The sequence below is a fragment of the Urtica dioica genome, chromosome 10, assembly GCF_054948205.1.
Source record: "Urtica dioica subsp. dioica isolate 48M chromosome 10, U.dioica_male_clone48M_v1_H2, whole genome shotgun sequence".
Lineage (NCBI taxonomy): Eukaryota > Viridiplantae > Streptophyta > Magnoliopsida > Rosales > Urticaceae > Urtica > Urtica dioica.
Genome location: NC_142765.1, coordinates 1,095,120 through 1,158,247, shown reverse-complemented (window position 1 = coordinate 1,158,247; position 63,128 = coordinate 1,095,120). Strand labels below are relative to the sequence as shown.

At 33.9% G+C, this 63,128-nt stretch overlaps 3 protein-coding genes across 3 annotated transcripts; 2 read left to right on the top strand and 1 right to left on the bottom strand.

The window, feature by feature from the left end:
* Positions 1–4,722: 4,722 nt before the first annotated feature.
* LOC149382872 (cytochrome-c oxidase/ electron carrier) lies at positions 4,723–6,077 on the top strand. The gene is made up of 3 exons (XM_089629010.1): positions 4,723–4,854; positions 5,560–5,729; positions 5,853–6,077. Exons 2-3 carry the CDS (start codon positions 5,565–5,567, stop codon positions 5,898–5,900), a joined length of 213 nt encoding a protein of 70 aa, XP_089485136.1. The 5' UTR covers positions 4,723–4,854; positions 5,560–5,564; the 3' UTR covers positions 5,901–6,077.
* A 35,652-nt stretch (positions 6,078–41,729) lies between these two features.
* Positions 41,730–46,866, bottom strand: CYL1 (alpha-N-acetylglucosaminidase family / NAGLU family). The gene is made up of 19 exons (XM_089629036.1): positions 46,386–46,866; positions 45,927–46,003; positions 45,621–45,832; positions 45,421–45,542; positions 45,234–45,319; positions 45,054–45,148; positions 44,850–44,931; positions 44,632–44,738; positions 44,522–44,552; positions 44,236–44,353; positions 44,106–44,156; positions 43,915–44,024; positions 43,491–43,593; positions 43,311–43,409; positions 43,111–43,221; positions 42,794–43,023; positions 42,477–42,714; positions 42,141–42,219; positions 41,730–42,047 (listed from the first exon to the last, which is right to left on the bottom strand). Exons 1-19 carry the CDS (start codon positions 46,608–46,610, stop codon positions 41,812–41,814), a joined length of 2,412 nt encoding a protein of 803 aa, XP_089485162.1. The 5' UTR covers positions 46,611–46,866; the 3' UTR covers positions 41,730–41,811.
* A 10,509-nt stretch (positions 46,867–57,375) lies between these two features.
* Positions 57,376–59,942, top strand: LOC149382870 (polygalacturonase-like). The gene is made up of 9 exons (XM_089628370.1): positions 57,376–57,432; positions 57,554–57,685; positions 57,812–57,979; positions 58,131–58,151; positions 58,260–58,467; positions 58,560–58,641; positions 58,813–58,921; positions 59,462–59,578; positions 59,715–59,942. The coding sequence occupies exons 1-9, from the start codon at positions 57,376–57,378 to the stop codon at positions 59,940–59,942; spliced, it is 1,122 nt and encodes a 373-aa protein (XP_089484496.1).
* Positions 59,943–63,128: the final 3,186 nt, after the last annotated feature.

Genomic DNA, 63,128 nt, shown 5'->3' with positions numbered 1-63,128 from the left:
CGACCTCTGCGAAGGAGCGGGCGGCCTGTGGGATATTTATGTGTTGTGTGTCGATGCCTAAGTACTGCGGTATACGTCGGGCTGGCTCCCGGGCGGTTCTCCGTTCCGTCTGGCGGTGGCAGCCGATGTCTCGGATACTTGGGTCAGGGTCGTCGTCTTGTCTGCCTTCGAGGTTTGCATTTTTCCTTTTTTCGCGTCTTTGACCCCGAAGTTAGTATTTTCCAGGCGTCCATCTCTTGCTTGGGCGTGTAAAGTCATGACCATTTCATCGCGATCTCTTGCGAAGTCGCTTGCCAGTAAATAAAGACTATCTTCGAGGTGCCCCATGCAGTCATCCCGTTCGATGAAGACGGCACCGGGGGCGGGATTTCTCACATCGGTGGTACTCGGGTGTGGTGGAGGCGTGATTCTTGTTGCCGGGATGACGCTTAGTGGCGGTATGTCTTGGGTTTGGCCATTTCTAGCTTGAGTTCGGGCCCGTGTATGAAGCGCTACGTTTTCTTCCCGGTGTGGGGCATTATTTCCGGAAGCGGCGGCGAGGTTGGACATCTCGTGGGAGATTTCTTTGTGTCACCTCTTGAGTTTAGGATTCCTAGACGGACATTAACTTTCCTGCTGAGAAGAAAAGAATTGCTGGCGGGAATGTCGTGGTTGTTCTCGAGATCCCCTCCTTCTAGCGTCAAAATGTTAATGCGATTTCTCGGATAACATTCACGGGACACGCGTCGAGGTGTTGAGCTTGTGACGTGTCTCGTTTTTAGGTTACGAGCGTCGAATCTCCTACGGCTCCGAGAGCATCGTAACGAGTTAGAATATCTTGAGCGTCACGACTGCGAAGATACCTTCGAGAATTCGAGGAGGGCGGTGTGGTTTGCCTTGGAATTCGTCTCCGTTCTTAGTGTTATCACAATTCGATTCTTTTTGTTTTGCCTGTAAAAAATAGAGGAAATGAGCTAGAGGGGGCGCGGAGAATTTATGTCCATCGCTCCAAACTCATTTTTACCTCTATTAATCGAGCTAGAGGGGGAGCGGAAAATTTATATCCGTCTCTCCGGCCTCATTTTTACCTCTAATTTCTTATAAAGGTGAATCTTGAATTTGCATTAAGCTTATAACTCTCTTTTTTTTTTTTTTTGCTTTCAAATTTGTACCTTTTTTTTTTCTTCCTTTTTTTCTTTTCTCTTCCGTCATGCCTCCTTTCCTTTGTTCTGATGGTGTAGTATTTATAGGCTACAAGATTTCATTCTCATTTGCTTTGAGACATCTTTATTATTTTTTTATATATTTTTTCTAAACAATCATCATGGAGAAGCTTGTGATATTGGGTTTACTTTGGTGTAACGTCGTTCAAAGTTTTGTAGGGCAGGTATGGTGTGATATGTGAGGTATGAGTATATAAGAATTTTGTGCATAAATGAATTGATTTTATGGGCCCAAGCCAATTAAGCACATGAGATATAAGGGATTTGGTGGGGTTTACGTATCCTATTTGAAACATTTTTTTCATCAACTTGGACCATATAACAACAACTTTCATGAAGATCTCAAACCAACAGCCACATGTTGAAAATGGTAACTCGGAAGATGAAGATGATGCGGTAAAAAAAAAAAGAGTGCATAAACAAAGAAGGTTGGAACCAGACAGAATACCGGGCAGTGACAGCAAGACTATGAAGAAGACCAAGAAAAATATTTTGATGACTACAGTAGTGCATGTGCCAAAAAAGATCATCACAACAAAATCACTTGTAATCGTGGTTCTCAGTAGCTATTTCTTGTGTTGCAGAGACTTGTTTTTTTGGTACAACACATTTCAATTTTTTTTTTTTTTTTTTTTTTTTTTGTGAACTAAAACAAGGTCGGTGACGGATACAAGTTTGGGTAGCTGTATCACTTAGATGTTTAATTTTTGGTATGTGAAAAATCCCTTTATCTTTAATTGCTTTGAAGTTTGAACAATCATTGTTGTTATATGGTCCAAGTTGATGAAAAAATGTTTCAAATAGGATACGTAGGCCCCACCAAATCCCTTACATCTCATGTGCTTAATTGGCTTGAGCCCCATAAAATCAATTCATTTATGCACAAAATTCTTATATACTCATGCCTCACATATCACACCATATCTGTCCTACAGAACTTTGAACGACGTTACACCAAAGTAAACCCAATATCACAAGCTTCTTCATGATGATTGTTTAGAAAAAATATATAAAAATAATAATAAAGATGTCTCAAAGCAAATGAGAATGAAATCTTGTCCATCAGAACAAAGGAAATGGAGCATGACAGATAGGAAAAAAAAAAGGAAGAAAAAAAAAGGTACAAATTTGAAAGCAAAAAAAAATAAAAATTATAAGCTTAATGCAAATTCAAGATTCACCTTTATAAGAAATTAGAGGTAAAAGTGAGACCGGAGCGATGGATATAAATTTTCCGCGCCCCCTCTAGCTCGATTATTAGAGGTAAAAATAAGGTTGGAGCGACGGACATAAATTCTCCGCGCCCCCTCTAGCTCGTTTCCTCTATTTTTTACAGGCAAAACAAAAATAATTGAATTGTGATAACACTAAGAACAGAGACGTAGAGACGAATTCCAAGGCAAACCACACCGCCCTCCTCGAATTTCCGAAGGTATCTTCGCAGTCGTGACGCTCAAGATATTCTAACTCGTTACGATGCTCCCGGAGCCGTAGGAGATTCGACGCTCGTAACCTAAAAACGAGACACGTCACAAGCTCGACACATCGACGCGTGTCCCATTAATGTTATACGAGAAATCGCATCAACAAAAATAACTCAAACCTACCTCTAATGGTGTACGAGATTCACAACTCTACTTTGACCCATTGATTTGAACATGTCGCTCAGTTTCGCCTCATCTCTAGTACGAACAAACGACTGAATGGTATGCCTGCTAACAATGTTATAAAACAAATCAAAAGGCTCAACACATCCTAATGTCTCAGCGTTCATATATAACTCTTGTAGAGAAATATTAATCCAAATATGTGATATCAACTCTATCGTAGCTAGATATATCATCTATCATATTTATTGAACCACCGTAATGCAATTCTATTGTGCACGGATCTGGATATTCAAGACTTAGGATGAAGGGAAAAAAATACTCAAGAGAACTTACCCAGTATGCAAAACACCACCATTCTATAAAATAAAATAAAAATAAACAAAACGTACGATAATCAGGTTGGATGTTCCCTTGATCTCGCCAAATCGTCATCTTCAAGCTTTGTCACTCAGAGAATTTTCTTCACAGGCAGCAGAGACTTTTTTTTTTTTCCGGGATGAATGAGCGTTATTGGCGGCACAAATACCTTAGCTGTTTGATTTTATACACTTTTATACCATAACTTGATTTTCGATGGCTATACTACCTAACGTTACCTTTTCGTAGTTCGTACCACCGTTTTTCTCAGTCCGTTAAAATAACACGCGGAGGGTTCTTGGCGGCATTTTCTACACTTTATACCACAATTTTTTTTTTCTTCAAAGAACAGGGCTTAAAGACGTGACGAATTTTTTTGAGCCTTTTATTTTCTTCGCAACTTAATTTAAACTGCTACAAACTAGTAATTATACACACCAGATTTCAAAATTTAAAAAAAAAAAAAAAAATACCTTGAGCAAGGCAAACGTATAACTCACATCTGGTTCATTGAGAAAAGAAGATGAGAGACGTCATGGAAATTGTTCTTTAGTTCAGAGAGCTTATCTTTTTTTGTCGATAGAGGCTAAGCTTTGGTGCGCAATATCAACGTTGCTTTCTTCACGGCTGCAACCACATCTTCACAAACAGACCCATTGATTCCGAGTTTTTGTGTGACTGAAGAGGAAGAGGAGAAAGACAGAGCTGTTGCTGCCGTTGTCGTGTGGTTTCCGACATCTTCGTCTCGGTCTCGTCGACACTACTCCTCGACTTCACGTTTGCGTTCACCCATGCTAAAGAACAACCTTGCTCCATTTTTTTTTACTTTTGATTTTTTTTTAATTATTTTTCTTTTTCCTTCTATTACTTACTTATTATTTTTTCTTGATTTTATTTTTTTACTCAATTTATTCGATTACGAGAGTCCACGTGTCATTTAACGGATTAAAAGTAAGGGTAATTTAGCAAAATAGCTAACTTAAACGTTGAGAATTGCTAAATAGCCAAGGTTAGGTAAATATTATGTAAATAGCCAATTTTATATATTTACAAACGTAAATATTAAGTAAATAACAACTGTCATATTAAGCCACGTCATCATTTATGGATATTTACCTAATATTTACCAAACCTTGACTATTTAGCAATATCGAACGTTTTAAGTTGGCTATTTTTCAAATTTTTGTAAAAGTAATGATGGTGCTAAACAATAATGTAAAGTATTTTGTCGTCGAAAAAAAAATTGTGTTATAAAAATGTATAAAATCGAAAAGTTAAAGTATTTATGCCGCTAATAACCCTCCACGTGTCATTTTAACGGACTGAGAGTAACTATGGTACTAAAAGTAACGTTAGATATTTTGTCTGTCGAAATAAAAGTTATAATATAAAAGTGTATAAAATCGAAAAATTAAGGTACTTATATGCCATCAATAACCCCAATTAATAAAGAGTTCAGGGATATTTTTAATAATAAATAGAGGTGAGGGACGAAATCCAGATCTGGGCAATAGGTCAGGGACCATTTGAGCTAATTGCTCTATAATTAAATATATATATATAAAAAAATATAATTCTTAAATATAAAAGGCGAGTAAGCGATAGCTGCACGATTAGAAAACCCAATTGCTCGCCGTCTCGCCATCTCTCACCGTATCGCATCGTCTCATCGTCACGACCACCAGGTGATGATCAGACTCTTAGTTTCAGTTTTTTTTTTTTTTTTTTTTTTGTTCATTTTTATTGCTTGTTACCCCTATTTCATCGCGAAGATATATACTTGATGTGTTTTTAGTTTATGTAATTTGAAATCGTTTAAAATTCAAATTCTTTTTTTTTTTTTGGCAAAGTCTAATCAAGATCTACCAGGTAGAGCATTCCAGGGTCCCTGATTTTAGGGTTTCGATGATGGTTTTTGTTCGTCTATTTGGATTTTGGGGGATTTTGTCCTGGGTTTTGACTTATAAGTTTAGGGTTGCGTTTTTCTTAGTTGAAACTGAATAAAAGTAAATGAAAAAAACAAGTCCAAATCTGCAAAGTGGTGTTCAAGCATGGTCATTTACCAGACCTAAAACGTACGTTACCGAGGCGTTTTTTTTAACGTTTTTGTAAAACCTTGGTGACAGACCAGTTCGTTGATGTCAGTTTCATACAGATAAAAGTTCATGGCCGCAATGGAAAATGTCTTGTTTTCCCTTTGTTAGTTTAGGATTTGATTATTTTTGCTCATTCAAAATTTAATTGAGATACCAGTCTCTTGAGAGCGGCAATGCAATGTCAATTTCATATATTTATATCTTCGTTTCCAATGCCTCTCATTAGCTTGCCTTATCTACAAGTGTGTATGGTAGTTTGAACTTTTTATGCTTATTTTGTTTCCAATTGTACAGCAAAAATGGTTGATGCAGTTGAACCACCGTTTAGGCCGCGTGAGAAGCTCATGGAACAGCAAAAGCTGTTCCAGAACATTCACAAGCATACGTATCTGAAAGGACGATTTGATAAGGTCACATCTGTTGCCATTCCCGTTGCTTTCGCAGCTTCGTCCTTGTTCCTTATCGTAAGTTGTCCAATTCACTATCGAGTTTAATTTTTAATTTTATATGTCTTTTTGTTGACGAGGGACGTTCTGATATAATTGCCCTGTTTCTCTATTTTAATTATAATGATTGATGTTTTTCAGGGGCGAGGGATCTACAATATGTCGCACGGGATCGGAAAGAAAGAGTGAAGACGACGGTTTTATGTTGATAAGGATGATTTTGCAATTTGATAAATGAAACTGACCCAGGATGATGTCTGGTGTTTGATCTTTGCTTTTCTTAAATTTTTTTTTTTTTGGTTGCTTTTAATAAAATGCATAATTTATGAATTGTTTATGTTAATGGAAATTGAATTTCAAGGGAAACCACATTTTGGTAAGGCCATTCAGACAGAATGAGGATTGACTATGTTCGGTGGCCATTGAACGAAGATGATCAGTGTACGGATCATCAGTCAAGCCTGTCCATGGTAAAATTCTATTAACTTAAGTGTCTACGTAATGACAAGCTTGTGTTATTTTCTCGCACTCGTTAGTCTTATTTAGACGAGAAAATGAAATTAGGAAAACCGTAGTTCAGATTTTTTGTTTGTGCTTGGTTGATGCTCCTGATTTAGAGTCAAGTAGAAATAATGTACCTTCAAAATCAATTGAGAGAGAATAGTAATTATAGTTTGTCGGCTTTCGAATATAATTCCGGTTTTCGATGGAACGCTGATTACATGGAATACGAGCTACCATGGCTGAAACATCGAGTACAGGTAATATAGGCTGAGAGGGACCGAACATGATTTTACGCCTATGTCCTTCTCGCCGGATCTCAGAAAAATAACATCCATCAAATGCAATGGCTTTAGACCGAGAATACGCCCACGCACGTTTTCAAGAGAGGAGTCTTAATCCTTCCAAGAAGTCATAAATCCGGTCTTTGGAAAAGCATGTTTCTGTAGTTTTATTCCATTTGGTTTATGGTTCTGCGTTTCCCTTAAAGCAAGGCTTCCGTTTTAGATTAAGAGAGAGAGAGAGAGAGAGAGAGAGAAGTCAATTCCGTACTTGATATAAAGATTGAAACTTGACGTCTATTCTTAGGTGGCGAGGCTTGTTGAGATGGGTTTAATACAGATCATTTACGCCTCAGTAACGTAGGTTTAAGGTCTTGATTTGGCTTAATTTAACCCTATATAATTTAATTTGGCTTAATTTGGCCTATATAAATTACTTGAAGCGCGACGACGACTCTCGTAAACACATGTTCAGACTCTCCATCGCTATTTTCGGGTCACTTGGAGGTCTCCTAGTCGACTTGTTAGTGCCTTGTGGGCTAGTTTAGCGGAGAAAAATACTCATTAGGTTTATTTTATAAGGAAAATTTTACAAATACTGAATTTTTTTTGCTCATTTCAATCATATCGACTACAAATAAACTCTTTAAAATACTGATTTTAAGTAGAAACTTTAAGAACCATTGATCTAAATTAAGAGTGTATACAATTTAAAAAAGCTAAATAAACGGTAAAGAAAAGTATAAATAAATACTTAATAACGAAAAGAGAAATAAGCCAAATTAAATTATATACGGTAAGGAAAATTGTAAATGATCGGTATTTCAGGGGGGTAAACAGTGTAGGTCCATATATAAGGAATTTAGTTTGAAATATGGGTATGCTAATTCGATCTATTTTAAATTATACAGAGTAGTAATTTTAAACTGTTTCTCCAAAATTAAATATAACACAACATTTTAAAGAAAGAGTTAGTCGGTCTGAAGCTCTTGCCGGATAAATGGATATTTACACAAGAAGTGGACATTCATTTGAATAAGACATTAATATTTAATTTTACCAAACAACAAATAAATGGACTTAAAAATTAAAATGTGGATTCGATGTATACCGCTTGAAACAAGAGGATAGTTGTGTCCATTTCTCAAAATTGCATTACATGGATTCAATTCTGATTATACGACAAGTGCTCTTTCTTTAATTTTTGGATCAAGCGGCTAAATGGCCAAATAGAACTTAAGGATTTGCAAAATAGCCAAAGTTTATCAAGTATAAGCAAAATAGCCAAGCTGCGATTATTAATCCAGGCAGGATTAAATTTAATCCAGACAAGATATCGGGATTAAATTTAATCCAGACAGGATTAATTTAGTCCATGGATTTTATTCAGCCTTAAAATTTAATCCTCGACCTTCTCCGATCTTCTTCTTCTCAGACCTCCTTCCAGTCACCGGAATCGCACAGATCTTACCTCCCGTCGGACTCTCCGTCACGGCGGCGAAGGCGAGGAGATCGACGGAGATTCGCGACTCTCCGTCACACTACGGCGACGAGGCGGGCTTCCTCGCTGGAAAGGTTCGTCGCCGGAGATCTTGTATTTTTATTTTCTTTAATTTAATTTTTTTTTCTTTTTCTGGTTTTACTTGACAACACATAAGGTTCTTATATTCAACAATGTTGTATTTTTTTTTCACTAATGTGTTGTACCATCAATGATAATTCACCGCATGAATAAAATTAAAAGTGACTTAATATTGGACTCCATAATATAATATATCACTTGAAGCAAGCATAGTTACCATCATTTTTTATTTATTTACTGTTGTATTTTTTTTTTTAACTCGTAAACGCCATTATTATTGGCGATCACAGTTTCGTCATTACCAAATATTACAGCTTTTAAAAGTTCAAGAAAGAAAGGAAGCTTATCAACGAAAACCAGTTTCGACCAAAACGACAAAACAAAGAAGAAGAAAAAAAAAAGTGATATATTTTTGAAGCCCATCTCTTCTCTGGAGGTATTGACTCACGTCCATTGCCATCTTTATAGACGACTTGAGAGCAAAAGATGATTAATCCTCCGTTGACTTGGCACTCAAGTCGGCTACAAAGAAAGCCATAGAGTGAGAGAGAGAGAGAGAGAGAGAGAGAGAGAGAGAGAGAGAGAGATAGAGAGATAATCCATGCAATTTGTTTTATGAAAGAAATTGTTTCTGGTACTCAAGAAATGGGATACATGGCTTTATATAGTGTTTTGATTGGGCTGTGATCTGTGTGCTTTGCCCACTTTGATTAGGCCTTTTTTTATTATTATTATTTAACAATGACAAGACATAAGAATCTTACCGTCAATAATTCACTGCAAAATTCACATTATCTGGTTTTACACTAGAGTCTAGACAAGACATAGGTAATATGGTGTTTTTTTTAACCAATTCGCAGGTATGACTAGACAAGACATAAAAAATTTATATTTAAATATTGTTGTATTTTTACTTTCTTTAATTTAATTTTTTTTCTTTTTCTGGTTTTACTTGACAACACATAAAGTTCTTATATTCAACAATGTTGTATTTTTTTTTTCACTAATGTGTTGTACGATCAATGATAATTCACCGCATGAATAAAATTAAAAGTGACTTAATATTGGACTCCATAATATAATATATCACTTGAAGCAAGCATAGTTACCATCATTTTTTATTTATTTACTGAAGGAATCTACTTTTCAAGTGCCCTCATCACATTCGAAAGCAGAGCGACGTTTGCAAACTCTTGGGTTCTGCAGAGAACAAGAAACAAAGCAAAAACAACCCTGCTATTAATCATTCCGTTTTCTGCTTTGCAATTCACTGTTGAACGAATATCATGACTCGTAATTTTGCGCTATGAAGGGCAACAATAATCTTTTCATGTTTTCTTTCTTTCAATTTTCTTTATATTAATGTGCTCCTTTTGCAACAGTTGAGCTAGAACAAGTAACTAAGCCTCAACTAAGTTGTACATTCAGATGGGTTAGCTTCAAAGTACTTCATTTACAGATCGAAAGTACTTCAAAGAAAAAACACCGAGAAGGGTCGAAAAAAACTCAGTCAGGAAGCTCAGATCGTTCTCTTCTCGCCGTGTCCACCATTGTGCTCAAGAACGGATTCGGCCATGTTTGTTTCTTCACTCAAAAACTGTTTTCTAGTTTTTGGGTTTAAAAAATTGAAAACCAAAATTGAAAACATGTTTGGTTAGGTGTTTTTGGAAAAAAATTTCAAAAAATTTTGAAGTTGTTTTGGAAAAAAGTAAAGAAAACTGAAAACAAATAAAAGGTGTTTTTGAAAAAAAATTTCTTCTCTTCTCTCATCTTTCTCCTCATCTTCTCTTTTCATTCTTTCAAAAACAAAAATGAAAACTATACCAAATATTTTTTTTCAGTTTTTTCACTTTCTCAAAAACAAAAATGAAAACTGTACCAAACATCTTTTTGAAAACAACTACAAAACAGTTTTTCAATACAACTACAAAAATTAGAAAACAGAAAACAAAAAACTTTTTGAGTTAACTATCAAACACAAGCTTTCTTAAAGACCGTCCGCTCAATCCCTATGGAATACAATACCAAAACCATATTAGATGATATGTTAAACCAAAAAAGAAAAACGGATTTAGTATGCAGTGAAGCATATATTACTATACAAAATTCACATAATTTAAAATTTTAATTTCTATTTTAAGGATTGTATTAAATCACGTGGGGGCCCATATCATTATGTTAATTTATAGTAACTTTGTATTTTTATTATATTTATTTTTACCTTTTCTTTACTAGACATAAGACTTTTATATTCAATATTGTTTTTTTTTTTTTTTCTTTCCCTTTTCTGGTTTTACTTATACTAGACAAGACAAGACAAGACATCCAATTCTTAAATTCAACAATGTTGTAATTTCAGAGAAAAAAAAATGTTGTATTTTTTTCTTCTTCCTTTTACAAGTCTTATTTTTATTCAATAATATGTTTCAATCATAATTCACCGCAAATTTTTTTTTTTTTTTTTTTTTTTTTAAGTTGACCTTATATATTTGGGTCCATAATCTAATGTTTGAATCAAGCATTGTCACTATCTTTTTTTTAATTTATTTACTAAAGGAAGGAGTGTAATCATCATCATCCTTATTATTATCAATTAATCATCACAAGGTCACAGTCACAGCTCATAGAAGCCATAGAAAATCCACCACTAGGTGAAATATTTGGCATACACTTTTTGAGAAATGGCTAAAGCGTTTCCTTGGGGCTTGACCAAGTAAATCTCGGTGCTGCTCTGCCAATTGCTCGAGAATTCAACCCATTCGCGTCGCCATTCTTCGAGCTCAAACCGTTCGCTCTCTCTCAAGCTCTTCAAGAGCAGCTTGAAATACGACTCCGCTCGCGGAAGATAATACTTCTCTAAAAGTCCACTCCACATCTTGTCTGCTAATTATAAAAAATAAAAAAAAATTCAGATTTGAAGGTCAAAGAGAAAGATGATTAAAAGATCGAGAAAAGATAACATTTTTTTTAGGAATTTGGATATATGTTTAGCTTCGATTTTGAGGGTTTCGCATCGTTTTTGGAAAAAATTCAATAGTTAGAACTTAAAAAAAAAGTCCGACGAAATCCGATGAATCTCATCGGAGATCTTCGGATTCCGATGAAATCCGATGATTTCCGATGAATTCCGATGATCTCCCATGAGATTCATCGGATGATGAAATCCGATGATCTCCCATGAGTTCCGATGAGATTCATCGGATTTTTCCATAGTGAGAGTTTTTTAAAAAAACTTGGAAAAATCCGATGAATCTCATCGGAGATCATCGGAATTCATCGAAAATCCATGATTTCCGATGATCTCCGATGAGATTCATCGGATTTTTCCGATGACCTTCAACCCAAAATTTGTGTTCAAATTCTGATGAAATCCTCCAAAATCCGATACTTTTTTACATATATGGACTTGCAAGGGTATTTTTGTCCGAAAAATGTCCAAAAGTCCAATTTCAGATATTATTACACTAATTGGTCTAATCTTGATATTTTGATAGTTTTTAGGTCTACAAAATGAAATTTCTCAAAATAAATTTATATTTAAATATTGTTGTATTTTTATTTTATTCAAATTTTTTTTTCTTTTTCTGGTTTTTACTAGAAAACACATAAGGTTCTTATATTCAACACTGTTGTATTTTTTTTTAACTCGTAAACGCCATTATTATTGGCGATCACAGTTTCGTCATTACCAAAGATTACAGCTTTTAAAAGTTCAAGAAAGAAAGGAAGCTTATCAACGAAAACCAGTTTCGACCAAAACGACAAAACAAAGAAGAAGAAAAAAAAGTGATATATTTTTTAAGCACATCTCTTCTCTGGAGGTATTGAATCACGTCCATTGCCATCTTTATAGACGACTTGAGAGCAAAGGATGATTAATCCTTCGTTGACTTGGCACTCAAGTCGGCAACAAAGAAAGCCATGGAGTGAGAAACAGAGAGAGAGAGAGAGAGAGAGAGAGAGAGAGAGAGAGAGAGAGAGAGAGAGAGAGAGAGAGAGAGAGAGAGATAATCCATGCAATTTGTTTTATGAAAGAAATTGTTTCTGAGACTCAAGAAATGGGATACATGGCTTTATATAGTGTCTTGATTGGGCTGTGATCTGTGTGCTTAGCCCACTTTGATTAGGCTTTTTTATTATTATTATTATTTAACAATGACAAGACATAAAAATCTTACCGTCAATAATTCACTGCAAAATTCACATTATCTGGGTTTACACTAGAGTCTAGACAAGACATAGGTAATATGGTGTTTTTTTTTACCAATTCGCAGGTATAACTAGACAAGACATAAAAAATTTATATTTAAATATTGTTGTACTTTTATTTTCTTTAATTTTATTTTTCTTTCTTTTTCTGGTTTTACTTGACAACACATAATGTTCTTATATTCAACAATGTTGTATTTTTTTTTTCACTAATGTGTTGTACGATCAATGATAATTCACCGCATGAATAAAATTAAAAGTGACTTAATATTGGACTCCATAATATAATATATCACTTGAAGCAAGCATAGTTACCATCATTTTTTATTTATTTACTGAAGGAATATGATCTATGGCCTAGCCAACCTTGATTCGGCCTACTTCACTATTTTTTTTTTTTAACAAGACATAAGATTCTTATCGTCAATAACTCACTACAAAATTCACATAATTTAAAATTTTAATTTCTATTTTAAGGATTGTATTAAATCAAATGGGGGCCCATATCATTATGTTAATTTCTAGTAACTTTGTATTTTTATTATATTTATTTTTACCTTTTCTTTACTAGACATAAGACTCATATTCAATATTGTTCTTTTCTTTTTCCTTTTTCTGGTTTTACTTATACTAGACAAGACAAGACATACAGTTCTTAAATTCAACAATGTTTTATTATCAGAGAAAAAAAATGTTGTATTTTTTTCTTCTTCCTTTTACAAGTCTTATATTTATTCAATAATATGTTTCAATCATAATTCACCGCAATTTTTTTTTTTTTAAGTTGACCTTATATATTTGTGTCCATAATCTAATGTTTGAAGCAAGCATTGTCACTATCTTTTTTTTTTTAATTTATTTACTAAAGGAAGGAGTGTAATCATCATCATCCTTATTATTATCAATTAATCATCACAAGGTCACAGTAACAGCTCAAAGAAGCCATAGAAAATCCACCACTAGGTGAAATATTTGGCATACATTTTTTGAGAAATGGCTAAAGCGTTTCCTTGGGGCTTGACCGAGTAAATCTCGGTGCCGCTCTGCCAATTTCTCGAGAATTCAACCCATTCGCGTCGCCATTCTTCGAGCTCGAACCGTTCACTCTCTCTCAAGCTCTTCAAGAGCAGCTTGAAATCCATGAATTCCGATGATCACCGATGAGATTCATCGGATTTTTCCGATGACCTTCAACCCAAAATTTGTGTTCAAATTCTGATGAAATCCTCCAAAATCCGATGCTTTTTTACATATATGGACTTGCAAAGGTATTTTTGTCCGAAAAGTGTCCGAAAGTCCAATTTCGGATATTATTAAACTAATGGGTCTAATCTTGATATTTTGATAGCTTTTAGGTCTACAAAATGAAATTTCTCAAAATAAATTTATATTTAAATATTGTTGTATTTTTTTTTCTTTTTCTGGATTTTACTAGAAAACACATAAGGTTCTTATATTCAACACTGTTGTATTTTTTTTTAACTCGTAAACGCCATTATTATTGGCGATCACAGTATCGTCATTACCAAATATTACAGCTTTTAAAAGTTCAAGAAAGAAAGGAAGCTTATCAACGAAAACCAGTTTCGACCAAAACGACAAAACAGAGAAGAAGAAAAAAAAAGTGATATATTTTTTAAGCCCATCTCTTCTCTGGAGGTATTGACTCATGTCCATTGCCATCTTTATAGACGACTTGAGAGCAAAAGATGATTAATCATCCGTTGACTTGGCACTCAAGTCGGCTACAAAGAAAGCCATAGAGTGAGAAACAGAGAGAGAGAGAGAGAGATAATCCATGCAATTTGTTTTATGAAAGAAATTGTTTCTGAGACTCAAGAAATGGGATACATGGCTTTATATAGTGTCTTGATTGGGCTGTGATCTGTGTGCTTAGCCCACTTTGATTAGTCCTTTTTTTATTATTATTATTTAACAATGACAAGACATAAGAATCTTACCGTCAATAATTCACTGCAAAATTCACATTATCTGGTTTTACGCTAGAGTCTAGACAAGACATAGGTAATATGGTGTTTTTTTAACCAATTCGCAGGTATGACTAGACAAGACATAAAAAATTTATATTTAAATATTGTTGTATTTTTACTTTCTTTAATTTTTTTTTTCTATTTCTGGTTTTACTTGACAACACATAAAGTTCTTATATTCAACAATGTTGTATTTTTTTTTTCACTAATGTGTTGTACGATCAATGATAATTCACCGCATGAATAAAATTAAAAGTGACTTAATATTGGACTCCATAATATAATATATCACTTGAAGCAAGCATAGTTACCATCATTTTTTATTTATTTACTGAAGGAATATGATCTATGGGCCTAGCCAACCTTGATTCGGCCTGCTTCACTATTTTTTTTAACAAGACATAAGATTCTTATCGTCAATAACTCACTACAAAATTCACATAATTTAAAATTTTAATTTCTATTTTAAGGATTGTATTAAATCAAGTGGGGGCATATATCATTATGTTAATTTCTAGTAACTTTGTACTTTTATTATATTTATTTTTACCTCTTCTTTACTAGACATAAGACTTTTATATTCAATATTGTTCTTTTTTTTTTTCTTTTTTTTTTCGTTTGACTTATACTAGACAAGACATACAGTTCTTAAATTCAACAATGTTGTAATTTCAGAGAAAAAAAAAATGTTGTATTTTTTTCTTCTTCCTTTTACAAGTCTTATTTTTATTCAATAATATGTTTCAATCATAATTCACCGCAAATTTATTTATATATTTATTTATTCATTTTTTAAGTTGACCTTATATATTTGTGTCCATAATAAAATGTTTGAAGCAAGCATTGTAACTTTTTTTTTTTTTTTTAATTTATTTACTAAAGGAAGGAGTGTAATCATCATCATCCTTGTTATTATCAATTAATCATCACAAGGTCACAGTCACAGCTCAAAGAAGCCATAGAAAATCCACCACTAGGTGAAATATTTCGTCATTACCAAAGATTACAGCTTTTAAAAGTTCAGGAAAGAAAGGAAGCTTATCAACGAAAACCAGTTTCGACCAAAACGACAAAACAAAGAAGAAGAAAAAAAAAGTGATATATTTTTGAAGCCCATCTCTTCTCTGGAGGTATTGACTCACGTTCATTGCCATCTTTATAGACGACTTGAGAGCAAAGGATGATTAATCCTCCGTTGACTTGGCACTCATGTCGGCAACGAAGAAAGCCATAGAGTTAGAAACAGAGAGAGAGAGAGAGAGAGATAATCCATGCAATTTGTTTTATGAAAGAAATTGTTTCTGAGACTCGAGAAATGGGATACATGGCTTTATATAGTGTTTTGATTGCGCTGTGATCTGTGTGCTTATCCCACTTTGATTAGTTTTTTTATTATTATTATTATTTAACAATGACAAGACATAAGAATCTTACCGTCAATAATTCACTGCAAAATTCACATTATCTGGTTTTACACTAGAATCTAGACAAGACATAGGTAATATGGTGTTTTTTTTTTTTTTTTTTTTTTTTTTTACCAATTCGCAAGTATGACTAGGCAAGACATAAAAAATTTATATTTAAATATTGTTGTATTTTTATTTTCTTTAATTTTTTTTTCTTTTTCTGGTTTTACTTGACAACACATAAGGTTCTTATATTCAACAATGTTGTATTTTTATTTTATTTAATTTTTTTTTTCTTTTTCTGGTTTTTACTAGAAAACACATAAGGTTCTTATAGTCAACACTGTTGTATTTTTTTTTAACTCGTAAACGCCATTATTATTGGCGATCACAGTTTCGTCATTACCAAATATTACAGCTTTTAAAAGTTCAAGAAAGAAAGGAAGCTTATCAACAAAAACCAGTTTCGACCAAAACGACAAAACAAAGAAGAAGAAAAAAAAAGTGATATATTTTTGAAGCCCATCTCTTTTCTGGAGGTATTGACTCACGTCCATTGCCGTCTTTATAGACGACTTGAGAGCAAAGGATGATTAATCCTCCGTTGACTTTGCACTCAAATCGGCTACAAAGAAAGCCATGGAGTGAGAAACAGAGAGAGAGAGAGAGAGAGAGAGAGAGAGAGAGAGAGAGAGAGAGAGAAATAATCCATGCAATTTGTTTTATGAAAGAAATTATTTCTGAGACTCAAGAAATGGGATACATGACTTTATATAGTGTCATAAGGTTCTTATATTCAACAATGTTGTATTTTTTTTTCACTAATGTGTTGTACGATCAATGATAATTCACCGCATGAATAAAATTAAAAGTGACTTAATATTGGACTCCATAATATAATATATCACTTGAAGCAAGCATAGTTACCATCATTTTTTATTTATTTACTGAAGGAATATGATCTATGGGCCTAGCCAACCTTGATTCGGCCTGCTTCACTATTTTTTTTTAACAAGACATAAGATTCTTATCGTCAATAACTCACTACAAAATTCACATAATTTAAAATTTTAATTTCTATTTTAAGGATTGTATTAAATCAAGTGGGGGCCCATATCATTATGTTAATTTCTAGTAACTTTGTATTTTTATTATATTTATTTTTACCTTTTCTTTACTAGACAAATGACTTTTATATTCAATATTGTTCTTTTCTTTTTCCTTTTTCTGGTTTTACTTATACTATACAACAAGACAAGACATACAGTTCTTAAATTCAACAATGTTGTATTTTCATAGATAAAAAATGTTGTATTTTTTTCTTCTTCCTTTTACAAGTCTTATTTTTATTCAATAATATGTTTCAATCAAAATTCACCGCAAATTTAGTTGTTTTTTTTTTTTTTTTTTTTTTTTTTTTTTTTTTTAAGTTGACCTTATATATTTGTGTCCATAATCTAATGTTTGAAGCAAGCATTGTCACTATCTTTTTTTTTTTTTTTTTAAATTTATTTAGTAAAGGAAGGAGTGTAATCATCATCATCCTTATTATTATCAATTAATCATCACAGGGTCACAGTCACAGCTCAAAGAAGCCATAGAAAATCCACCACTTGGTGAAATATTTGGCATACATTTTTTGAGAAATGGCTAAAGCGTTTCCTTGGGGCTTGACCGAGTAAATCTCGGTGCCGCTCTGCCAATTGCTCGAGAATTCAACCCATTCGCGTCGCCATTCTTCGAGCTCGAACCGTTCGCTCTCTCTCAAGCTCTTCAAGATAAGCTTGTAATACGACTCCGCTCGCGGAAGATAATACTTCTCTAAAAGTCCACTACACATCTTGTTTGCTAATTATAAAAAATAAAAATAAAATTCAGATTTGAAGGTCAAAGAAAAAGATGATTAAAAGATCGAGAAAAGATAACATTTTTTTTTAGGAATTTGGGTATATGTTTAATTTCGATTTTGAGGGTTTCGCATCGTTTTTGGAAAAAAAATTCCATAGTTAGATTTTGAAAAAAAAAATTAATAAATCCGATGAATCTCATCGGAGATCATCGGATTCCGATGAAATCCGATGATTTCCGATGAATTCCGATGATCTCCGATGAGATTCATCGGATTTTTCCATAGTGAGAGTTTTTAAAAAAAACTTGGAAAAATCAGATGAATCTCATCGGAGATCATCGGAATACATCGGAAATCCATGAATTCCAATGATCTCCGATGAGATTCATCGGATATTTCCGATGACCTTCAACCCAAAATTTGTGTTCAAATTATGATGAAATCCGATGCTTTTTTACATATATGGACTTGCAAGGGTATTTTTGTCCGAAAAGTGTCCGAAAGTCCAACTTCGGATATTATTAAACTAATGGGTCTAATCTTGATATTTTGATAGTTTTTAGGTCTACAAAATGAAATTTCTCAAAATAAATTTATATTTAAATATTGTTGTATTTTTTTTTTTTTTTCTTTTTCTGGATTTTACTAGAAAACACATAAGGTTCTTATATTCAACACTGTTGTATTTTTTTTTAACTCGTAAACGCCATTATTATTGGCGATCACAGTTTCGTCATTACCAAATATTACAGCTTTTAAAAGTTCAAGAAAGAAAGGAAGCTTATCAACGAAAACCAGTTTCGACCAAAACGACAAAACAAAGAAGAAGAAAAAAAAAAGTGATATATTTTTGAAGCCCATCTCTTTTCTGGAGTTATTGACTCACGTCCATTGCCATCTTTATAGACGACTTGAGAGCAAAGGATGATTAATCCTCCGTTGACTTGGCACTCAAGTCGGCTACAAAGAAAGCCATGGAGTGAGAAACAGAGAGAGAGAGAGAGAGAGAGAGAGAGAGAGAGAGAGAGAGAGATAATCCATGCAATTTGTTTTATAAAAGAAATTATTTCTGAGACTCAAGAAATGGGATACATGGCTTTATATAGTGTCTTGATTGGGTTGTGATCTGTGTGCTTAGCCCACTTTGATTAGGCCTTTTTTTATTATTATTATTTAACAATGACAAGACATAAGATTCTTACCGTCAATAATTCACTGCAAAATTCACATTATCTGGTTTTACACTAGAGTCTAGACAAGACATAGGTAATATGGTGTTTTTTTTTACCAATTTCGCAGGTATGACTAGACAAGACATAAAAAAATTTATATTTAAATATTGTTGTATTTTTATTTTCTTTAATTTAATTTGTTTTTTTCTTTTTGTGGTTTTACTTGACAACACATAAGGTTCTTATATTCAACAATGTTGTATTTTTATTTTATTTATTTATTTTTCTTTTTCTGGTTTTTACTAGAAAACACATAAGTTCTTATATTCAACACTGTTGTATTTTTTTTTTAACTCGTAAACGCCATTATTATTGGCGATCACAGTTTCGTCATTACCAAAGATTACAGCTTTTAAAAGTTCAAGAAAGAAAGGAAGCTTATCAACGAAAACCAGTTTCGACCAAAACGACAAAACAAAGAACAAGAAAAAGAAAAGTGATATATTTTTTAAGCCCATCTCTTCTCTGGAGCTATTGACTCACGTCCATTGCCATCTTTATAGACGACTTGAGAGCAAAGGATGATTAATCCTCCGTTGACTTGGCACTCAAGTCGGCTACAAAGAAAGCCATGGAGTGAGAAACAGAGAGAGAGTTAGAGAGATAATCCATGCAATTTGATTTATGAAAGAAATTGTTTTTGAGACTCAAGAAATGGGATACATGGCTTTAGATAGTGTCTTGATTGGGTTGTGATCTGCGTGCTAAGCCCACTTTGATTAGGCCTTCTTTATTATTATTATTTAACAATGACAAGACATAAGAATCTTACATTTAATAATCACTGCAAAATTCACATTATCTGGTTTTACACTAGAGTCTAGACAAGACATAGGTAATATGGTGTTTTTTTTTACCAATTCGCGGGTATGACTAGGCATGACATAAAAAATTTATATTTAAATATTCTTGTATTTTTATTTTCTTTAATTTAATTTTTTTTCTTTTTCTGCTTTTACTTGACAACACATAAGGTTCTTATATTCAACAATGTTGTATATTTTTTTTCTCACTAATGTGTTTGTACGATCAATGATAATTCACCGCATGAATAAAATTAAAAGTGACTTAATATTGGACTCCATAATATAATATATCACTTGAAGCAAGCATAGTTACCATCATTTTTTATTTATTTACTGAAGGAATATAATCTATGGGCCTAGCCAACCTTGATTCGGCCTGCTTCACTATTTTTTTTAACAAGACATAAGATTCTTATCGTCAATAACTCACTACAAAATTCACATAATTTAAAATTTTAATTTCTATTTTAAGGATTGTATTAAATCAAGTGGGGGCATATATCATTATGTTAATTTCTAGTAACTTTGTACTTTTATTATATTTATTTTTACCTCTTCTTTACTAGACATAAGACTTTTATATTCAATATTGTTCTTTTTTTTTTCTTTTTTTTTTCGTTTGACTTATACTAGACAAGACATACAGTTCTTAAATTCAACAATGTTGTAATTTCAGAGAAAAAAAAATGTTGTATTTTTTTCTTCTTCCTTTTACAAGTCTTATTTTTATTCAATAATATGTTTCAATCATAATTCACCGCAAATTTATTTATATATTTATTTATTCATTTTTTAAGTTGACCTTATATATTTGTGTCCATAATAAAATGTTTGAAGCAAGCATTGTAACTTTTTTTTTTTTTTTTAATTTATTTACTAAAGGAAGGAGTGTAATCATCATCATCCTTGTTATTATCAATTAATCATCACAAGGTCACAGTCACAGCTCAAAGAAGCCATAGAAAATCCACCACTAGGTGAAATATTTGGCATACATTTTTTGAGAAATGGCTCAAGCGTTTCCTTGGGGCTTGACCGAGTAAATCTCGGTGCCGCTCTGCCATGAATTCCGATGATCTCCGATGAGATTCATCGGATTTTTCCGATGACCTTCAACCCAAAATTTGTGTTCAAATTCTGATGAAATCCTCCAAAATCCGATGAAATCCGATGTTTTTTACATATATGGACCTGCAAGGGTATTTTTGTCTGAAAAGTGTCCAAAAGTCATTTCGGATATTATTAAACTGTTGGTCTAATCTTGATATTTTGATAGTTTTTAGGTCTACAAAATGAAATTTCTCAAAATAAATTTATATTTAAATGTTGTTGTATTTTTATTTTATTTAATTTTTTTTCTTTTTCTGGTTTTTACTAGAAAACACATAAGGTTCTTATATTCAAGACCGTTGTATTTTTTTTTAACTCGTAAACGCCATTATTATTGGCGATCACAGTTTCGTCATTACCAAAGATTACAGCTTTTAAAAGTTCAAGAAAGAAAGGAAGCTTATCAACGAAAACAAGTTTCAACCAAAACGACAAAACAAAGAAGAAGAAAAAAAAAGTGATATATTTTTGAAGCCCATCTCTTCTCTGGAGGTATTGACTCACGTTCATTGCCATCTTTATAGACGACGTGAGAGCAAAGGATGATTTTACCTCCGTTGACTTGGCACTCAATTCGGCTACAAAGAAAGCCATGGAGTGAGAAACAGAGAGAGAGAGAGAGAGAGAGAGAGAGAGAGAGAGAGAGAGAGAGAGAGAGGGAGATAATCCATGCAATTTGTTTTAGAAAATTTGCCAAGAATAGGACTAAATTAAGGGTGATTTCCAATTTCCTATTTTTTTAAAAAAATTTACCAAACTAGGAGTGCTCTATAATTCTCTAAATGTGCTAATACTATTATACCCTTTTTTTTTTTTTTATAAAATCCATATATAAAGTTTTATTTTTTTTCATCTCCCTCTCCCCCTCTCCCTCTCTCGTCCATTCCCTATTTCTCTTTTCGGCCGTTCCATGTTTCTTTTTTTTTTCATTTGCTTTGCTTTGCTCTGTTCGGCCATTCCCTCTCTCTCTCTCCATTCCCTCTTTCTCTCCCACGTCCACCCTAACCGCCCCACTTCTTTCCCTCCAACAACCTATACCGCCCCCACGCCCCTCCAACAATAGTAACCGTCCTAGGCCCCGACGACCCTCCAACATTAGTAACCGTCCCACGCCCCTCCTAAATCGCTACCCAGAACGTGCTAAGGGCGATACCCAAAAACCCGTTTGCCTAAAACGCTACCCAGAACCCATACCCAAAAACCCATTTTTCATCGCAACATCGCAACCCATAATTCTAAATGTCTTCGTCGGGGAAGACCGATACCAAGAACCCAAATTCATCACTCCGTCGTTCAAGTCGATCGCCCGCCAACAAGACACAACCTTTACCAAAGAAGGGCGGGAATGTGTCAGGGAAATTGTCGCTGTCAAAGAAGAGGAAATCTGCCCCATCGCCGAAGAAATCACCTGCCAAACGGCTGAAGCGAAGTGAGAAAATCGGTTAAGATGCCGTTGAAATGGTAAGCAGATGTTTGCATTACATGACAGAGATTTAGTTACAAAGGTGTAACTAAATGTCGAAAGATTTCAGATTGTAGTTGCATTTTTTTATATATAATGTCAAGTATTAGTTAGTTACCAAAGTAGTAGTGACGAAGATGTAACTAAATCTGGATAGAATGGTTTGCTGTAGTTACAGTTTACAGGCTTTAGTGAGACGTGTAGTTACAGTGACGAATTTAGTGACAAGTCTTAGTCTAATCACACCCTTGTTTAGTGAGACTTATGTCTGTAGTTACATTGTTGAAGAAGTTGAAAATAAATTACTGCTTCAGTTCAGTTTATTTCAGATTGTAGTTGCATGTTTAATATTTATTGTCAAGTATTAGTTAGTTACCAAAATACTAGTGACGAAGATGTAACTAAATCTGGATAGAGTGGTTTGTTGTAGTTACATTTTACAGGCTTTAGTGAGACGTGTAGTTACAGTGACGAATTTAGTGACAAGTCTTAGTGTGACGACCCGACTTTTCGGACCGTCTTACTTATCTTACTTTTTAAAACTTAAGAAAATTTGGGGTAAATTTTTTTTTTTAAAACATACTTAAAATATCAAGTTTGAAAACTCGTAACCAAAAAAAATAAATTTTCATTTAAAACTTGATGAACGAAAACAACCAAAAAGTCGAAGTTGCATAAAGGAAATATAAAACCAACACAATACCATCGTAAAATAAATACCATAAATAAAGTCGTAACATTTAACGAAATTGAAAAACATAACTTAAACCATGAACAAATAAACCTTGGGTTTGGATTATTGAAAAACTGAAACCAAAGCGGAAGTCTTTTATTTTCGAAAACGGCAACCATAACCCAACCCTCTCGCTATCGCCGCCGCTGATCCACCCTCCTCATTTGTTCATATGTTGTTTACCTACAACACGGACGTAAATACATAGAGTGAGCTAACGCTCAGCGAGAATAACTATAACTCACAAAACATAAGCAAAAAAAACAAAAATGCATGAACCGGTTATTAGTACTTTAAATTTTAACCGTGACATGAGATACCCTATTAAAAGTCTATCGTATTTTAGTTCGGGGGTCCCCTAGAGTAGCCGTACCGATTTCAGTGTACACTTTGGTAACGAACCATGGGGATGCGACCTCCCATAGTACGCCCCGTCACATACATAAACATATGAGGAACTCTCTATGTGAGCCCGTAGTTCGGCTCGAGAAATTCCTCTAGGTACCTCCGTAATTCGAGGCGGTACGACTCTCTTGCTTACTTAACTTATTAATCGTGTTTATTACGTTAAAAGCATGAGCGACATAAGATAAAAACATACATGATAACATAGCTAGAAACATAAGACGTGTTATAGATATTCTAACACACAACATAAGATAATAACATAAACTCACATATCGTCATATCATATCATAACAAGCACATTCCGAACAAACACGCACACACCAAAATTCACACAATACATAAATACTTCATATCACATAATACGTATTATATATTTTTTTTTAACTAATCCGTGTTGCAGTGAGATTATTCTCACCTGGATATCGGAATTACGATCGAAGACCGTCGAAGGAAAAGGATGCTCTTAATGACTCGGAACCTAAACGGAAAAGGTTGACTATTACTTATCAGGTAAGAAAAGGATTTAATACATGACTTAGTTTCTGGAAATTTCAAAATTTCGGCTGAAGGTGCAAATTACGAAAATACCCTTGGGGTCGATAAAATATATATTTTTTTAAAAATAAATCTATAAAAATTACTGTGAGAGCGAAATAATATTTGGAACACTTCATACTTCAGAGGCATATACAGAATATGCTCAGATTATTTTAAAAAAAATAAAAAGTGTAAGAAAGCAATATTTAGTCTTTTTAAAAACAAAAACTGTTTTGGAACGATTCTGCGCACCGTTTGGATTTTATCCCAAATATATTCTGTGAGCATCCAAAAATTCTAAAATTTGGAGTAGATATCATAAACATATAGAACTAGGCCGTGTATAAAAATTAGTTCAAAAAGAATTTTGTAGATATATAAACAAGACGTTTTGTTGTAAAACGATCAGGCTAAAAACTAGTCTGCGCACTGATCGTAATTAATTCATAAAATAATAATGATAACTCGAAAAATTCTAAAATTTAAACCACGATTAAATAACATGTGAAAGTATAATCTGTAAAAATATTAGATTCAAAAACCGTTTTTAGCTATTTTAAAACGTGCGATTTTGACACTGCATAAAACAGATTTCTAAACAGGAATTATTAAACCTAATTTTTCTTATGAAAAACGAAATAAAAGCATAAAAAAAATATAAAGGGATAGTATGAACTGAGCACGAAGAAAAAAAAAATACCTTAAAAGAGATTGGAAAAACTCACTAACACTTCTTGAACCCAAAACCTAGAGATTAAGGTGATTATTTGGTATTTAGGGTTTTTATTTTTATTTTGGAAAAGAAGGAGGGATAGATATAGAGAGAGCAGTAGAGAGAAGAAGAGGGAGAGAGGGCAGACTATTAAAAAAAAAAAAGAACGGAGGCTGAAAGCTATTTATATCCCAAAAAAATAAAACCCTAACTGAAACAAAGCCCTATTTTTTTTTTTTTTTAAAGAACTTGCGTACAAAAAAAATAGGATTTGTGCACACCGAAAATATTGTTTTCCTTTTAAACACGCAACTTTTCACGCGTGATAACTTCTCCCTCTTTTTTTTTCTTTAACAGCTTGTAACTATGTTATAAACTTACCGATACATAGAAATATATATAATTTACTATAATAACAAACTAACATAGTATCTATGTAAATATTCATATATCTTTTAAGTAAATAAACCACACACAAAAGTACACGTACATGCAAATCCAATATATTTTATATGGATTTCATATATATATATATATATATATATATATGCCACTAGAAACAAATAACGTTTTTTAAACATATAATTATATACCCATTTTTTCTTAGTCGGTGGAACATATAAGTTCCAACACATTTCAGTCTAATAATATATATACATATATTATTATATATATATATACATATTATATATATATATATATATATATATCTCTTCAGATACATAAGAATATGAAAAAAACAAATCTAATATATATGTGCATTTTAATTCATTCACGCACACATGGAATAAGCATACACGTACACATATAATATCTAAAATTCATAACATAATTGTTGGCACACTAATAAGGCACGCAATAATTTACCAAAACTAATAATTAACCCAAACAAAAATCACAGATACTATACTAACATAGCTTTAAATTTCATATATTATTATGAAATATCTAAAGTTTTTTTTTTTATAAGCTAATTTTCGGAGTTTCACACTTAGTCTAATCACACCCTTGTTTAGTGACACTTATGTCTGTAGTTACAGAAGTTGAAAATAAAATACTGCTTCAGTTCAGTTTATTTCAGATTGTAGTTGCATGTTTAATATTTATTGTCAAGTATTAGTTAGTTACCAAAATAGTAGTGACGAATATGTAACTAAATCTGGATAGAGTGGTTTGCTGTAGTTACATTTTACAGGTTTTAGTGAGACGTGTAGTTACAGTGACGAATTTAGTGACAAGTCTTAGTCTAATCACACCCTTGTTTAGTGACACTTATGTCTGTAGTTACAGAAGTTGAAAATAAAATACTGCTTCAGTTCAGTTTATTTCAGATTGTAGTTCCATGTTTAATATTTATTGTCATTCAGTAGTTAGTTACCAAAGTAGTAGTGAGAAAGATGTAACTAAATCTGGATAGAGTGGTTTTCTGTAGTTACATTTTACAGGTTTTAGTGAGACGTGTAGTTACAGTGACGAATTTAGTGACAAGTCTTAATCTAATCACACCCTTGTTTAGTGACACTTATGTCTGTAGTTACAGAAGTTGAAAATAAAATATGCTTCAGTTCAGTTTATTTCAGATTGTAGTTGCATGTTTAATATTTATTGTCATTCAGTAGTTAGTTACCAAAGTAGTAGTGAGAAAGATGTAACTAAATCTGGATAGAGTGGTTTGTTGTAGTTACATTTTACAGGTTTTAGTGAGACGTGTAGTTACAGTGACGAATTTAGTGAAAAGTCTTAGTCTAATCACACCCTTGTTTAGTGACACTTATGTCTATAGTTACATTCTTTAAGAAGTTGAAAATAAATTACTGCTTCAGTTCAGTTTATTTCATATTGTAGTTGAGTTTAATATTTATTGTCATTCAGTAGTTAGTTACCAAAGTAGTAGTGAGAAAGATGTAAGTAGTGATAATTTCTGGATTGTGGATAAGTTGTTTTAAGAAGTTGGAAAGGAAAAAAAAAATTTGCTTCAGTTTCAGAAATTGTAGTGACAAGTTGTAGTTATATCACATCCCTGTTTTAGTTACATTTATGTCAGTAGTTACATGGTTTAAGTAGTCGAAAATAAATTATTGCTTCAGTTTTGTGTTTCATGATGAATTGTAACTAAATCGTCTGATCTTTTGATTTGTGTTTAGTCATGGCGACGTTATGTCAGTGAGGACCAGATGGACGAATACAACTTCAACTTCCACGGGAATGTGGATAACTTTGCCGAGAACTGTGCAATGACACAGAATCAAATAGATTTGTTCAAGGAATCTTGTTTTGGACGCTTTCTGTCCTTGCCAAAAATCACCCGGTCTTCAAAACTAATTAGCAATCTGATGTTGAGAACCGGGTACTACGAAGGACAACCCCAATCGGCGGACAAGCTACTTATCGAGCTTGGCGGAACTCCTAGGGAGTTCACGAAGCAGCATTACGCAGATATAATGGGGTTGAAGTTGGCCGAGGATTACAACTTCAAGGAGATGGAGTACACTGACGTAATTGAAAAAGGCCTCTTCGACGAGACTTTCCAAAAAGGGGCACTTGCCTTTAGAGGAAATATCTCCGCTTTCATTGAGCCAAGCAAGGAATGGGGCGACGTAAAGCGGACTCGCTTCCTACTTCTCCATTTCTTATACAACGTGCTTCTCTCTGGCCAACCGGTCAGTCCATTGCCGACTTCGTCATACATAAAGATGGTAGATGATCCCGACGCATTCAACAACTTTCCGTGGGGCAACGTAGCATGGGACTACTTCATGTCTGGGGTGAGGTCATTCGTGACGAAGGCGAAGACGAAGCGAGGGACGAAGTTGAAGCCGCATCTCCCTGGGTTCTTACATCCTCTGTAGGTCTGGGCGTACGAATGCATCTCGAGACTTCAAGAGCGAGGTTTCTGCACGGTCTTCAATGCTTTTGCGGATCCCTTGTTGTTGAAGTGGTCCTCAAACTCCAAAGTGACCGAGGGAGGTATCCAAAGAATTGGGCTCGACGATGTCGAATTCAGAGATCTTGGCAGCAAGAAGGCTGGTGACGAGGAGCCCGAGTCCTCCAAACCTTCGCGAGACTTTGTTTTGCCGCCTGCCTCGAAGAAGACCAAGTCGGGTGACACAAAAACCGAGGTACGTAATTCGAAATTAACTTTTAGTGACATGTTTAGACGGTAGTGACATGTTGAGTGAAAGATTTTGCGACTGATTTTTCAGGAGCGATTGACCAACCTAGAGAATGAGGTCGGTCATCTACGAGTAGACCTGGAGGAGATCCGAAAACACATAGGTTCGCTTGCGCATGACCTAAAGCACGTGTTGGAGGATCTTGACATGCGGTCGGCAAAGAAGGCAGCGAAGGACAAGATTTTGGAGGAGGTAGCAGAGAAAGAGTCTGAGGAGAGGAGGAGCAGAGAACAGACTGAGAGAGAAAATATCGACCATGGTGACGGAGGGCGACGAGCAGGTGAAAGTGAAGCCTGTGAGAAGGAAAAAGAGAAAGAAAAAGAAGAAGAAGAAGAAGAAGAAGAAGAAGAAGAAGAAGAAGAAGAAGAAGAAGAAGAAGAAGAAGAAGAAGAAAAAGTTGACGAAGAAGAAGAAGAAGAAGAAGAAGAAGAAGAAAAAGAAGAAGAAAAAGAAGAAGAAGAAGACGAAGAAGAAGAAGAAAAGAATTAGGAGAACGAGACCCTCGTCGGTTACAAAGACTCTCTCACCGGTGAAAAACAGGTTGTCACTGGTGACGAAGAGGCTGTCATCGGTGAGAAAAATGCTGTCAGTAGTGACCCAACTGATGTCACTACCGATAAAGAAGAAGATACAGGAAAGGAGAAAGATGGAGATGGGAAGAAAAAGAAAAAAGAAGACCGGATTGCAAAGAAGAAGACAAAAAAAAGGACGACGATGCTGATTATGATGACGATGACGGAGATGAGGCTAAGCAGGCAAAGTAAAGAAGTGTAGACTCTGCTACTGGTGATGCGCTTGAAGGTGATGCAGAAGAAGAAGAAGCGCAACCCGTCCCAGCAGCTGTCGGTGGATGTACTGATGCCGCATCTCCGGCCGAACCAGCCTCATCGTCATATTCAACCCAAGTGGATTCGGATTCGTCTGCGTCTTCAGGCATTGACGCGGATGCTGAGAATTCAGATTCTGGCACACAAGTCACCCCTAGCCAGACTTCTTACTCCCAAGAGCAGCGGCGCTTTGAGACTTACATGTCCAGTGCGTATGATTCGTCGAAGACATCTCGGAGTGAAGGAGCGTCAGAGATAATAAACATTCCAGACTCTCCGGTAAATTACTTAATTCCGGCAATAATATATGGAATAATATATAGAGATTTACATCGCATCCCTATAGTGACGTCTAAGAGGTTTACTGACATGTTTAGTATGTAGTGACATAATTCGGTTTTAGTGACATGTTCTGAAGTTAGTGACCCGAATCTACGTTAGGGACATGTTAGAGCATTAGTGACATCTTTCTTGTTTATTGAAATGTACTTCAGTTATTGACATGTTTATGCGTTTTTGACATTCGCTGAATGGAAATTTAAATTTTAATCTTACAGGAGAAGAAGAGGGTTAGGAGAAGTCCATTGACATGTTTAGTATGTAGTGACATAATTCGGCTTTAGTGACATTTTCTGAATCTAGTGATCTAAGTCTGCCTTAGTGACTTGTTCTGAAGTTAGTGACCCGAATCTACGTTAGGGACATGTTAGAGCATTAGTGACATCGTTCTTGTTTATTGAAATGTACTTCAGTTATTGACATGTTTATGCGTTTGTGACATTCGCTGAATGAAAATTTAAATTTTAATCTTACAGGAGAAGAAGAGGGTTAGGAGAAGTCCATTGACATGTTTAGTACGTAGTGACATAATTCGGCTTTAGTGACATTTTCTGAATCTAGTGATCTAAGTCTGCCTTAGTGACTTGTTCCGAAGTTAGTGACCTGAATCTACGTTAGGGACATGTTAGAGCATTAGTGACATCGTTCTTGTTTATTGAAATGTACTTCAGTTATTGACATGTTTATGTGTTTGTGACATTCGCTGAATGGAAATATAAATTTTAATCTTACAGGAGAAGAAGAGGGTTAGGAGAAGTCCACAAGCATACACTCCCACAGTGCCGAAGGTCTACGCTAAATTCACCATCGGAGTAAGGAAGCCAGCAAAGCATCCGCTCTCGGAGCCTAAGGCATCGCCGTCGGATGTTGATGTGGAGGACATGGCAACGTGGTTGAATAAAGGGTTGAAGAGGTAACATATACATCATAAGTTTTGCATAATTTAAGTACTGGATTGCTGCTACAATAACTGAGTATGTAAAAAAAAGGTCCAAACATGATGTTGGGTACGCCGCCATCCACGAGAAGCTGCACAGGAGGTTCAATTACCGGGTGTTTGATACACGTTCGAAGACTTGGTTCTACCAGCTCTGGCCCCCGGTTAAGTGGTTGTCTGGAGATGTAAGTGCATGTTTTTTTTAACGTAAATATTAGGGAAGTCACATGTATATGTAAAAATTAGTGACATGTAAATATGTTGTTTCAACACTTGGATGTGGCCTTCTATTACCTCCGAAAGAAAGGTTTTGTCAGGGGTATCACACATCCATACACGACCACGAAATTGTTTTTTAGCGTCCAGCTTGGTATGGTTCATGCAGAATGGAGTAAACACGAGGACAAAGAAACTTATGACTGGACCAGGAAATGCGGTGTCGTAACTACAATTGTTTCACCGAAACGCAACAAAGATGCATTGCTGCCCTGGATCAAGGCTCAGACGGTTTACATTCCGGTGAACGTCAACAACAACCACTGGCTCCTAGTCATAGTTTCCGTCCCCGGAAGAACCCTCACCGTTTATGACTCTCTACGGTGTGACACAGAGTACGTGCATCCGGTGATTTCTAAAATGGCTGAACTGATCCCCGTCATCATGTGCAAACGAGTGTATGATGGTCGTTCTAAAGTGTATCCCAGCTCCACACCATTCCAGGTCGTTCACGCGGGTTACATGCCACAACAATTGAACGTGTAATTTTTCGAAACATAAACAATTCAAAATTTGACTTAAATAGTAACCTGTGTGTTTGTTTGCAGTGGTGATTGTGGCATGTTTGCCTTTAAAACAGCAGAATTTCTTGCACACGACTTGCCTGTGACTGAATTGCATCAAGAAGATATGACAATGTACAGGAAAAAGCTGTGTATGGAACTTTTCAGGCATGGTGCAATCAAAGCCGCGAACAATTGCGAGTCCGAGGTCGATGAATGACTACCGGTGACTAGTACGATGGAGTCGGAATTGTTTTTCTTTTTTCATTTTGGTTTTCTTCTTTCATATGGAATTGTATTGGTTTTCTTATATCGGTTTTTAGAACATGTTGTTATCAGTACTTACCAGAAAACGTCAGTAGTTACATCTGGATTAATTCAATCATGTCACTAGTTACAACGGTTGATTGTAACATGTCTCTAGTTACATCGGAGTTTATTATAATTACTAACTAGTTACATCTGGATTGAGTCTAACATGTCACTAATTACAGGGAAGTGTAGACATTAACATGTCAGTAATGACATCTCAAACTTGAACATGACAGTAATTACACAAACACGTAGTGACATTATGATGTCACTAATAACACATAAATACAGATGATAAAAAAGCATTCATTACAGATAAGTAGTGAAAAATAGTTACGTACATATTCATGAGATATTGAGAATATCGGGCTTATCGCCAAACAATTCTCGCGAAATGGCAGAGTTTTGAACAAAAATTATCTCTCCCGTAGTTGGTACTTTCAGAAGAGCTCCGGTGGCTTTCAAATTAGTCTCCCAGTTATGGCCTAGCAATTCTCGAAGCACGATTTCCCCAATTAAAATTGGCTTCCCACTCGAACGGTTAACCACTAAATCTGTTAAGCCTTCGTTGTTGTGGTCGAGATTTTTGGGGGAAGTTAATGGTGGAATGAGAGCTTTTTCTTCAGGTTCCAGTTTGGGAGTAAGATATTTTTTTTTGTTTGTTTTCTTTTATTGGGTTTTCTTCTTCTTCTTCTTTCATTTTTGAAGTTAGTACCGAACCACCAAATCCGAGATATTAAATTCCACCAACTCCGACTACTTGGATTAAATGCCAACAATAAACTTAAATTTCACTTAATTTATTCTACCTACCACCTTCAATGTAAAAAGCGGGACAACTTGTAACTAAATGTTTTTCATGTCACTACTCGTGTTACAAACACGTCACAATGACTAGAAACATGTCACATTACAGATAACTACTAGTGACATTTTATAGACATCATGTGTTATCATTAGTGACAAATTTTAGCATCTATATTGACTTGATTATAGAAATAGTGACATTTAAACGAGAATAATTAATTGATTACATAGTACACGCTACAAACGAACAGTACAGATAACTACGTCCAGTTATTTCATGGCTCCTTCTTTGGGAGAACCACACTCTCCTCACTCTTAGGCTCGGACACAATAGCTCCACTTGCTTTCAAATACGCGTACCAGTTTTCGCCGAAAGTCTCTTTCAAGTAGGATTCCACAATCAAACGGGGTGAGAGTTCATTACTAGGGGACTGGAGGTCCGAGCTAGAAGCAGCCTCTTCGGGGTTACCCTTCTTTTTCTCTTCATTAGCATCCATTGGACGTTCCATCTTTAGGTAGTGCGTATTGTGGATTAATACTGATTCTTACTGATATTTATTTACATAGGCACTAATTTTAGTGACTATTTAATTCCCCCATTTAGTGACTATTTAATTCCCCCATAAACATGAGTTGTTAGAATTTAAAGCTCTCATTTAAAATTTCACCAACTACAAGTACTTGGATTAAATGCCAACAATATACTTAAATTTCACTTAATTTATTCTACCTACTGACTTGTCACTAAATGTTTTCATGTCACTACGCATGTTACAAACACGTCACTATGGATAGAATCACGTCACTAAAAACATGTCAACACGTTAAGTTGATATCCTTAGTAATATATGTTCGTTTGTACTGACACCTTTGTCGCTAGTGTTGGGACTGTTATATTCCCCCATTTAGTGACTATTTAATTCCCCCATTTAGTGACTATTTAATTCACCCATAAACATGAGTTGTTAGAATTTAAAGCTCTCATGTAAAATTTCACCAAATACAAGTACTTGGATTAAATGCCAACAATATACTTAAATTTCACTTAATTTATTCTACCTACTGACTTGTCACTAAATGTTTTCATGTCACAACGCATGTTACAAACACGTCACTATGGATAGAATCATGTCACTAAAAACATGTCAACACGTTAAGTTGATATCCTTAGTAATATATGTTCGTCTGTACTGACACCTTTGTCGCTAGTGTTGGGACTATTTAAGTATGTCAGTAAGTGTCAACAGACGTTCCTAAATTGGATTAAATTTTGTACCAACCACAAAATCCGAGATATTAAATTCTATCATCTCCAAGTACTTGGATAAAATGTCAACAATATACTTAAATTTCACTTGATTAATTCCACCTACCAACTTAAATGTAGGCAACGGGACAACTTCTCACTTAATGTTTTTCATGTCACTACTACTGTCACGAACACGTCACTATGGCTAGAAACATGTCACTACAATAACTTACAAATCACTAATGAATACATAAAAACTTGCATGGAAGGAAAGGAAAGGAAAACAAAAGTACGTAGTACACATAAATTAACAGAAAAGATCATTTCTTGTTAATCCTCCTGTTGTAGAGGATATCCGCTCTCTGCCTTTTCAACATAAACACTATTTTTCCACTGGGCACGACTTCCATAAAATCTCCCTTTTGCTTCAAGACGTCCTCCTAGTCATCTCCATAAACTTCTTTCAACACGGATTCGACACAGTGAATTGGACCTGTTCCACTCTCATCATAAGTATCCACGTACCATTTGTATTCAGCCTCACTGATTTGATAGTCGGTGAGTTTTGCCTCAGGGAGTTCCGCGTCGGTGTGTTTCTCGTCGTCAACCTTCGAACCGCTTGCCTTGTTGATATCCATTGATGTGTGAAAGCGTTTACACAATCCTTGCACGTCCTTTTAAACATAAACAATATTTCATGGGAATTTATTAATTGCTATCTACCGAAATTATGACCACTTAAATGTCCTCTAATGTGATAAATACAATACAACCACCACAACTACCCAAACAAATTAATTGAGGGAATTGGTTGGTTGGCTGGTAGGTTGGTTGGTCGACATCAAGATGTCACTACAGACGCAAATAGGTCACTATGGACATAAACATTTCACTACAGACATCAACATGTCAGTAAAGTACATATAGGTACTCACTTATAGACGCAAACATGTAGTTTCCTATCTATAATATTAAATACCGCCAACCACTACGAAGTTGTAAATGTCACCAACCACTACAAAGTTGTAAATGCCACCAACCAACAAAATATTTATTAAATTATGAGGTTAAATTCCAAAAAGTTAAAAAAGCCAAAAAATTTCAAGGCCTATATGAGCCAATAAAAACCCCAAAGCTAGTGACAAGGGTGTCACTAGCGACGAAAAGATGTCACTATGGACATAAACATGTCATTAATGACATCCTCATGTCACTACAACCGCAAATAACTAGTCACTTATAGATGCAGAGATATAGTTACCTACCCATAATATTAAATGCCGTCAACCACTACAAAGTTCTATTGCTACCAACCAACAATGTCACTACAAATCAAATCAATGTAATATGTCACTAATGATTATATTGAACGCGTAAATGAGTCACTAAAAGTCCCAACAACAATAGCGACATGTGTGTCACTACAGACGCAGACATGTCACTATGGACATCAACCTGCTTACAAATTATGGTGATAAATATGTCTGAGGAAAAACTAATAAATTGAATAATCAATGTCTTGATTCAACGATATGGGATTGAGTTTCATAATGCACGCCGAACTTTCAACGGGATCGGGTTTTGACATGTGGTACGATTGTGTCCTACTCCACGACACCGACTACATTTTCTTCCAGTAGCCACGTCCCCTTCCCCTTGAGATGGAGTCCGGGTCTTCTTAGGTCTGCCAGCCTGTCGCTTGTAACATCTTGGTGCTTCAACAATGATTTGCTTCACTTCTTCCGGGATTTTCCATGTCTCTTTGTTGCCGTATGGATGAATTACACCTGCGTAAGCAGATGGCCAGTTTTCTGCTGTATAGTATGTCGAAATATAATCTTCAACAACGAAATTTCGATGCCGACAAGCTGCAATCCCATGAGGGCATATGAAATTGTCAACTTGAAACACACGACATGTGCATGTCTTGTGGTATAAGTTGACAACCCATGCTTTTCCAAATTTGTCAATGACCTCGAATTCGTACACAGAGGATGGATTTACCTGTACAAACAACGAATTTGATAGCCTGTCACTAACCTTGTCAATAGTGCAGTAGGCAGCATGTCACTACAAAATGTAACATGTCACTAAAAAGGTCGCATGTCACTAATAAGGTAACACGTCACTACAAAGGTAACATGTCATTAAAGTCGATCATGTAACTAAATAAAATACTTATATCAAAGACTAACGACATGTGGTTTACTGAATTAGTACCTGCATTCCAGAAGCTTCCGCGATGTAACCGACTAATTTGAGGTGTGCCTTAACAGAAAGATGCGTTACGGTTTCAGTGGCACGTTGCCTCCGTTCAAAAAACCATTTTGTCATTCTCTCCCTCAAGAAATCGACGATCTTCGATATCGGGAACTCCCTAGCTTTAAGAAGTACTGCGTTAAGAGACTCGGCATTGTTCGATGTCATAATAGAGTACCTTTTCTCGCTGAAATGAGAGCGCGCCCACTTGGCCGGACCGACATCCAGAAGATAGGCTCGGATTGCTGGGTTCTCCTCATCGAGCATAACCATAAACTTTTCCCACTCAACGACCGTGTACGCATTTGCAGCACCGAAAAATTTCCACTTCGCTTGTTTCGTCAATTCTTTAAACTTATTTCTCACATTTTGCAGTAGATGGAACATGCAGTATCCGTGCTCCGAGTGAGTAAATACCTTTTCGACGGCGCGTTTTATTCCTTTGTTCCTGTCGGACACGATGACTTGATGTTCCCTCTCCCCGATCGCATCTCTTAACTTCGTCAAGAAGTAAACCCACCCAGATGTGGTCTCCGAATCTCCAACACCGAATGCTAGGGGGAAGATCTGCTCGTTTGCGTCCATCGCGCACGCCGAAAAGAGAGTACCTTTAAAATAATTCTTCAAAAATGTACCGTCGACGATAATGACAGGACAACACCACTTCCATCCTCGTTTCCATGCTCTAAGAGACATGAAAAAGTTTTTGAAATACCGGGCTCGTACAGTGGTCACAATGTCGTGGGAAGAACCTGGATTAGTTTGCTCTATCATGAACTTCAAAGAAGGTAAATTAGCGAAAGATTCTTTGTCGGTGCCGTATAACAACTCCAATGCCTTCTCTTTGCTTCTCCAAGCTTTTTTATACTTCACGTCCACCCCATAATTCTTCTGCATATGAGCCATGATGTCTCTCGGCCTATACGGAGACAATGTGGGATCTCTGTATTTGTCCTTCATAAAACTCCCTATCAAAGTACAGGTGGCCTGAGGGTGCTTTCCATTTCTGAACTCTGTCGAACATGTATGAACAAAGTCGAATCTGAAAAGATCAGATGTTATGACATATGTCAACGGCTAAATCGATAAATACATCACTACTTACTTCTTAAGCCATTTTGCATATAACTAAACTTGTCCCTACTGACTACATACTTCATACATACAAATAAATAAAAATAATCATAAAAAAACCAAGTTTGTAAGTGGCAGAATTAATCACCTCCGAATCTGAAATATGCTCATGTTCCTCATCCTAACTGCCCGAACAGCCCAAGTGCACGTAGGATCGCGGCAAACCACATGGATATACGTTCTAGTAGAGCCTCTGGTCTTGTAACTGAAATGATTTTGAATCGCAAACAAGCTCAAATGCATTTGCAATGCTTTTTTGTTCGCGTACCTTCCTCCTTTATAAACAGTTGTTGGGGAATCGATATCAACCACTTCGACGGATCCTTCATCCATACTCGTTGTCAACCCATGCGCTTCAGAAGACGCACCGGATTCACCAGAATAAATGCTCTCACCCGATTCATCACCGTCATCGCTGCCGCGCTCATTACCCATCTCATGTAAGGCTGGAGTGGAGTCTTCTAGGAGTTGGTCTTCTCGAGGTGGTTCGACTGCAACTCGTTCTTGTGGAGGTGGGACTTCTGCTCCTTTGTCTTGTGGAGTTGGGAGTTCTGCAGGTTCAGCTTTTGCACAACCACTCTCGACTGTGTTCGGAGTTGAACCCACACGCGCAGTGTCATTTTCTTCGCCCAAAGGTAAAATATCCAAAACCAGGGAGAATTTCCTTGTATCCGATTTCTGTTTCCGAATGTGCAAATAACAAGCCAAACTCATGTCAGAGTCAATCGTTACATGTTTTACCGCTCCTTCAGTTTCGTATTTAACATTCAATCTATGTATTTTTGGATTCAACTTCCCCTCTGAACCCACAAACAATAATTTCATAAAATCTTCGTAGTTTATCGTCGGCGGTATGAGCAATGCATGTGTAACACCGGCTTGGTAATAGTCGTCTCTGAGCCATACACCGCTATGCTTGATGAACGTAAAAATATCTCCTTTCATAACTGCACATCAAAAATCTGAAACACGACATGTCACTAAACGAATACATGCAGATTTGACTAATTAGGTTACATGTCCCTAAGTCTTCAAATCATTGACTCAAGTATATATCACTAATCAAATAACAATGTCACTGCATCTTCAAATAGTTTCTTGTACATGTCACTAATAAACTTACATGTCATTACATCTTCAAATAATTCCCTCTTGTACATGTTACTAATATATACTGATGTCACTAATCAATAAACATGTCACTAAACCTAAAACAATTAACTACTGGTACATGACAATGTCACTAATCAAGAAACATGTTAATAAACTAAAAACAAGTAACTACATGTACATGTCACTAATAAACTATGATTTCACTAATCACCTACCCCGACACACTAAATCATACACATGTCACTAATTACCTAACATGTCACTAATAAAGAAACACACAAAATCAATTATGCGTGTCGTTCACCATAAATCTGCTACAGACCTGATCACTGGACTGCGCCCTCGACGGACCTGATCAATTATACGCCACGACTCGAAGTTTGCAGATCCTCGACCCAGGGGAACAGAGGTTTGCAGATTCAGAGGATACGACGACGGACCTGTTATGGCAGCGATGACTCCGATCGAGAAGGGAACCTAGAGTGAAAGAGAGAGAGATCCACAACAGCGATGATTCCGAGAGGAAGAGAGATGATTACGTGGACTGACAGAAAAATCGAACACTCGGAGCGAGAAGGGAAGCTGGGCTGGACTGCGAGAGAAAGAGATCCACCACCGAGACGTGATTCCGAGAGAGGACGGAAGCTTTGCTGGACTGAGATGTGAGCTGGGAAAAAAATTAGGGTGAGATAGGCTGAGCGAACGGGAAAAAGAGATAAAAAGAGAAAAATAAGAGATAAGTTGCTAAGGGTATAATAGGTAAAAGTTTATTATCTCTCATTTGACTTAGGGTATGGTTTTTTTGACTACTCTTAGTTTGGTAAATATTTGGAAAAATATAGGAAATTGGAAATCACCCTTAATTTAGTCTTAGATAAGGAAATCTCCCTTTGTTTTATGAAAGAAATTGTTTATGTGATCTCCGTGCTTAGCCCACTTTGATTAGGCCTTTTATTATTATTATTATTTAACAATGACAAGACATAAGAATCTTACCGTCAATAACTCACTGCAAAATTCACATTATCTGGTTTTACACTAGAGTCTAGACAAGACATAGGTAATATGGTGTTTTTTTTTTTTTTTACCAATTCGCAGGTATGACTAGACAAGACATAAAAAATTTATATTTAAATATTGTTGTATTTTTACTTTCTTTAATTTTTTTTTTCTTTTTCTGGTTTTACTTAACAACACATAAAGTTCTTATATTCAACAATGTTGTATTTTTTTTTTCACTAATGTGTTGTACGATCAATGATAATTCACCGCATGAATAAAATTAAAAGTGACTTAATATTGGACTCCATAATATAATATATCACTTAAAGCAAGCATAGTTACCATCATTTTTTATTTATTTACTGAAGGAATATGATCTATGGGCCTAGCCAACCTTGATTCGGCCTGCTTCACTATTTTTTTTTTTTTTAACAAGACATAAGATTCTTATCGTCAATAACTCACTACAAAATTCACATAATTTAAAATTTTAATTTCTATTTTAAGGATTGTATTAAATCAAGTGTGGGGGCTCATATCATTATGTTAATTTCTAGTAACTTTGTATTTTTATTATATTTATTTTTACCTTTTCTTTACTAGACATAAGACTTTTATATTCAATATTGTTCTTTTTTTTTTTCTTTTTTCTGGTTTTACTTATACTAGACAAGACAAGACATACAGTTCTTAAATTCAACAATGTTGTAATTTCAGAGAAAAAAAATGTTGTATTTTTTTCTTCTTCCTTTTACAAGTCTTATTTTTATTCAATAATATGTTTCAATCATAATTAACCGCAAATTTTTTTTTTTTTTTAAGTTGACCTTATATATTTGTGTCCATAATCTAATGTTTGAAGCAAGCATTGTCACTATCTTTTTTTTTTTAATTTATTTACTAAAGGAAGGAGTGTAATCATCATCATCCTTATTATTATTATCAATTAATCATCACAAGGTCACAGTCACAGCTCAAAGAAGCCATAGAAAATCCACCACTAGGTGAAATATTTGGCATACACTTTTTGAGAAATGGCTAAAGCGTTTCCTTGGGGCTTGACCGAGTAAATCTCGGTGCCGCTCTGCCAATTGCTCGAGAATTCATCACATTCGCGTCGCCATTCTTCGAGCTCGAACCGTTCGCTCTCTCTCAAGCTCTTCAAGAGCAGCTTGAAATACGCGTCCGGTCGCGGAAGATAATACTTCTCTAAAAGTCCACTCCACATCTTGTTTGCTAATTATAAAAAATAAAAATAAAAATTCAGATATGAAGGTCAAAGAAAAAGATGATTAAAAGATCGAGAAAAGATAACCTTTTTTTAGGAATTTGGGTATATGTTTAGCTTCGATTTTGAGGGTTTCGCATCGTTTTTGGAAAAAATTCCATAGTTAGAATTTGAATTTTTTTTTTTTGAAAAATCCGATGATTTCTGATGATCTCCGATGAGATTCATTGGATTTTTCCATAGTGACAGTTTTTAAAAAAAACTTGGAAAAATCCGATGAATCTCATCGGAGATCATCGGAATTCATCGGAAATCCATGAATTCCGATGATCTCCGATGAGATTCATCGGATTTTTCCGATGAGCTTCAACCCAAAATTTGTGTTCAAATTCTGATGAAATCCTCCAAAATCCGATGAAATCCGATGTTTTTTTACATATATGGACTTGCAAATGTATTTTTGTCTGAAAAGTGTCCAAAAGTCCAATTTCGGATATTATTAAACTAATGGGTCTAATCTTGATATTTTGATAGTTTTTAGGTCTACAAAATGAAATTTCTCAAAATAAATTTATATTTAAATATTGTTGTATTTTTATTTTATTTAATTTTTTTTTTCTTTTTCTGGTTTTTACTAGAAAACACATAAGGTTCTTATATTCAAGACCGTTGTATTTTTTTTAACTCGTAAACGCCATTATTATTGGCGATCACAGTTTCGTCATTACCAAAGATTACAGCTTTTAAAAGTTCAAGAAAGAAAGGAAGCTTATCAACGAAAACCAGTTTCGACCAAAACGACAAATCAAAGAAGAAGAAAAAAAAAGTGATATATTTTTGAAGCCCATCTCTTCTCTGAAGGTATTGACTCACGTCCATTGCCATCTTTATAGACGACTTGAGAGCAAAGGATGATTAATCCTCCGTTGACTTGGCACTCAAGTCGGCTACAAAAAAAGCCATGGAGTGAGAAACAGAGAGAGAGAGAGAGATAATCCATGCAATTTGTTTTATGAAAGAAATTGTTTCTGTGATCTTTGTGCTTAGCCCACTTTGATTAGGCATTTTTTATTATTATTATTTAACAATGACAAGACATAAGAATCTTACCGTCAATAACTCACTGCAAAATTCACATTATCTGGTTTTACACTAGAGTCTAGACAAGACATAGGTAATATGGTTTTTTTTTTTTTTTTTACCAATTCGCAGGTATGTCTAGACAAGACATAAAAAATTTATATTTAAATATTCTTGTATTTTTATTTTCTTTAATTTAATTTGTTTTTTCTTTTTCTTGTTTTACTTGACAACACATAAGGTTCTTATATTCAACAATGTTGTATTTTTTTTTTCACTAATGTGTTGTACGATCAATAATTCACCGCATGAATAAAATTAAAAGTGACTTAATATTGGACTCCATAATATAATATATCACTTGAAGCAAGCATAGTTACCATCATTTTTTATTTATTTACCGAAGGAATATGATCTGTGGGCCTAGCCAACCTTGATTCGGCCTGCTTCACTTTTTTTTTTTTTTTTTAACAAGACATAAGATTCTTATCGTCAATAACTCACTACAAAATTCACATAATTTAAAATTTTAATTTCTATTTTAAGGATTGTATTAAATCAAGTGGGGGCTCATATCATTATGTTAATTTCTAGTAACTTTGTATTTTTATTATATTTATTTTTACCTTTTCTTTACTAGACATAAGACTTTTATATTCAATATTGTTCTTTTGTTTTTCCTTTTTCTGGTTTTACTTATACTAGACAAGACAAGATATGCAGTTCTTAAATTCAACAATGTTGTATTTTCAGAGAAAAAAAATGTTATATTTTTTTCTTCTTCCTTTTACAAGTCTTATTTTTATTCAATAATATGTTTCAATCATAATTCACCGCAATTTTTTTTTTTTTTTTTTTTTTTTAAGTTGACCTTATATATTTGTGTCCATAATCTAATGTTTGAAGCAAGCATTGTCACTATCTTTTTATTTATTTATTTATTTACTAAAGGAAGGAGTGTAATCATCATCATCCTTATTATTATCAATTAATCATCACAAGGTCACAGTAACAGCTCAAAGAAGCCATAGAAAATCCACCACTAGGTGAAATATTTGGCATACATTTTTTGAGAAATGGCTAAAGCGTTTCCTTGGGGCTTGACCGAGTAAATCTCGGTGCCGCTCTGCCAATTGCTCGAGAATTCAACCCATTCGCGTCGCCATTCTTCGAGCTCGAACCGTTCGCTCCCTCTCAAGCTCTTCAAGAGCAGCTTGAAATACGATTCCGCTCGCGGAAGATAATACTTCTCTAAAAGTCCACTCCACATCTTGTTTGCTAATTATAAAAAATAAAAAATAAAAAAATTCAGATTTGAAGGTCAAAGAAAAAGATGATTAAAAGATCGAGAAAAGATAACATTTTTTTTACCGTAATCGTGAAGCTTGCTTTGATTATATTTCGTCGTATCGTACCACATTGTCACCTGTGTTCTCGCGTTCCATTCGTACTGAAAGACAAGCATTTGTTACAGAGAAATTAGAGTAATTAGACACCCCCCAAAAAAAAAAAAAAAATCCACTTTTTAGTTCAAAGATGGATTTTAAAATGCAATTATGTCCGTAAATGGGTTAAAGTCTATTCACGTAACTTTTGAGATACATGTCTTTGAAATTATTTTTTGTTTTAGTAGGGTCTAATTACAAAATTTCTCAATGTAAATCGAATTGTTAATGACAACGTGTTTATGATCTCTTTCTTGCTTACCTGAAGTCTTTCAGGAGGGTTAACCGCGAGCTTCTTTGCGCTCTCGAGCCACGTCCCGAGAAGAAAATTGTCATCAGAACCGAGAAGCAAATCTATATCCTTCACGAGCTGAAGAAATTTACGGCTATGAGATCTACACCCATTCAAGTCCTTTTCCCGAAAAGCTACGATCGTGTTGATGTACGCTTCGTTCGCTAGCTTCGAAAGCGCTTGGCGTGTCAAGTCGACCAGGTCGTATCTGATTCCAATACTTTCATTAATCCATAAAATTTTATAATTAAATAAATTGAATAATTTTTTATTCTTATATTTGTTACCTATATGTAAGGCTTCCCGTGAAATCGTTACCGGCGTCGATAAATAGTTTTAGGGCATTTATCACTTCCTGAGTGGAGTACCATAAATGTGCTTGTGGCAAATCGGAGGCGCTTTCTTGGACCAGAAGTCTTCTTTTTACCTCTATCGTCGAGAGCTTTGAAATTCCGTGTCCGAGCTTCGGCTCGGGATTCCAGTCTGGGAATTTGACTATAAAATCTTTATTGTGGTCCTAAAAATAATAATAATAATAATCATTTTGATCAGCTAGATAACAATATACTTGATTTTGAGAGTGCGGTTTTGGTTCGAAACTTACAGCAATCCCGTCGGTACAGTTATATATTGTCCGATGAAGAATATTCCAAGCTGCCTCGAGGCGATGATCCCCTTTACCATATCGCCTTTGAGAATAGAGCTTTAGCCAATCCTACATACAATCAATTTTACGATAAAGAAAATTATAATCTCGTCCATTAAGCCACTTGAAAAAATAGCAAGCTTTAACGAAAAGCTTACCTGAACTTTAACTTTTTCATTGCGAAACGCCATTTCGGACATTAGCTCGAAAACAACCGGGTTGTGCTCTATTCCTTCCATGCACATTCCAACACCGACCTAACATTTACCAACACGTTTTTATTATTCTTTACAAAACTACTTTTATATAATAATTATAATAAGTCGGTATTCGCTGACCATAGTGGAATTCTCGCTGGTTCGAGCATCAACAGGACCCGAAGAAACTGAGTCCAACACACCATACATTTCAAGATTTCCACCGAAATTATGTAACATACACCTGATACGGCTTGAGGAGTCAATGATCAAGTCTTTGGACTTTTACGATTAGAGACCCTAATCATAAATAATTAATAAAACAACGAACAAAGTAATAGTGGCTCACTCCTAATATGAGAGCTAAAATCGAGTTTTAGTGAAAACCTCTCCTCTCATTCACTCTACCAAGAAGAAGAAGAAAAAAACTGCCAAAAAGAATTTAAAGATAACTAGGGCAATAACAATACATGTATAAAATTCCTAAAATGCTTCTCACTAGATAACCTAAACAATAAATTCACCAACAGCAATAAATAGAAGTTCATCGTTCATAGTGAATTACCATACATAAGGAGTGCCGTAAAACTGGGATGATCTTTCCCATACGGGTTTGACTTCGGCGAACAAATCGAGGACGATCATTTTCCCGAACGGAACAGAGTGTAGAAGTGCCTGAAAAAAAACGTCAGCACGTTTAAATCCCCGTCCAAATAAGTAATAAATAAACATCCACATGACTGAAAAATAGATTACTTTCATCTGAGGAGGCTTCCAAAATGAAGAGTCTGTGTAGAAGAGCCAACCCTGTCAAATCACACACACTTTTGAGGGACATAATATGTGAAGTTTACATAATTTGAGGGACCAAAATATAAATACATACTTGCATTAGCCAAACAGCATCCTTATCACCTTCGGACATTGCTTTAAACACAGCAGCTCCGAGCGTCGAGATATATTCAGGATCGCTTGTTGGAGGTAAATTTTCATTAAATGTGTCACTGTGCAAAATAAATACAGTTGTTAACTTCTTCAGAAAGTTGCTATCGAAAATTACGTGTAAAGAAAGGTAATTGATCACAGACCATTAAAAAGTGCTAAAGAAGAGAAAACAAGAAAAATACTATTTGATTATTTTATTTTATTTAAATTATACTAATGAAAGTTACCAGTTGTAGATGTCTGTCACATCTCCATATTCTGCAATACAATAAAGTTAAACAGGATATATTAGTCCTCATTTTTTTATTGGATAATTAAGGACTTCATGTAAACACACCTTCAATTTGCCGCTTGATAAACGCTGCCCCGATTTTGACAAACAAAGGATCGGAGGGGTCGAGAAGGTAAGTACAACAATAACGTTGATCTCCCTTCACCGTGTTCCTAATTAAATTAAGAAATTGAATTCTCAGCAACATTCCAAAACAGTGTCTCTAAAGATACAAAAAAAAAGCCATATGTTTAATATGTTAGTCAATGAAATAATTATAATACCAGTTACCAAGTCTCGTTATGTTAGCTGAAGGATATATCTTCTTTAACGCCGCCGGAATGTTCCCAGAGAACGATGGAAGCACTGAAACAACAAAGAGATCATCGTCGCGTGTGAGCACATAGAAAATGATCATTTATAAGAATCATACATTTAAAAAAAAAAGAAAAAAAAAGAAAAAGAAAACAAAGTTAATAATTCTTCACCTGGTGTCATGCCTAGCTCTACCATTCGAGATAGTATTTGTTTCTGCAAGGCCAATTGATTATCCAACCAATTTTGTGATAACGGACCGCCCCAACTGAAAAACCAAATAAACACCATGCTAATTAACAACAAAATAGCACCAAGCCAAAATATATTTCGCCAATTAATAATTTACATACGCATGTAGATTTCCCATCCGCGCCCAGGCTAGGAAGGCGGGTCCACCGAAGAATCCGTTTAGGTCTTCCTTGCCGATCTTAAAATCCTGTAACGGAAAATAATCACGGTTAAAATGCCAAAAAAAGGGGTCAAAGTGAATGACTTCATGAAAATCTCTGCCTATATTAAGGCGTGCTTGAGAATCACCATGAAAACTTTCTGCCAAATGGATTCTTGGCCAGTGAACGCTAACGGCAAGTTGATCCCCTGAAGAGCCATCCAGTCTATCTCTCTCTCCCATCTCTCCCAATCCCACCACACAAACGAATCTACCCAAAAAAAATAAACAACAAAAAATGTTCAAAAATCATTCAAAAAATGTTCAAAAGCTTAGTGTTGGTACTCACAACTTGATGTGACCACATTTTGGTAATAGTTCCACGGAACCGGGCGTCGAACCACAACTCCTTCGTCTTTTATCCGCGGGAGAGAACCCGGTTTTGGGACGGAGCTTAGCTGGGCCCCGCCGGTCTTGTCCCAAGAAATGTGGGCCCCACACCAATACTTCAAATACCAGTGAAGCCCAGAAGCTAGTTCAACCCCGGAAGTCCCTTTAATCCTTTAAAAAATAAATAAATAAATGCTCTCAAAAGTTCAAAGGCACAAAATTCAATTGGTGAGCAAGCAGAGTAAAGAAGCCAAATTCCACATACATTATCTGAGGCCCATCATCATGGCTTGACAGATTGAAGTTGCTCAAAATGAAGCAACTTTGGCCATGACAAGCGTCCTGATAATGATATTATTGTTCATAGTGACGTCATCAAATACGAACTAAAATTAGAAACATTTTTCGGTGCTATAAGTAGGCAAGTGTAATTCACATTTAAATTCCGAATCCAGATGAAATTGATCGATGAGATGCTCAAAGATTCGAACTTTAGACAAACAAGAGATAGTTGAAGTGTAATACACATTTAAATTCCGAACCCAGATGAAATTGGTCAATGGGATGCTCAAAGACTCGAACTTAAGACGAAACAAGAGGAAATTGAAATGTAATACTCATTAAATTCCGAACCCAGATGAAATTGTTCAGTGAAATCCTCAAAGGTTCGAACTTTAGACGAAACGAGAGAAATCGAAGAAGACCCAGATGAGAAAATGAGTACCTTTGGGACGATCTGAAAGGCGAAACTTGAGAAGTGCGAAGGAATCAATCTGCGGAGAAGAGCTCTTGAAGCAGCTTCTTGGACCGAAGCTTGTGATCGTTTGGAGTCCAAAATCCGAAGCAGATTTCGGATGGGTTCAGAGTCGCAGTGAACTCTCGGGATTTCGAATGCTGACAGAATGGAAATCAGCAACAAAAGGGTCTTCAAATTCGACACAGACATCATTCTTTTTTTCTTCTTCTTCAACGTTCGAAGAACAAAGTGCGATACAGAAACAAGGCTTTATATATGCTGTAAGATGATGATAAGTCGATATGAAGAGTACAACTGGAGGCTGATGATGATTAATGAGCGCTAAATTTCATCTGTTGACTTTTAGTATTTTTTTTAGTACCTGGGTTATTACTTATATTAGTATAGGAAATCACAATAATCTCCAGATAAGGCTGAGATGTGGCTACACAAAGTTAGACTATAGGACAGGGGCGGACTCGGAGAGTGGCCAAAAATATATAAATAATATTGACATCATATAATAAATGTTATTTAAAATATCTAATAAAAATTATTATATAAAAATAGTGAATCGTTTAAAAATAGTGTAAACTGATTTTTAATATATTTATTTATTTAAATTTATAAAGTAAAAATATATATATATATATATATTCAAATAGTTTAGATTCGAGTAAATCGAATCAGGCAGAGAGCACTATTTCATCTTCTTTCATTTATTTTCTTATTTTATATGATTCAATCTCTATTTTTCAAATAATTTTGAATACTCTTAAACTTTTTAGACTCCGATTCGAATTGCAAGTTTGCCTCGTTGATGGATTTAATTAAACACTTGATAAAAAAATTAAAAAATTAACATTAATTAATCATCACATATAAATTGTAAAAGATCCCGTGAAACTTGAAATAATTGAACGTTCAAACAAAATAATTAATATAACTTATCAATGGTTGAAAAAATTGATTTTAGAGATAATTTAAAAGCTTTTATTTTTATTCTTGTATATTTAATATAAAATTAGAACAAATTGTTTACATATTTTGTCGCAAATATTATTTAATTAGTATTGCAAATAGTATTGCTAACACTATCTACACTTAAATTGCGTATTATTACATATTTTTATAATTCTATTATTATTATTCACATACACTACAAGAAGATGTATTTTTTTTATAATAATAATAAAATAGTTATATAATAATAATAAAATAGTTATAAAATTTTATAAAACAAATGAGATAATTATGGAGTTTTATAATTATATAGCCATTTAAGTAACTGTATTAAATATATATGAAATTTTCATGGAAGTTAGGAGTGGCCCAGAACATCCCCTGAGCCTGAACAACGTGGGTCCGTCCCTGCTTTAGGAGTTACGCATGTTAAATGACTAGTCCGTGAAATTGTCTTCTTTTTACTAAGACAACCATAAATCTGAATATTAACATGATAAAGAGATTTGATTATTCCTAACCTAAACTAAGACCTCCTCAATACTTTTGGACCAAAATTCAATATGTCAAAATTAATCTAAAAATATAACTTCCTTATATTTGTTGGTACAAAACTACCATCAATGAAATATGTTTTTGTGTTATCGTCAATAATCTACCATATTTATTGACATTGTAGATATTATAGTTTTTCTTTTGAATACCTAGAAAATCTAGGGAAAAAAATTTATTCAAACTAACTAAACGAAAATCAACAACTACACATCCGAAATCAATCTCGTTTTGAGGCACTCTCTATTTACTGGCGATGATTTAGATTTATTTGTCATGACTTTAACTATAGGGTTTTGGTGTTTCTTTGTCATTTTGGATGAATAAGAAGAAGATGATAAAATGATGTGGCGGTGAAGAGAAAGAGAGCAATTTATGTCCATATCAACGTGTTTCACAATTCCACTCCCTCCAAAGCCTCCTCGTATATACCTAATAATTTGAGAAATCTGAAAATATATATATATATATATATATATATATATATATATATATATATATTGGTTTTAAGAATCTAGAAATTCGTTTGAAGATTTATTGACATTTTGTCTTTTTATTGACATCAATGTCAATAAATCTTCAAACGATTCTGAAAAATTCTTTAAAGATTTATTGACATCGATGTCAATAAATTTTCTTGATCTCAACAAATCTTCAAAGAATTTGGTCTGTTGAAGATTTATTTAACATGCATAAAATTTATTGATTTCCAGAATCGTTTGAAGATTTATTGACATTCATGTCAATAAAAAGACAAAATGTCAATAAATCTTCAAATGAATTTCCAATTTCTTTTAATTATTAGTTTTTTCTTCAGATTTTCAAATTTTTCCAATTTTTTTACTTCATATAAAAAAAGAAAAATGATCTATAAATTTATATTTGTGACCTGAAGTAAATAACAAAATTAAATACAAAAGAAAATATAAGGATATTTCATTAAGGGTATTTTTGTACTTACACATATATGAAAGTCATATTTTGAATTAATTTTGACTTATTGTATTTTGGTCTTAAATAGGTTACAGTTTAGGAATAATCCCTAAAAGGATTACGTAACAAGAGAAAAGAGAAAAAATTACTAGTATCATTATGCAAGTGCAAATAAAAAGTACTAGTAAATTTTGTTATAAAGAATAGAAGGAACTTTTATATAGAAAGCTTATTTGCCATATATTACTTGACGTAAGCTTGATTTTACTTTAAAATTTTGAACTTTTATATAAAAAAGCCTATTTGCCATATATTAGTTTTTGACGTAAGCTTTATTTTATTTTAAAAATTTCGGAGGTCTTTTTTCTAAATTCGGAGGCCCAAGAGTGAAAATGGTTTTTTAAACTGCAAAATGATTGGGCTTTTCTCTTTTATTATATTCTTCTCGTTTTATTTGTCTAAGTTCAACAGTAAAAAACTAAAGTTTTACAAATAAAAATAGGCCTTGTTTCTGGAAGGGACCTTCGGCCATTGCGTCACTCCCCTCCCCTTTGGACCGGCCCTGCATGGACGTGTTATATAGCAACGTACAACTTCAAAATTATTATAATTTATACACTTTATTTATAATTATATTATTTTTAACAAAAATAAATAGCATACGCTTAAAACTACTTTATATCATTCTAATAAGAATACGCAGCATAAAAATTCATTTTAATATCAGAGACGATAATGACACAAAATAAATAAAAAATATAAATTTCTATAAAAATAACAAACTTTAATAATATCCAGTATATTATTTACATATGATCAATTAATTGTATTTTTATTTTTTGAAAACTTAAATTTTCAATAATTATAATAGATTTTAAAGTTATTACAAATTATAATGTGATAATTTATTTCAATAATTAGATAATACTTGCATATTTATATAGATATTGCGAATGAGGAAAAGTGTACCTTCATAAAAGTACTGCATGGATTACATAGCAACAACTTTGTAAAAGCCCATCAATATATATAACTAAATGCAACGAATTAGTAAAAGCCAATCCTACTAGTTCTACTCCCGGAGCAATAAATTTTAAATAAGTAGGAGAGTCACAAGTTACCTCGATATTTTTATCTTTAAAGTATATAGTTCGACTCCATGGTCCTTTCAAGCTCTTCTGAGTCTTCTTTCCACTTACTAAAATCAATTGTCGCCGAGACAACATTAGCGTACTAGAATAAATGAATCGGTTTGGTTAAAGGCTTAGCCTATGAGCTCATGGTGACAATGCTAGAAATTTACTGCGTCACTCGTCCCATAATTTATTCATTTGATTCAGTTCACCCATCTTATTTGATGCTTTATAAAAACAGCAGATACTTTTGAATTCAAATATGGAATGCCCATTGCTTCTATGGTATTCTCAAAAACTCATCTTTCAAGTCTTTTTAGAATCCGTCCATAGTCTTTGAATATGATTTATTTGAATACTTAAACAAGAGCTTCATTTGATTCTTCGACTTCTTAATTAGGGCCCTCTTCTAAGTGATTGATATCCCCTACGTTGGACTTCTTCAAAAGGGTGTTGTGTCCTACAACTTTGTTTCTCACCAAATGCGTTGTTGATGAAGGTTCTCCATCTTGGACATAATCTTCAGAATCAGTTTAAACATAAATATTAAGACAGATAAAAATTAAAATATAGACATAAAAATAAATAAATCATCTTTTCCTTACAACCATCCAACATGGAGAGCCCAATCCTATAGCCTGTTGCGAATTTCCACACCTACAAGTGCACGTGTCGCTCAAGTAGTAAAGAGAAATATGAATATCGATCCCACGAGGAAAAAATTTAATTAATGATTAAGTCAACTAGAACGAATTGAACTTATAAGATGGAGGAAAAGATGTCACAAAATTTTGACAAAAACTTTAATTAAACAACGCTGTTATGCAAAGGTAAGGATTATGACTTCGCGAAACTAATTAACGGTTTGGATTCACAGAATTCACGCACAATTTATAACATTCATACTTTTCTAGTCACGTTCACAATAATAATATCACTAAATCTCTATCGGGCATCTAGCGACCTATACATATGCCAAAATTTTATCTCTCGATCTCAACTCCTAAAAATGCAGTAAGCCTTAAATATAAGAACGTATGTATGACTCGGGCATCTAGGAATGTATTACATTAATTCAATTCAAGCACACTAACAACCTAATCTTTCTCAAGCATCAAGTTAAAATAAAAAATAAAAAATTAGATAACTATCCAACTAAAACTTTTAGAATTGCTATATAGCCAACGTTTTGTGAATCTTAGATAAATAGCCATAAAAAGTACGTGGCATTTCTGGTTTGCCCTTTCATTGAAATAAAATGGTGGAAATTTACGTTAATTTGCAAGTGTAAATGTGACGACCCGAAGTTTGAAAACTCATAACCTAAAATAAATTTTCATTCAAACTTGACGAACGAAAACACTCAAAACGTCGAAGTTGCATAATCGAAAATTAAAACCCAAAAATATCACTGTAAATAAATACCATAAATAAAGTCGTAACCTTTAACAGAATTAAAAAAAAAAAAACTTAAACTATGAAAATAAAACCTTGAGTTTGGATTATTGAAAAAGTGAAAGCAAAGCAGAAGTCTTTTATTTTCGAAAACGGCAACCATAACCCAATCTTTTCACCATCGTTGCCGTTGATCCACCCTCCTTACTTGCTCATAGGTTGTTTACCTTCGTTTCGGAAAGTACGATCATTGATCGTGGACGACTCGAGAAAACTAGACGGCTCGGAAAAGCTAAGCGGCTCGGAACCTATTTAGAGCTACGAATTTCCAAACAAAGATAGGGATGGGGGAGGGAGAGCAGAGAAGAAGCGTGAAAAGAAAAAGATGAGATGTTTATATATGTCTAAATTAAACCCTAAAAGCCCAAACTCTAATCCTACTTCTATTCTTATATTTATATAAATATATATATATATATATATATATATATATGTATATACATACGTACATATACCCTAATTAACACTTACGTAACTACTATATTATGTGACTACTATGTATATATAATATAATATATACCATAATTATATATACATACATAATATATAATAACTTAACAAATTAATCTTAAGTATATATATATAATATATAATCATATAATATATATAACACATATATATATATATAACTTAGTTATAATAAATAACTTATATACAATATATATCCATAATTTGTATGCCAAAAAGTATATTAAAATTCTAAAACACTCTAAAGCACATATAAAAAATAAAACTTAAAAAACTACCACATAAATAAATCATTCAATACTACTTTATTAAAAAAAATACTAACGTCACTCGAACATCAATATTTTAGCTTTTTAATTTAGGTTAAAATTTGATATTTCACAGTAAATATATGGACGTGGCTAGTTACCTAAGATTTACAGAACGTTGGCTATATAACAATGTGAAACTATAAATATGATTATATACCTAATGGACCCTCATGTACAAAGTCACGAATATTATACGAGCATTAAACATAGAATTGAATTAAGAAAAGCAATCTAAAATGATAAAAATACTTCAATATAATAATTAAGAATCCATAATCGTATCTAAGACTCGCTACACCATAGCCCTTGAGGAGATTAGTTCATGGTGTAGAGAAGAAACAATGAAGAAGAAGAGAAACGAGAATTCAATAAAAACACAGCCATAATAATTATCACAAAATAAAAACTGGAGTTCAAGAGATTAAGAGAAGAAGACAAAACCTGTGATTGCCGATGGTAGCGAAGACGAGGATGAGCGGCTCTCCAAAATTCTCTATCCCTCCCAAGTAAAAATTCAAAAGAAAAAACTAGAGTGAAAGTAAAAAAAGACTAAGATGTGTTTTATGAGACTCTAGATCTGATTACATAGGTTTCCTGCTAATTTTTGGAGTGATCTGAGCCACTGAAACTGATCCGAAGGCTCAAAACGTTAAAAAAAAAAATGCTAATTTCCACTTTTATCTGACGGGGGGTCGTGGCGCGCAGAGGGAGGCTTGCAGCGCGTAGTCTCGGATCCGCGGCATGCAGAAGGAGGCTCACGACATGCTTCGTTGAATTAGGAACCTCGCAGAACGCATCTGCTACAGTGAACTTGGTGACGAAGTGGTGCAATCGCGCGGCGCGCGAAGAGGACCTCGCGACACGCTTTGGAAGATCCATCCAGTGCACGGAGCGTGCTTGTCGCTCAGTGGTTGGCGTAACGGAGTGCGCGACGCGTGCTAGTGTAAATTTTCACCACTTCGTCCTTCTTGCTTCGTTTTGATTCTCAATTGCGTCATTTTGTCGGAAAATGACTCCAAATAGTATATGGAAATTTTTTCTACTCCTTTGATAATGTAAGTCACCATAAAAACACTAAAACTATAAAAAACTCTTTAACATTCGCTAAATTCAAGCCGAGAAATAGGAGTTTTACGCGTAATAAACGCACTTCTCAATGCCCTTAGGCATGACTTGTTTCTCTTCATCTAAGAGGCGCTTTAGCTGAACCACTAAGAGTGGATAATTATGATGGCTCTTCCTCAATGACCTTTTTCCAGCTTGCCTGAATTGAAAGTATGAGCTCATGAAATTTATTTTATATTTAGACTTGATACCTTTGAAACAGATGTTTGTGCAACCATCCCAAGAGCCGAATAGCAGGCAATTCTTCAATGTCTTTCTTATTCTTCAACATAGAAACGCATAGAATAAGAAGAAACGATAGGTGTAACCAAATTTGGCTAGTAATAGTTAATAACTGTAAATAGCTGTTCATAAACGTTAATATGCATTACAAACATACAAAAGTAGAAAACTGAAGAACGAAAACATAAATAGATTTGATTAAATCTGAAACTTATAATCACTTATCAAATTCTAAAAAATAGAAAGATACTTCAGCTATAATATCACGCTGCAAAACGATTTTGAAAGGTCAAAGATAAAAAAAAAATACAGAGAATGTTGCTAAAAACGGAAAGATATATTTTTAGAAATAAATAACCAATTGAATTAGTCAATTAAATATTTGATTTTCAAACTACATAATCGATTTAAATTTAAACCATATTACACAATCAATTATAATTAAACAGTTGGAGTCATGATTATAATTGACGTAATTAAATATTTCAGTATTTCAGTATGCGTGGACTCTCGTAGAAAGAAACATCTTATATTATTAGAGAGCTCTACATGTTGGAAAATTCTAAATGTTAAAAAATCTTTTTAAGACATTACTATTTATAATTAAACCTATAGCAGTTGATGAGTACGACTTTTAGTCGGAGAAGGATTTAGTCAAGGTCTAGACCCCCTCAACAAAATTTACACTATTTTCTAATTTTTTAAATTTTTTTATCTTAAAAATTTTATAAATTAATCGCCTTAGACGTTCTTTTACATGGTAACTCTCTTAATTTGCATTTCTGGCTCAATCCCTAGTTTTAGCATACAAGACATACCAAAAAAAAAAAAACCTGGTTAAAATGCCAACAAATTCCAAGTCACGAAGGAATTATTTGCACACACCATTTTAGCCCATACCTTTTTTAACTCGTCATTTTTATACTTATTTTGAATTTTTGCTCTCTCCCAAAATACACACCACGGCAAGTTTTTGGTGATGTTTATTAATTTCTTCAAACAATCAAACAAAAAAGCAACACGCCATTTCCACTCTCTTATCTTACCTTTATCTTTTTTTTTTTCTAACCCAACCCAACTTTTCACCTAAAGAGGTCCTAACTTCCCCCAACTTAATTACATTATCATATCATCTATATCGCCTAATATATTTTTCCCTCTATTAGACTTCCTTTGACATCATATTATCACCTTGTCAAATATTCAAGGATCTCTACATCTATATTATTACCTCTCTCTAAATTTATTTTTACTTAAAATGTATTATATGAAACTTCTTGACGTTGACTTTTAGTATTTCTTCATGTACTTAGTAACAAATTTCATGCACCATTCAAAGGTAGTTAACTTGCGCTCATATTGTTGTGTATCCCTAACTAATTAGTTAATCTTTTTCTATACATTTTCAAAGTTTTGATTACGGACCAAATTTTAGTTTTTGCGTGCTATACATCTGAGATATGGCCATTTGTGTTGCAATTAAAAGAGGATTTTGATAATAAAGAGTATTTATTATCTCGTGGGTTGGTGATTTTAGGTAAAAATTTGAGTGGGGTTCGCTCAATGAATTTGTTAATTTTTTTGTATTATTATTCGTTTCGGAAAAAAGGTATAATATCGACTATAAGTTTGCCAAAATCAAAGTTATAATGAATGAAAAATTGATGCTTAAATTATGCTTAAAGAACCACATTAATTGTTTGTAAAGTACACACATTGTTGTGTGGAGTGAAATGCAAGAGGCTCACGTGGATTGAAAATGAACAAGTGAATAAAAGCTTATATATACAATTTGTGGAAAATGGTTTGGGTTCCCAATGGTGACCCAGTTCTATAGAGGGACAATGGTTAAGGAAAGCTCAAGTTCACCACACGCACGCGCAGCTGCTGGTTCTGGTCGGGCTTGGGCTTGGGCTTGTTTGTGGAAATCCTTATCTTTTTATTGCAAAAATCACTTTTGAAAATCTTAATTCCACAAATAGCTCTTTTGTTATGTTGGGAATTAATGAATGCTACGGATTACAATTAAATGGAAAAACGTATATGAACGTCTAAGCATTAAAGTTTAACGTTTTTTGCATTGTAATTATTAGCAGATTAATTAGTATTAAGGAGCATTAAAGCCTGAAGGGTTTTGGTTCAAACCTTGTAACCGAAGATGGAGTTGGCCTATATAAAGATGCTCATTCTCTCATTCAAAACAAAACTGAATCTCTTTTCTCTCTTCTTTTTATTTCTCTCCGAAATTGCCTTTGTGTTTTCCTTTATAGTCGATGGTTGGTTCTATTACAAGTTTTATTCGCCGGAGAAGTTCTGTTGGTGCAAAGCTCTTCTCATTCCGCCGTCGTGTGAGATAAATTGCTCGTCGTTTTTCAGCACCCGTAGGAGAGCAATATTACTTTAAGGAAACCGTCGAACGGTCCTCATCATTTTTTTGTTTTTTCCCTTTTTTACGTACTTATTTTTCTGATGGTGTTGTTCGTATATATATTTTATTTTCGGCCTTAGTAGTTTTTTTATTTTTTTTATTTCTTCTACCAAGTTTGTCTAATTATTATTTTTAACAATGTGATATATAGTTTATAATAATAATAAAAAATGAATAATCCCTTGGACAATGATCACCAACGCTAATAATAATAGGGTGATGTAGCTAAATAGTCAATTTAAAATTATGAATTTGTAAAATAATCAATTTTTCTTAATCTAGTGAAATAGCTAAAATGTACAGTAATTTTATTTCAAAATTTCTTTGACAACCAAGATTAATTTTTTTACAATTTGACTACTTTGCTGAAAAGTTGAAACTTGAGCTATTTTGCTTATCAATAAATTTCAAATGGCTATTTTGTACAATTTTTCCATCATCATAATAATAATAATAATAATAATAATAATAATAATAATAATAATACCAATAATAATAATAAGTAAGCACGCAGCTAATTCCGGGACATGGCTTTGACTGAATAGGATTGTGATTCACATGTAGTTACAAGTATATTTATAGTGGTTGATTATTATATAGAATTATAATACATTTTTTACAACATGGTCAAAAAAGAGCGATTTAACATCCTAGTCTTGTTTATGTGGATCAATGCCAAATATATCTCATACTTTATATGTTATGCCACTTTGCTTTAGGAAATTAATGGAACGGTTCAATCTAATATGTAAATATGAGAAGTCATTTACGTACACAATGTGTTGGAATTCAAGCCACTATATACACACAATAACTCATACAAGAATCTCTTTTTGACATCTAGAAATCTACCACTCAAATTTAGTGTGCTTATTGGTTTTCCAAGCAAAAAAAAAAAAAAAAAAAAAAAGTCATCCACATATGGAATATCGTTGTGAGTGTTGGTAAACAATCACAAGCACAAGTCTCCACTAACTAATAACTACTTTCCTAAATTTCAGATAGAAATATTGTGTAGAGACCCAACTCTCTAATTTGAAGTCATTTTGGAAGCAACAAGTTAATGAGATGTATATGCAACGACTCTAGAGAAGTCTCTAACTCTCTCCACTCTAATTTCTTCATCACTATAAATACATAACAATACTCTTGTGTTCATGACAAAAACATTGCCATCAATATTTCTCTCACTTTCAACTTAAAACAAATATTGAATTAAGAAAATGTCAACACAAATTCAATATTCTCTCTCAGTGTTGCTACTTTTAGAAGTACTCCTAATTATTCGTTCTTTTCCGCTCTCACTCGCTAGAAATGAACCAAATTCATTTGGAATCATGTCAAGGCTTAGCGAGGAAATCGTGCCATCTTCATCTTCGTCGACATCAATGGTCTTTAACGTGGATAGTTTTGGAGCCAAAGCTGATGGAACAGATGATAGTAAGGTATATCTATGAAAAACGCGCATGGATAATATTGTGATTTATGATTGGCTCTAGATATTTTTTCCATACTCTTGTTCATCACAATTACTAATATATTAACATTTATTTTCTTTCCACGTAGTCATTTAACGAGGCTTGGAATAGAGCTTGTTCCTCTAAAGTAGAGAGTACAATTTTTATTCCAAAAGACATGGTTTATTATCTTAAGCCAATCAAGTTTTCAGGTCCTTGTAAGTCTCCAATTACAATGACGGTAAGTTTAGAATTAATCCTTTTGATTCATTAATTTGTAGTTTATATTTCTGCATGCATTACAAAAAGTATATAAATTATTATATAATAGTTTGTGCTAAGATATATTATGTGTTTAATTAATTAGATTGCGGGGGTGATCAAAGCTTCGCCCGATCGATCCGATTACGAAAATGACAGAAGGGTTTGGATTGAGTTCGAGGGAGTTCAATACTTGAGAGTCGAAGGTGGTGGCACTATTGATGGCAATGGAAGGATTTGGTGGCAAAACTCTTGTAAAATCAACAAGTCTCTTGTATGTCACTATATTTACTTATAATATTAGAATATATATTTTTTTCTCTATTTGTTTCTTTATTACAATGACTCGACTTATAATATTAGAATATATATTTTTTTTCTCTATTTGTTTCTTTATTGATAATCTCTTATTTTTAATCTTACAGCCTTGCAAGCATGCCCCAACAGTAAGTTTGTTGACCACTGTTATTTAATTTTTTTTTTTCAATAATAACAACTATGTTTTTTTTGCAATAATCCTGATATCTAAAGTTTTTTTTTTTTTTTTTGGGTAGGCTATGACTTTCTATGGTTGCACCAATCTAGTTGTGTCCAACTTGAGGCTGGAAAACGCACAACAAATGCATTTAATTTTTCAGAAATGTGATAATGTTAATGCTTTGAACCTTAAAGTATCTGCACCTGGAAATAGCCCTAATACTGACGGAATTCATGTCACTGAAAGTCAGAATATTCATATTATGAATTCTGTCATTGGAACAGGTAATACTTAATTAGTTGATATACCATTTATCTAATCATTAAATTAGCAAGTTTATTGTTATTAATATTTTGTCTTTTTATTTATAATGAAGGTGATGATTGTATATCAATAGTAAGCGGATCGAGTAATGTTAGAGCTACAGACATAACTTGTGGACCTGGTCATGGAATAAGGTTATATCATTAAGCTTTTTGACACAAATTATATTCTTTGTTGCACTTGGATAATTATATGTCTTCTTTTTTCAAGGGGAAATTATTATGTTGTCGTAGGTCTTGGTTTTTATCTATTTATTACCATTCATATAATGATTATCCTTATTGTTGTTATTTATAAATGTACAGCATTGGAAGCTTGGGAGCCGATAATTCTGAAGCTCAAGTTTCAAATGTGTTTGTGAATAGAGCAAAATTTATAGGAACCACGAATGGAGTGAGAATAAAGACCTGGCAGGTAATAATTGACTTTATTTCAATAAATTTGTTTTGAAGAAAAAATAAATAGTAAAATTCAGGTCTATCCAAACGTAGGCATATCACTATTTACAAATTCTCAAAATTAAAAAGATATTTTCTCTTTGTTGAGAAATTCACAGTTAATAAAGAGATTGAACTGTAATTGTTTTTCCTTCCAAAAGATAATTTTTTTTTTCACGAGATACAGAAGAGGGTTAGTTAATTAAATTCTTATACAAACTAAATATATCCTAATACTTCCTAATTTTTATCAAAATCCAAATTTGTTCTATTATAAGCTACTTCTTAATGCATGACCTACAAACGACCAAATACAAATACCATTACCTTACTTATTTGCTAACCGTCCACGTGATCATAATAAAGCCATTTATATATAGTATACTATACACAAAAAATACATGATTATGCATGTCGAGAAATGTTGACGTCCGATCCCATACCTTTTTCCCTAACTACTCTCCAACTATATATATATATATATATATATATATATATATATATATATTATTTTCAGGGTGGTTCTGGATATGCCAAAAACATAATATTTCAAAATATATCAATGAGAAATGTGAGCAACCCAATTATCATTGACCAAAACTATTGTGACCAAAAGGAGCGATGTCAGCAAGAGGTAACATTATTGTTTTCTTAATTGTTATCAATATATAATAGCATAGTATATATACATACAAATACTTAGTTACTGATGAAGAAATATATATATATATATATATATATATATATATATATATATACACGCTTTTCAGGCCTCAGCTGTGCAAATAAGTAACGTGAAATACAACAATATAAAAGGCACAAGCGAGTCAAAATTTGCTGTGAAGTTAGAGTGTAGCGACAACTTTCCATGCAAAGAGATTTCTTTACAAAATGTAAATTTTGTGAGAGAAGAAGGCCACGAAGACGGTGAACTTGAAGCTTCATGCAAGAACGTGAAGCTCAACAGGATCGCAAGTGTTTCTCCAACATGTTCTTGAATTGATTCTTTACTCTCGATATCTCTTTACTTGTATGATCTTCTTTTCTTTTTCTAATATGGATCTGAGATACATGTAGATGATGTGTATCCGATCATTTTTAGGCACTGCATGTATTGTGCGTAGTTATATGGTGTTTTAATATTTAACGTGTTTTATTAATTATATCACGTATGGTACTTATTGCCAGTGTTTAGATGAATTAATTTACTAAAATTATGATGATGTCATCTTGTTTGATTCAATCAAACAATTTATATTAGACAATTTCATCTACAGTTTCATACTAATCTTAAAATAATTCACTTCAGCCATTCAAAGTTGAATATATGGAATCAGCAGTCAAGCATTGGTCCTTTTTTATATATGTATGACAAGCCATATACCGCACGTTGCAGCGGGATTAATCGATCCATTAAAGAGCATTAAATTTAGATTTAAAGCATTAATATATAAAAATAATATACAACTTTTTTTCTATATAAATTCCACTTAACATGTAGTATGGAGAAAAAAAAACATATTTAATAATAATAATAATAATAACAATATCTTAACAAAAATATTATATTAAAATATATTTAAATTTAGTGTCATAAATGTAAAAAATTAATGTTGAAAGGATTTTAATCATAATTTCATAAATGTAAATGGTTAAGGTTATAATATTTAGTGGTATTTATGTAATTTCAGAAACTTAAGTGATATTTATGTAATTTCAGAAACTTAAATGGTATTGATGTTATTTTGGAAACTAAATAGGTATTCCCGTCGTCGTACTATAGCATGAACAATAATGTGTCTGTTGGCTCATTCTCTCCTTTATATATGCATAATATTATGGATAAATGACATTTTTGGTCCCTCATCTTTGACCATTTTAACAACTTGCACCCCGAACGAAAAAAACTGTTTTATCAATCCTTTATGATAGTTACTTTTTCACTTTCAGTCATTCTGTTCGCATTGTTGTTAAAATTGACTGAAAATTCTCACGTGTAGAAAAAAAATGAAATTATCAGAATACCCTTAACTATTATACTTCATAATTATTGTTAATAGATAAATAAATAAATAAATCTTCTCTCTCTCCCCACTACAACACCACCACCACCATTAAAATAAATCTTCAGGACCTGGTTCGCCTGGTACGCGTCCAACGGCTCGTCGATTCTCCCGAGCGACTCCTCCGCGGCCCAGCCCCACTTCCCGCCCTCGAGGGCCCGCGAAACCCTCTCCACGATCCCGACCCCGACCCCGACCCCTTGCCTCGGGGCTCTCGCGAAATTCTTCTTCTCGGGGGCGTTCTGGGCCGGAGGAGATTTTACCGATTTAGCCCCGGCTCGATTGGGCTTCGCCTCGGGGGATTGCCTCGGGGCGGCGGCGGTGGAGCGCTTCACGTGGGCCGTCGATCGGACCCCCGAGACCACCCGGCTCGGGTCCACCATGCAGGTCTTGGTCGAGTGGAGAATCCCGAAACCGTCCTTCGACGGAAGCTTGTGGTTCGCCACCATGTCGGAGAGGACTTTTGGGTCTTAATTTGCTTTAGGTCTTTTGGGTTTTTGAAGGAAATTCACTCCAAATAAATCTTTACTTTTTTAGAAAATTAATTTCAGTTATTCTTTCTTCTAGCTCACCTGGGTTCTTATCTCAGTTGAATTTGGTAAGTGTTTAATTTTTTCTTTAACTGGCGTGTGGATGTGAAAAAGTGCTTTTGATAGTTCAAAATTCTGTCAATATCAGCTCATTCTTCTTATTTTGGGTAATTAAGCTTCCGAGAGTTTGTTTGTTGAATCTAGTTCATGTTATGCTCCAGACACATTTGTGGATTTAGCTTCTAAATATGTTTTTTTTCCTTCTTTTTTTTTAAAAAATTATCTCAGCTCTTCAATCTATTTTAGTGTGAATTTTTTTCCCTAAAATTCTTATTACATACTTCCAATTATTAGTCTTTGCGTAGAGCTCTCTCTCTCTATCTCGCCGAGTGGATGTGAACTTCTAGGGCACCGATAAAGCTCTTGTCTTTATAGGTGACATTGTTGTTGTGGTTCCTCACCGGAGACATCGTGATCTGCTTCAGCGCGGTCTCCTTCCTCGGCCCGGCGAGGAACGCTTCGACTCTCATCGTTATCTGCTTTAACTTACGATTAATTTGATTTGTTTTTTAATTTATTATTAAATTACGATTTTGTCCTCATATAAAAAGCACATGATCAATTTTTCATCTGTTTTGACGGTTTTTTTAACAGAAGGACTGAAAGTGAAAAAATGACTATCATAAAAGATTGATAAAACAGTTTTTTTCGTTCGGGGTGCAACTTTTAAAGTGATCAAATATGAGGGACCAAAAATGTCATTTATCCTAATATTATATGCTGTTAAGTTAATAGAGAATATATTTTTATTGATTAGCTAAGTGGTGACAATTATGCAAGTCCACTCTGAAACTTAGTGTGTTTCTATTCTATCGTTATGAATGGTATATAATTATTTATTTGTTAAAATTAGGCGAATGACAAATTGATACTAAAAAATTTAGAGAACAATATCCCCAAATTGGTGAAGTGAAATTAATTGCAAAAAAAGAAAGTGCAACTAAGCTTCAAAGAAATTGACAAATTGACTGGCTGACAAATTGATACTCATAAAAAGTCGAATTTACTTTGTGAGAGAGTGAAACTAGGCTTCAAAGAAATCGCCCAATAAACCTCGACGTTTTCCTTTGTTTATTTTCTGATTTGCTATCACCTTTGAGGTTTATGATTATTTGTATTCTTCTTATATTATGAGTATGTTTACAATTTTGTATTTTCATTTTCATCAAATATTAATTTAAATTATTTGCAAATTGTCTATACGTTTCCACACACACACACACACACACACACACATATATATATATATATATATATATATATATATATACTATAATATATGTAACATATATACGACCACCTGATTAGTCTATAATCGTTAGAAATCAGTCCAAGTCAGATGCCACGTCATCCAGACAATAATCAGTTGTAAAGTTGTTAAGTACTTGGTTAGAAAGATTAGATACACGAAATCAACGTAACAATATTTATACCGGTCATGAACTCATAGTATGAAGGTTCTCAGTTGATGAGAATAACTTGAAAATCAAAGAAGAAAGGTTTTTCTGTGCTAATCCATAGACTTTCTCAT

Coding starts and splice junctions, on each gene's coding strand:
- LOC149382872 (XM_089629010.1), top strand. CDS start 5,565: ATGGTTGATGCAGTTGAACCACCGTTTAGGCCGCGTGAGAAGCTCATG. Junction 5,730..5,852: donor CTTCGTCCTTGTTCCTTATC/GTAAGTTGTCCA, acceptor GATGTTTTTCAG/GGGCGAGGGATCTACAATAT.
- CYL1 (XM_089629036.1), bottom strand. CDS start 46,610: ATGATGTCTGTGTCGAATTTGAAGACCCTTTTGTTGCTGATTTCCATT. Junction 44,025..44,105: donor GGAAGCCTCCTCAGATGAAA/GTAATCTATTTT, acceptor GTTTTTTTTCAG/GCACTTCTACACTCTGTTCC. Junction 43,024..43,110: donor ACTGTACCGACGGGATTGCT/GTAAGTTTCGAA, acceptor TATTATTTTTAG/GACCACAATAAAGATTTTAT.
- LOC149382870 (XM_089628370.1), top strand. CDS start 57,376: ATGGTCTTTAACGTGGATAGTTTTGGAGCCAAAGCTGATGGAACAGAT. Junction 57,686..57,811: donor AGTCTCCAATTACAATGACG/GTAAGTTTAGAA, acceptor TTAATTAATTAG/ATTGCGGGGGTGATCAAAGC. Junction 58,152..58,259: donor CTTGCAAGCATGCCCCAACA/GTAAGTTTGTTG, acceptor TTTTTTGGGTAG/GCTATGACTTTCTATGGTTG.